Source organism: Thalassophryne amazonica, chromosome 1 (assembly GCF_902500255.1).
Source record: "Thalassophryne amazonica chromosome 1, fThaAma1.1, whole genome shotgun sequence".
Classification (NCBI taxonomy): domain Eukaryota; kingdom Metazoa; phylum Chordata; class Actinopteri; order Batrachoidiformes; family Batrachoididae; genus Thalassophryne; species Thalassophryne amazonica.
Window position 1 is genome coordinate 45,526,179 of NC_047103.1, and position 72,089 is coordinate 45,598,267.

The 72,089-nt window shown below is 41.0% G+C and overlaps 2 protein-coding genes and 1 long non-coding RNA gene across 3 annotated transcripts; all 3 read left to right on the forward strand.

Annotated features, from left to right (window-relative positions):
• The first annotated feature begins 2,642 nt into the window (after positions 1-2,642).
• On the forward strand, positions 2,643-33,394 carry hhatlb (hedgehog acyltransferase like, b). The gene is made up of 12 exons (XM_034168962.1): positions 2,643-2,867; positions 15,472-15,599; positions 21,004-21,071; positions 21,170-21,283; positions 23,939-24,133; positions 25,088-25,300; positions 26,914-27,082; positions 28,817-28,961; positions 29,062-29,097; positions 29,195-29,396; positions 30,407-30,548; positions 33,033-33,394. The coding sequence occupies exons 2-12, from the start codon at positions 15,494-15,496 to the stop codon at positions 33,239-33,241; spliced, it is 1,599 nt and encodes a 532-aa protein (XP_034024853.1). The 5' UTR covers positions 2,643-2,867; positions 15,472-15,493; the 3' UTR covers positions 33,242-33,394.
• An 8,111-nt stretch (positions 33,395-41,505) lies between these two features.
• On the forward strand, positions 41,506-59,261 carry klhl40b (kelch-like family member 40b). Its single transcript, XM_034168977.1, has 6 exons — positions 41,506-42,868; positions 44,177-44,337; positions 44,440-44,547; positions 44,626-44,811; positions 56,229-56,378; positions 58,569-59,261. Exons 1-6 carry the CDS (start codon positions 41,744-41,746, stop codon positions 58,678-58,680), a joined length of 1,842 nt encoding a protein of 613 aa, XP_034024868.1. The 5' UTR covers positions 41,506-41,743; the 3' UTR covers positions 58,681-59,261.
• A 2,043-nt stretch (positions 59,262-61,304) lies between these two features.
• Positions 61,305-71,541, forward strand: LOC117509327. Its single transcript, XR_004560380.1, has 3 exons — positions 61,305-61,473; positions 65,766-65,771; positions 71,530-71,541. It is a non-coding gene; the product is annotated as an uncharacterized LOC117509327 (long non-coding RNA).
• Positions 71,542-72,089: the final 548 nt, after the last annotated feature.

Below are 72,089 nucleotides of genomic sequence, written 5' to 3' on the forward strand. Positions count from 1 at the left end.
GAAGAGAACATGTAATTTTCCACAGTCATTGATGATATGGGGCTGCATGTCAGGTAAAGGCACTGGGGAGATGGCTGTCATTACATCATCAATAAATGCACAAGTTTACATTGATATTTTGGACACTTTTCTTATCCCATCAATTGAAAGGATGTTTGGGGATGATGAAATCATTTTTCAAGATGATAATGCATCTTGCCATAGAGCAAAAACTGTGAAAACATTCCTTGCAAAAAGACACATAGGGTCAATGTCATTACCTGCAAATAGTCCAGATCTTAATCCAATTGAAAATCTTTGGTGGAAGTTGAAGAAAATGGTCCATGACAAGGCTCCAACCTGCAAAGCTGATCTGGCAACAGCAATCAGAGAAAGTTGGAGCCAGATTGATGAAGAGTACTTGTTTGGGGGGCATCTGTAATAGAGCTGTAAATTAAATCAGTCTGTGAAGGTGTGTATTTATTAATGTGTTCTTGCATTTTATCATTACTTACGACGTACCATGCATCTGGAAAGTATTCACAGTGCTTCACTTTTTCCACATTTTGTTACGTTACAGGATTATTCCAAAATGGAGAAAATTCTTCTTTTTTTTTCCCCTCAAATTTCTATTCACAACGTCATCAGTCCAGAGAATTTTTATTATTATTCATTTTATTATTAATAAGAGTCCTGTTGACAACATGCTGATATTGATCACAACATCATGATACATGCTGATGTATCTTTAATGGGACAGGATGGCCCAAGGTGTGCTGCAAATTTTTAATTTGATTTTTTTTTCTTTTTTTTTTTGACATGTCACGTTGCAACAATGTATCATTCCAGATGCTCCACAGAACTTACTGGAATAGATGTCGATGTCTTGGTGGTTTTGTGACAGCATCTTGCTGAGCCATGACTATTCTTGGCAATACATGAGGAAAATCAGTGACCACGAACCAGCAAGATGTTGATGCAAAAACAGCAAGAAACCTCCCATCATTCTACAATAACCATCATACTGCTCATTAGAACAGAATCCTTGTCATGTGCAGCGGCAGACCGAGTTGCTGACAAGTCACCTCTGTGGTGGATAACTGCTGCTCCACTCACAGGCTTTGACACTTTGCAGGGAGAAGGTTTTCCTCACCAGAAAACCTCCTGATGCACAATGTGACACTTGTATGCATATCTGTTTCCTAAAGATAATGAAAGGTGACACTGATTGGTTTGTTTTTTATGCACCTGTAACGTAGTACGTGACTTCATACAAACCTGTTGTGCCCTTCAGACCACTCAGCTCACAGACTACACACCATGTAAATAGCAAGTGAAGCTGGACATGCCCCAAATGGACTTGCAGTATGCACTCTAGTCCATGCACCATAGATCTTTAAGATGGTACCTTAAGCAACTCTTTCATGTGGCCGTGTTCGGCGCTGAGTTTTCCCGAGGAGTGACTGCGTGGCCTGAGTGGACTCAGCCTGCTGCTCTGTGTCTTACCACAAGTTGGGAAATATCAGTTAAACTAGTCTGGGATTTGAACAAACAGTACTGGTTTGGCTGCATCACTGCCTCCTTTTGACTTGTGCTTGACCCGGCATAGGTTTGGCGCAACTTTGTGTCCAATTTTAACAGCAAGCATGGAAAGAGTTACCCTAAGGTATTACAAACTAAATAGTCAGTGTACGCTGGAGATCGGCAAGTTGCTCCAAAGCTGAGCATGTGCTGGGGTGTGGGAGGTTGGAAGTTTGACTGAGTTCCAGGGTTAAACAAAAAAATAAAAACAACTTTTCCAGAGTTGTGTGAAGTGGTGTGGCTGCTAGGGAGGACCTGTCACCAAAGGCAGTAGGGTGAGAGCTGCTTGGGGAATTATAAGGTGGCCTGTTGTGGTGTGAACGTGCACCAAATGATGCCACATTTGAGAACAGCCACTGTTTAATCAGGGACCAAAGGCAACAACTGGATGTCTTTGGTCTGTGGAGGATCCATAGGTAACTCAAGGAGACTCAGAGGAGGTGCAGCAGTTGCATTTTAAGGAAACTTCAGCTCCAACATTTTCGACATGTAGTGCACTTCTCTGTGCATGAGCCAGCACATATGTGCCTCAGTGCTGAGGACTCCAGCAACTGGAGAATGCCAAGGCGACATTACATATTTCCTGGCTGCAGCAGATAGATGACTTTCAGGTTGGTGGGGATGGGACGGCTGTATGGTTGGCTGGTTGTCAGGGTGATTCCAGACTGAGGTCAGTGTGGTGAAGCACAACACCAGTGTATGCACCCAGAGCTGACCTGACCTTTTATCATGGCTCCAGTGTTATTAAACATCAAACATCACAATTCTGTCAAAATCATGTTTATGTCTGAATACATTTTCTTAAACTGAGCTTTGATGGCCTTGCCAGCATCAGCTCACTGTAGTTTATTCTTTCCATGTAAATCATTTTTTATGAGTTTACGTTTTGTTTCTCTTTTATGTGGATTCCCTAGTTTATTCCCCATAGTTTGCGAAACACTAAGTTCTATCATGTTAAAATAAGAGACCATAATAGAATTTTAATGTTATGAGGCTTATAGGCTCTTCTACAGATTTAGTCGGCCTCATGCTCCACCCCCGTGTGTCCCTGCTCAAAGTATAAATACACTATGTCACCTTTAACTGTCAGCAGCTCCCTGTCAGGGAGTCAGTGGGACCCACAGCCCACCCTGCACTTTGAGCATTCAGAGCACATCCATTAGTTTCCATTTCTAATACACACTACACATCTGTTTTTTTGTTTGTTTGCTTGCTTCTCGTGACATTTTAACCATTAATTTCACTTTTGAGCAAACTCAACTGGTTTGTTTCGCAACTTTGTCTGGATCTCAAGTGCTGCGTTCAAGGTCAGTATGAGGACAGGTGCTGCAGAACCGAAAAGCAGAACGGTTTGGCATTTCAACAGCATGCATGCTAGTTAAGCATCGCAAATAGTAATAATAATCAAGGTTTCCGGTATAGATTTAGTCATAAATGCAACATTAAAAAAAAAAAAATGGAATCCTGAAAGACTTGGTTTGTTTGACCGTCATTAAATTCAGCAGTGAAATGTTTTGTTTAGAAATAGCAGGCAGCGGCATTTTGTCAGTGCCTTCACCTCTCTAAATTCTGATCAGCAAAAACAACAATAACATTTATTGATTCTTTGGCAATGGTAATGTTTTCACCCCTGTTTGTTTGGTTTTTGTCTGTCTTTTTGTTTGTGAACAGCCTGGAGCCCACAATTTTTCACATATTGTTATGAAATTTTTCCTGAAGGTTCATATCCTGATAGGCAAGAACTGATTCAATTTTCAAGACTTATAACTTTACTCATTGTTAGAAACCAAACCTCTGAGTGCTTTACTCACCATTTAAGATAATGAGAAGAAAGGTTTAGGAAGAAATGAATGAAAGGGTCAACCATCTGAAGAGTTACAAAAATCTACTGTACACTGAAAACAGCTAAATAACTAGCAACTTACTTTGTAATCATCCATATGTTTGGAACACGTGACCAGCGTCATTGTACAGCAAAAGCTATACATAAAAAAAAATGTATTTTTATTGTGACCAGTCAGTCCAATAATAATGCAATAATCATGCTGTTTAATCAGCACTTTGATATACCACACCAGCTGGGTAGATAGATAATTACAGCAAAGGCAGAAGTGACATTTGCTTACTATTAGCGGATTCAACAAACATACAGCTTTATTTCCCAAAACAGTTTTGAACAATGACCAACAAAGGCAGATACTGAATCCTCAGTAGTTTACAGTGCAAGTATCACCAGTAGGTAAATAAATTCTAGCAAAATGGTATAATATCACAAGTAATATACGTTGTAAGTAATGATAAAATGCAAGAACACATTAACAAATACATACCTTCACGGACGTTTAATTTACAGCTCAGATGCCCCATTGAGACCTATGTATTTCCTTTTCAGTTATTTGTGGAAACAAGTGACATACGTGCTAGTGTACAAACCCTGTGATGACAGAAGCTTTTAAATATGAATGTCATAGTTTGACAGGGATTCACATTCATGACCCATCCAGCAGGTACCAGTGTTCTGCATATGTTACTTTTGAAATATGTCTGCTTCAAATTTGTAACTTGAAGTACCAAAAAAATGTTATAGTATCACCCAGCCTCACTTTCTATCTACTCTTTAATTCCAGTATTACTTTCCTGCTGTGCTGTATATTTTTCCTGTATTTGGCTACATAGTGGGCATCATGTTTTTCCCCGTGGTTGCTATCTTAACTTGTGAACTGACACGAGGATATTACAAAAGCAAAACAAAGTTGCTTTTTTGATTTATTTGATCATTAATTACAGTCTAACAACTTCATTGTCATTATGTATAGTTGTATTTTGGTGATTTACAAGATGAGAGTATTTATTGTTTTTGAGTTATTGTCTGCACAGCCTGGTTGGGTTAGAATAACACACTTACTCATCAACATTTTTGCTGTATAAAGTTTTCATTGTTAACACCACAGGGGAAGTTATTTCTCTCATACAACATAATTGCCCAATCTAAGGGCCCCTTCATACATAACATGATTTAAGCCAGCTAGTGCACGAAGGAGGAATTGCATGCCATACGTGAAAAATCGGAGCTGCCTCCAACGCCTCGCACGCCCCCCCCCCACACATCTGGCGTGTGTGAGGGGGGGAGGGCACACTTGCATAAAATACTTATATGAATGTACAGACACGAACACATGCGGGGCGGACAGCCAGGTCAGAGCGCACACAGCACGGGGAGGCGCCTCCCAGCTGCTGACCAGAGACACAAATGACGGCTCCGTGCACAGGACGTATCACAATACAAACACAGAGACCACAGCCAGGACAGGTACATTAATAAGTACTACACAACCTATATACACAATTACATAACAAATAACTAAAAAATAATGATCACATAACAGAGAGTGACATGTTAACAATAACCAGCAAAAATCTATTTAAGCATAAAAATTCAAAAAGAAAAAATAATATAGCACCTTCAATTGCACCACAGACTAAAACAGTTAAATGTGGTCTATTAAACATTAGGTCTCTCTCTTCTAAGTCCCTGTTGGTAAATGATATAATAATTGATCAACGTATTGATTTATTCTGCCTAACAGAAACCTGGTTACAGCAGGATGAATATGTTAGTTTAAATGAGTCAACACCCCCGAGTCACACTAACTGTCAGAATGCTCGTAGCACGGGCCGGGGCGGAGGATTAGCAGCAATCTTCCATTCCAGCCTATTAATTAATCAAAAACCTAGACAGAGCTTTAATTCATTTGAAAGCTTGTCTCTTAGTCTTGTCCATCCAAATTGGAAGTCCCAAAAACCAGTTTTATTTGTTATTATCTATCGTCCACCTGGTCGTTACTGTGAGTTTCTCTGTGAATTTTCAGACCTTTTGTCTGACTTAGTGCTTAGCTCAGATAAGATAATTATAGTGGGCGATTTTAACATCCACACAGATGCTGAGAATGACAGCCTCAACACTGCATTTAATCTATTATTAGACTCTATCGGCTTTGCTCAAAAAGTAAATGAGTCCACCCACCACTTTAATCATATTTTAGATCTTGTTCTGACTTATGGTATGGAAATAGAAGACTTAACAGTATTCCCTGAAAACTCCCTTCTGTCTGATCATTTTTTAATAACATTTACATTTACCCTGTTGGACTACCCTGCAGTGGGGAATAAGTTTCATTACACTAGAAGTCTTTCAGAAAGCGCTGTAACTAGGTTTAAGGATATGATTCCTTCTTTATGTTCTCTAATGTCATATACCAACACAGAGCAGAGTAGCTACCTAAACTCTGTAAGGGAGTTAGAGTATCTCGTCAATAGTTTTACATCCTCATTGAAGACAACTTTGGATGCTGTAGCTCCTCTGAAAAAGAGAGCTTTAAATCAGAAGTGTCTGACTCCGTGCTATAACTCACAAACTCGTAGCTTAAAGCAGATAACCCGTAAGTTGGAGAGGAAATGGCGTCTCACTAATTTAGAAGATCTTCACTTAGCCTGGAAAAAGAGTTTGTTGCTCTATAAAAAAGCCCTCCGTAAAGCTAGGACATCTTTCTACTCATCACTAATTGAAGAAAATAAGAACAACCCCAGGTTTCTTTTCAGCACTGTAGCCAGGCTGACAAAGAGTCAGAGCTCTATTGAGCTGAGTATTCCATTAACTTTAACTAGTAATGACTTCATGACTTTCTTTGCTAAGAAAATTTTGACTATTAGAGAAAAAATTACTCATAACCATCCCAAAGATGTATCGTTATCTTTGGCTGCTTTCAGTGATGCTGGTATTTGGTTAGACTCTTTCTCTCCGATTGTTCTGTCTGAGTTATTTTCATTAGTTACTTCATCCAAACCATCAACATGTTTATTAGACCCCATTCCTGCCAGGCTGCTCAAGGAAGTCCTACCATTATTTAATGCTTCAATCTTAAATATGATCAATCTATCTTTGTTAGTTGGTTATGTACCACAGGCCTTTAAGGTGGCAGTAATTAAACCATTACTTAAAAAGCCATCACTTGACCCAGCTATCTTAGCTAATTATAGGCCAATCTCCAACCTTCGTTTTCTCTCAAAGATTCTTGAGAGGGTAGTTGTAAAACAGCTAACTGATCACCTGCAGAGGAATGGTCTATTTGAAGAGTTTCAGTCAGGTTTTAGAATTCATCATAGTACAGAAACAGCATTAGTGAAGGTTACAAATGATCTTCTTATGGCTTCGGACAGTGGACTTATCTCTGTGCTTGTTCTGTTGGACCTCAGTGCTGCTTTTGATACTGTTGACCATAAAATTTTATTACAGAGATTAGAGCATGTCATAGGTATTAAGGGCACTGCGCTGCGGTGGTTTGAATCATATTTGTCTAATAGATTACAGTTTGTTCATGTAAATGGGGAATCTTCTTCACAGACTAAAGTTAATTATGGAGTTCCACAAGGTTCTGTGCTAGGACCAATTTTATTCACTTTATACATGCTTCCCTTAGGCAGTATTATTAGACGGTATTGCTTAAATTTTCATTGTTACGCAGATGATACCCAGCTTTATCTATCCATGAAGCCAGAGGATACACACCAATTAGCTAAACTGCAGGATTGTCTTACAGACATAAAGACATGGATGACCTCTAATTTCCTGCTTTTAAACTTAGATAAAACTGAAGTTATTGTACTTGGCCCCACAAATCTTAGAAGCATGGTGTCTAACCAGATCGTTACTCTGGATGGCATTTCCCTGATCTCTAGTAATACTGTGAGAAATCTTGGAGTCATTTTTGATCAGGATATGTCATTCAAAGCGCATATTAAACAAATATGTAGGACTGCCTTTTTGCATTTACGCAATATCTCTAAAATCAGAAAGGTCTTGTCTCAGAGTGATGCTGAAAAACTAATTCATGCATTTATTTCCTCTAGGCTGGACTATTGTAATTCATTATTATCAGGTTGTCCTAAAAGTTCCCTAAAAAGCCTTCAGTTGGTTCAGAATGCTGCAGCTAGAGTACTGACGGGGACTAGCAGGAGAGAGCATATCTCACCCGTGTTGGCCTCTCTTCATTGGCTTCCTGTTAATTCTAGAATAGAATTTAAAATTCTTCTTCTTACTTATAAGGTTTTGAATAATCAGGTCCCATCTTATCTTAGGGACCTCGTAGTACCATATTACCCCATTAGAGCGCTTCGCTCTCAGACTGCGGGCTTACTTGTGGTTCCTAGGGTTTGTAAGAGTAGAATGGGAGGCAGAGCCTTCAGCTTTCAGGCTCCTCTCCTGTGGAACCAGCTCCCAATTCAGATCAGGGAGACAGATACCCTCTCTACTTTTAAGATTAGGCTTAAAACTTTCCTTTTCGCTAAGGATCGGGTGACCCTGGACCATCCCTTGGTTATGTTGCTTTAGACGTAGACTGTGGGGGGGGGTTCCCATGATGCACTGTTTCTTTCTCTTTTTGCTCCGTATGCATCACTCTGCATTTAATCATTAGTGATCGATCTCTGCCCCCCTTCTCGGCATGTCTTTTTCCTGGTTCTTTCCCTCAGCCCCAACCAGTCTCAGCAGAAGACTGCCCCTCCCTGAGCCTGGTTCTGCTGGAGGTTTCTTCCTGTTAAAAGGGAGTTTTTCCTTCCCACTGTGGCCAAGTGCTTGCTCATAGGGGGTCGTTTTGACCGTTGGGGTTTTTCATGATTATTGTATGGCCTTGCCTTACAATATGGAGCGCCTTGGGGCAACTGTTTGTTGTGATTTGGCGCTATATAAGAAAAAAGTTGATTGATTGATTGATGTTGGTGTGTGCACTGAACTGACAGGGGGCGTGCCCACCAACAGCAGTTGCTGTTGAGATCTCTGGTTCTGGATGTCCCAGTTGGGGAACACATACTGTGTTTTGACAGACATGAACTAACAACTGTCCACTGTAATGCGCATGTGTCTGCTTGCTGTCCTCACGTGGACATACATAAAAACATATATCGCTGTTGTGATGGGCTGCGCACATTGACAGACTGCCCCAGGTGAAATGGACAGTCAGATCATAACACACAGTGGGCGATCTGAATGTCACGTCACCCACATGAGCTCTGTTCTACATGATGCGGTATCTGTACTGCAGCACACCATCCACAGGACACGTGTGTTGGACCGGACACACGCATGGGGCCGGCTGGACGCACGGGGCCAGCAGATGTAGACATGATGAGTGCACTGCTTCATTCATGTCATTTCATGACTGTACATCTGTGACCATGGGTCATCTACAGAGGAACAAACAGTTCATACTTGTATTCTTCGCTCAGTAAGAGGGATTCAATAAAATGCAGTGTTTTTTATGGTGTGTGGTTTTATTTTTTAAATACGTTTATCTCCTTGTTGATTTCAGGCATTTTATGCACCTTTTATACGATAGCTATGGTAGTGCAGTGGTAAAGTTTCTGGCTGGCAATCAAAGCTTTTGTAAATTGCAAGTTCGAATCCCGTGGGTGGCTTGTATATTTTTTTCCACAGCAGCTGTGTGATGTGGTTACACGTTCTCCAGCTGCTCGCACTGTGTTCCCGCTGGGAAACCATCGCAGCGGGATCGTTCATGCCTGGCCGACCACGTGTCCCTCCCAACATTGGCTCAATGTTTTGGTAGTTCGCTCATACCGTTTCACCGTGATTTGTCCTGATTTGTACTTATTCATACTATGTGTGAAGAGGCCCTAAGACAAACACTCACAGGCGTGGGTGCTAATAATGTCAATATGAGTACAGTTGTAGAAAAGCAAACTTGACCTTTAAGATCACCTCCTTATGGAAAAAGTACTATGTTGTATTGGATCCAATTCTTTATGCATGCAGAGGGTCAAATAAGTATTGAACACATCACCATTTTTCTCAGTTAATATATTTGTAAAGATGCTATTGACATGAAATTTTCACCAAATGTCAGTAACAACCCAAGTGATCCACACATACAAAGAAATAAAAACAAATATATACAGAAATTAAGTTATGTGTAACCAAATGGAATGGCACAAGGAAAAAGTATTGAACATGCTTACTGAAATTTATTTAATTTGCACAAAAGCCTTTGTTGGTCGTGACAGCTTCAAGATGCCTTCTGTGTGGAGAAACTAGTCACATGTATTGCTCAGGTGTGATTTTTGCCCATTGTTCCATTCATTCTTGAAGGTTCCATGGATGGACCTCTTCTATGAACTCTGATCTTTAGTTGTTTCCATAGAGTTTCTACTTGTTTCAAGCCAGGTGATTGTCTGGAACATTCTAGCAGCTTTATTTTCATTCTCTGAAACAACTGACTGACAACTGATTAAAAAAAAAAAGACAAAAGTTTCTATGTGTTGAAATCTAGTTAAAGTATGTTTATTTCTGCGATATATCACACAATTACAGCTAATTTCATTTCTAGTAAAGTTTATTTTGGGTGATTCCATGGAAAATATGGTGCATTAGCTTTGTGAGGTCTTGAAGATGAGACATGAAAGATGATGCACATGGATACATGTGCAATGTTCAAAGTTTATACTGCATTAGATGGTAACTCTGAATTTCTGACTTCAAACCAGGAAAATCACACAACAGAATACAAATAATGAATGTTTATGAGTGCAATGGTAAGAATATTTGCATGAGTTGAAAGATGGAATGTACCACTCAACAAGGTGCCAGTCGAGCTAAATGGAATTTATCATCGTTCAATAAATTAAAATATTCTTACCACTGGACAACTGGAATGCATTAAATTATTTGTTTTATATGACACCTAAATAGCTTCACGCCATTTGAGATTTTACTTAAAATTAGAAAGGTGTTTTTTCAGCTCACTGGTGATTCTCCAACACACAGCTGAGTTCAGCCAGAGCCACTGAGTAGCTCAGAGGTGTGTGTGGAGCAAAAGCTTGTTTTCTTTAATCCAGTGAAAACTTGCAATAACAACTCGTCCATTTCTTCATCTGACAGCATTCGTATCATGGAAGCAGTTTTACCTGAGGCCAAAATATGTCCATTGGTTTTGCGAAGACTTTGCGTCCATCCAGCCATCCATCCATCTGGCTGTCCGTCTGTCTATGCTCAGCCTAACTCCAATCCTATTACTCCCACAGTCTTCAAATTCACAGGATGCATTCTTGGGACACAGACCTTGGACATGTTCAAAGATGGCTAACCTTGACCTATTTTAAGTGGTCAAAAGGTCACATTCTACACAGTCTTTCACTGATTAACATTGAATCGGTGTGTAACTTTGCAAAAACAATGTCGGACTCTGTAGTTTTCTCTGGGCCCCTCCCCAATCAGACCGGGAGTGACATGTTTAGCCGCATGTTCTCCTTGAATTGCTGGCTGTCTGAGTGGTGTCCAAAAAATGAGGTGGGCTTCATTGATAATTGGCAAAGCTTCTGGGGAAAACCTGGTCTTGTTAGGAGAGACGGCATCCATCCCACTTTAGAGGGAGCAGCTCTCATTTCTAGAAATCTGGCCAATTTTTTGGGATCCTCCAAACTGTGACTGTCTAGCGTTGGGACCAGGAGGCAGAGCTGTGGTCTTATACACCTCTCTGCAGCTTCTCTCCCCCTGCCATCCCCTCATTACCCCATCCCCGTAGAGACGGTGCCTGCTCCCAGACCACCAATAACCAGCAAAAATCTATTTAAGCATAAAAATTCAAAAAGAAAAAATAATATAGCACCTTCAATTGCACCACAGACTAAAACAGTTAAATGTGGTCTATTAAACATTAGGTCTCTTTCTTCTAAGTCCCTGTTGGTAAATGATATAATAATTGATCAACGTATTGATTTATTCTGCCTAACAGAAACTTGGTTACAGCAGGATGAATATGTTAGTTTAAATGATTCAACACCCCCGAGTCACACTAACTGTCAGAATGCTCGTAGCACGGGCCGGGGCGGAGGATTAGCAGCAATCTTCCATTCCAGCTTATTAATTAATCAAAAACCTAGACAGAGCTTTAATTCATTTGAAAGCTTGTATCTTAGTCTTGTCCATCCAAATTGGAAGTCCCAAAAACCAGTTTTATTTGTTATTATCTATCGTCCACCTGGTCGTTACTGTGAGTTTCTCTGTGAATTTTCAGACCTTTTGTCTGACTTAGTGCTTAGCTCAGATAAGATAATTATAGTGGGCGATTTTAACATCCACACAGATGCTGAGAATGACAGCCTCAACACTTCATTTAATCTATTATTAGACTCTATCGGCTTTGCTCAAAAAGTAAATGAGTCCACCCACCACTTTAATCATATTTTAGATCTTGTTCTGACTTATGGTATGGAAATAGAAGACTTAACAGTATTCCCTGAAAACTCCCTTTTGTCTGATCATTTTTTAATAACATTTACATTTACCCTGATGGACTACCCTGCAGTGGGGAATAAGTTTCATTACACTAGAAGTCTTTCAGAAAGCGCTGTAACTAGGTTTAAGGATATGATTCCTTCTTTATGTTCTCTAATGTCATATACCAACACAGAGCAGAGTAGCTACCTAAACTCTGTAAGGGAGTTAGAGTATCTTGTCAATAGTTTTACATCCTCATTGAAGACAACTTTGGATGCTGTAGCTCCTCTGAAAAAGAGAGCTTTAAATCAGAAGTGTCTGACTCCGTGGTATAACTCACAAACTCGTAGCTTAAAGCAGATAACCCGTAAGTTGGAGAGGAAATGGCGTCTCACTAATTTAGAAGATCTTCACTTAGCCTGGAAAAAGAGTTTGTTGCTCTATAAGAAAGCCCTTCGTGAAGCTAGGACATCTTTCTACTCATCACTAATTGAAGAAAATAAGAACAACCCCAGGTTTCTTTTCAGCACTGTAGCCAGGCTGACAAAGAGTCAGAGCTCTATTGAGCTGAGTATTCCATTAACTTTAACTAGTAATGACTTCATGACTTTCTTTGCTAACAAAATTTTGACTATTAGAGAAAAAATTACTCATAACCATCCCAAAGATGTATCGTTATCTTTGGCTGCTTTCAGTGATGCCGGTATTTGGTTAGACTCTTTCTCTCCGATTGTTCTGTCTGAGTTATTTTCATTAGTTACTTCATCCAAACCATCAACATGCTTATTAGACCCCATTCCTGCCAGGCTGCTCAAGGAAGTCCTACCATTATTTAATGCTTCAATCTTAAATATGATCAATCTATCTTTGTTAGTTGGTTATGTACCACAGGCCTTTAAGGTGGCAGTAATTAAACCATTACTTAAAAAGCCATCACTTGACCCAGCTATCTTAGCTAATTATAGGCCAATCTCCAACCTTCCTTTTCTCTCAAAGATTCTTGAGAGGGTAGTTGTAAAACAGCTAACTGATCACCTGCAGAGGAATGGTCTATTTGAAGAGTTTCAGTCAGGTTTTAGAATTCATCATAGTACAGAAACAGCATTAGTGAAGGTTACAAATGATCTTCTTATGGCTTCGGACAGTGGACTTATCTCTGTGCTTGTTCTGTTGGACCTCAGTGCTGCTTTTGATACTGTTGACCATAAAATTTTATTACAGAGATTAGAGCATGTCATAGGTATTAAAGGCATTGCGCTGCGGTGGTTTGAATCATATTTGTCTAATAGATTACAGTTTGTTCATGTAAATGGGGAATCTTCTTCACAGACTAAAGTTAATTATGGAGTTCCACAAGGTTCTGTGCTAGGACCAATTTTATTCACTTTATACATGCTTCCCTTGGGCAGTATTATTAGACGGTATTGCTTAAATTTTCATTGTTACGCAGATGATACCCAGCTTTATCTATCCATGAAGCCAGAGGATACGCACCAATTAGCTAAACTGCAGGATTGTCTTACAGACATAAAGACATGGATGACCTCTAATTTCCTGCTTTTAAACTCAGATAAAACTGAAGTTATTGTACTTGGCCCCACAAATCTTAGAAGCATGGTGTCTAACCAGATCGTTACTCTGGATGGCATTTCCCTGATCTCTAGTAATACTGTGAGAAATCTTGGAGTTATTTTTGATCAGGATATGTCATTCAAAGCGCATATTAAACAAATATGTAGGACTGCCTTTTTGCATTTACGCAATATCTCTAAAATCAGAAAGGTCTTGTCTCAGAGTGATGCTGAAAAACTAATTCATGCATTTGTTTCCTCTAGGCTGGACTATTGTAATTCATTATTATCAGGTTGTCCTAAAAGTTCCCTAAAAAGCCTTCAGTTGGTTCAGAATGCTGCAGCTAGAGTACTGACGGGGACTAGCAGGAGAGAGCATATCTCACCCGTGTTGGCCTCCCTTCATTGGCTTCCTGTTAATGCTAGAATAGAATTTAAAATTCTTCTTCTTACTTATAAGGTTTTGAATAATCAGGTCCCATCTTATCTTAGGGACCTCATAGTACCATATTACCCCATTAGAGCGCTTCGCTCTCAGACTGCGGGCTTACTTGTAGTTCCTAGGGTTTGTAAGAGTAGAATGGGAGGCAGAGCCTTCAGCTTTCAGGCTCCTCTCCTGTGGAACCAGCTCCCAATTCAGATCAGGGAGACAGATACCCTCTCTACTTTTAAGATTAGGCTTAAAACTTTCCTTTTCGCTAAGGCTTATAGTTAGGGCTGGATCGGGTGACCCTGGACCATCCCTTGGTTATGTTGCTTTAGACGTAGACTGTGTTTCATAATTATTGTATGGCCTTGCCTTGCAATGTGGAGCGCCTTGGGGCAACTGTTTGTTGTGATTTGGCGCTATACAAGAAAAAAGTTGATTGATTGATTGATTGATTACATGCTCATACGGCCGAGGGTACTTTAGCATTACGTTCTGTATTTTATTTTAGTTTTTTTACAAAACTCTAATGGAGGTGTGCAATAGAGTGAAATGTATGTGAGAAAAATGCACGGTAAATAGAACCAAAATGTACAAAACATGATGTCACTCATTCATTGGGTGAAATAATGGATGTCACACAATCCACCAATCAAATGACAAGGATCTATTCATGTGTCAGTGATTGTTTTGGGCAAACCAAGTAAAATGTTGCACCCGTTAATGATGTTGGTATTCACACCTGGCACAACAGACCTATGTGAGTGTGGTCTTACCTGTCCAGCAAGCATCCAGCAAAAGTATTGTGAAATATGCAAATATTTTATCCTGAGTTGTTCCCAATAGGGAAGTAACAGACTACTTCAGTTTTACTTATTTATTTATTTAATTTTTGGACACTTTCAGCCACAATTGCAGGTCTACCACATTTCTTCAGCTCTCTGATGCTGATCATGCTTGCTTTTAAGGGTCGGATCACATCCCTGCGCCTTCTCCACAGAAAGTGTTTTTTGGTGTCTTGTCATTGGACTTTAACCCATGTGGTTCAAAATCCTAAACTGTTTTCATGCACAATGAATTTTGGTCATATTGGTGACATAAGATTGTGAACTCTTTATATGAATACTGAGGAACAAAATTACAGCGGCGCAGAAGAAAATCACATTTAACAGCATTAAATCACTGATGTGTTACTGTGATAGAGACTGCAGATTAATCATCGCAGATGTTTCAAACCGTCATTTTACACATTACTTAATATTACTTGATAAATTGCTTTAAAAGTCCAATGTTGTTGTCTAAATTATGTATATTCTCAAAAAAAGAAAATGGGTCTGTTGCCAAAATACCACCGTACGTACAGGGGACTGGAAGAATGGAGGAAAATCGAGCATTCCATCTTTAGGCACAGATGTTCCTCATTCAAATGTTGAAGTGCCGTCACCACCTTTTAACACTTCGTCCTGCAGCTGCTGCTTCAGAGACAAAAATCCAATTTAATCTGAGAGGACCATCACATTCTGATCAAGATGTGCGTCTTGGTTTCAAATGAGAAAAAGTGTCCTGATGTGTTGTCATGTCAGTTTTTTCCTGCTGTTTTATAACTAAACAATATTGTGATTGTGCAGGTAAGTCCAGCCACACATCGCCATGGGGATCAAAGCCGCCCTGCCCAAGTATGAACTCTATTTCTACAACACGGTGCTGTTTCTGGCCCTGTCCTGGTCCGCCAGCTGGATCTTTGCTGTGTCCAACTGTGAGTATGAGGAATCTCCTGCAAACATACGGCAAAGTGTCCAAAATTAACTCTGCTATCGAAAACTAATAGAACACGTCACCATTATTTATTTATTATTCCTCCTTTTCTTCCTCACATATGAAGAGTTACACAGTTGTGACTATCTGATCAGTTTCAGTGTCAAACCTAAAAAATAAAGGTGCCTGTGCAGATCAGCGCACTTATTTATTTTTAAACAAACATGTTAAACTAATTTATTTGACATTTTTTGAGTTATATTTTGTTTGCACATTTTTGGTTTTGCTATTACACATTGTCTTGTAATGTTGTTTTTATAACTGTGTTGTCTTCCGTGCTTAAATGTTTCTTCTCTAAAAACTTGTGTAGTTGCTGATTTTAAAAAAGCAATGTAAATAAAACTGGTTTCTATGTGAGCGTTTTGTGTGCAGTCCAGTTGAAATGGTATAAAGTGGTATGATGTATGTATAATCCATTAATAATCAGACTGATTGAGAATCTGAACAGAAACAACCCACATAAACTCATCAATTAAAATGTAATAGCTGACTCAGATCACAGCAACAGCAGGAATATGACACGGATGATGTAATCCTTTAATAAGTACACTGTAAACACAAACAAGTTAGCAGAACTCAGAAATATTGAGGCAATCAATTGCCACAAAATATTGAGTTCATAAACTTAAAAGTCATTGTTTCCAGAATTTAAAAGATTCGATCATATGCTACTTGTACCTCATGATTACAATTGAAGTGTTCATTAAGCAAAAGTAAGTCCCTTCAGCTGCTCCCTTCTTTTTCACTCAGGGTCACCACAGCAGATCCAAAGTGGATCTTGCATGTTGATTTGGCACAAGTTTTACGTCGGATGCCCTTCCTGACTGACACAAGTCCACATTACATGGAGACATGTGGCAGGGGTGGGATTTGAACTGGGAACCTTATGCAACAAAACCAAGCACAATAACCACTTGGTCAGCACCCCTACTGAAGTCTCCATTAAGTCAACTCAAATATTTTAATATACAATTAATTAATTCTTTTAAGTTGTGCTTAAGTTATGCTTTGAAGTTTTACTTAATATACAATTAGTTTAATTTACTCAAAAAGCAAGACCATGTTACACAAACTTGAATATTTAAGTAAGGAGAATGTTTTCTTAAAACGTTGAGCGTTTACACTACTTAATCTTTTTAATTAATTTAAACATTGGGGGTACAGTGTAGGGCAGCACGGTGGCTTAGTGGTTAGCACTGTTACCTCACAGCGAGAAGGTCATGGGTTCAATTCCCGTGGCCTTTCTGTGTGGAGTTTGCATGTTCTCCCCGTGTTTGCATGGGTTTCCTCCAGGTGCTCCGGTTTCCTCCCACATCCAAAGACATGCGGGTTAGGTGGATTGGAATCTTTAAAATTGTCCTTAGGTGTGCGTGTGGGTGTGTCTGTTTTTGTTTGTCTATTTGTGGCTCTGCGACAGACTGGCGTCTTGTCCTGGGTGTACCCCGCCTCACGCCCTATGACTGCTGGGATAGGCTCCAGCCCCCCGCGACCCTTAATTGGATTGAGCGGTAGTAGATGGATGGATGGATGGTTACAGTGTAGGTAATCGTACCCATGGGCATGGAGGCGGTGAAGGCTACGGCAGTCTGACATTTTCTGAAAGTTCTTCCTGTTGTGCAGTCACATACTGAACACAATGTGCGACACATATATGGCCGTGTGTGTGTGTGAGGGCCAGGCAGAGGGGATCGTGTGTCAGTATTAATAGCAGAGAGGAGTAAAGAATAGACTCTTGTATTGGTCTGGCATTTATTGTGTGTGTAGCTAAAAGTCAAATGAATGTTTAAGGAATCATAATATCATTTGAGCAATGTGTGTCTGTCTGTTTGTTTGTTTGCTCCTTCCAGGTACTTTGTCCCATTTCCACTAAACTTGGTGTGTGGATGAGTCAACTCTGGAACTGCCCTGAAAGGGTTGTTTGTTTGTTTATTTGTTTTTTAGCAAAAGTCAAGGTCACTGAGGTCAACAGTCAAAATTTAGATTTCTACTTCAATGTCAGTAATGCTTGGCACACATATATAGGTGGGTTCTGGAATTGCCAGGACAAGATCAAATTTACCAAAGGCCAATCATTGCAGTCAAGGTCACTGGAGTCAAAAATCAAAATTATAGGGTGTTTTTTTTTCTCATTGTGATTTGCACCAAATATGGTAAGCATGTGATGGTGGATTCCCAGAACTGTCCATCAAGGTCAAATTTACCAAAGCTCAACCTTTGGGGTCAAGGCCATGTCTGCTGTCCCTAACCTCTCCCTTTTCCATTTGCTGACTTCTACCAAACTTGACATGTCAGTGAAATCTGACCCAGAAAGAGCCTTGAGTGCATTAATTTTGGCAAAGGTCATGGTCAAAGAATTTCATTTTCAACCAAATCTGGACCAAATGTGGCACACATGTATGTGGATTTCAGCATTTGCCTGGCAAGGTCAGCCAGAGGTGAACAATTTGGGTCAAGGTAATCGGAGACTGTCACAGCCCTGTCTGTCTTCATGCTCATGCACTAAAAAAAAGTGACTCACTGGATGAACTCAATTCAATTATGAGCAGGATTTCCAGCTAATAAATATACAGCCTTAATTCCTATGAAGTTGGGACGTTGAGTAAAATGTAAATAAAAACAGAATACGATTTGCAAATCCTCTTCAATCTATATTCAATTGAATACACCACAAAGACAAGATATTTAATGTTCAAACTGATAAACTTTATTGTTTTTGTGCAAATATTTGCTCATTTTGAAATAGATGCCTGCAACACGTTTCAAAAAAGTTGGGACAGTGGTATGTTTACCACTGTTACATCACCTTTCCTTCTAACAACACTCAATAAGCATTTGGGAACTGAGGACACTAATTGTTGAAGCTTTGTAGGTGGAATTCTTTCCCATTCTTGCTTGATGTAGGACTTCAGATGTTCAACAATCCGGGGTCTCCATTGTTGTATTTTGTGCTTCATAATGCGCCACACATTTTCAATGGGCGACAGGTCTGGATTGCAGGCAGGCCAGTTTAGTACCTGCACTCTTTTACTATGAAGCCACGCTGTTATAACATGTGCAGAATGTGGCTTGGCATTGTCTTGCTGAAATAAGCAGGGACGTCCCTGAAAAAGACATTGCTTGGATGGTAGCATGTGTTGCTCCAAAACCTGGATGTACCTTTCAGCATTGATGGTGCCATCACAGCTGTGTAAGTTGCCCATGCAATGGGCACTAACACACCCCCATACCACCACAGATGCTGGCTTTTGAACTTTGCGCTGGTAACAATCTGGATGGTCTTTTTCCTCTTTTGTCCGGAGGACACAATGTCCATGATTTCCCAAAACAATCTGAAATGTGGACTCATCAGACCACAGCAGTTTTCCACTTTGCGTCTGTCCATTTCAAATGAGCTCGGGCCCAGAGAAGGAGGCAGTGTTTGTGAATGTTGTTGATGTATGGCTTTCGCATTGCATGGTAGAGTTTTAACTTACACTTGTAGATGTAGTGACAAACTGTGTTAACTGACAATGGTTTTCTGAAGTGTTCCTGAGCCCGCGTGGTAAGATCCTTTACACAACAATGTATGCCACGGGCATTCAATGTTGGTTGTCGGCCTTGCCACTTAACATGTAGAAAGTTCTCCAGATTCTCTGAATCTTCTGATTATATTATGGACTGTAGATGATGGAATCCCTAAATTCCTTGCAATTGAACAGTGAGAAACATTGTTATTAAACTGATGGACTATTTTTTCACGCAGTTGTTCACAAAGTGATGATCCTCACCCCGTCTTTGCTTGTGAACGGCTGAGCCTTTTGGGGATGCTCCTTTTATACACAATCATGACACTCACAGTTAGTGTCCTCAGTTCCCAAACACTTATTGAGTGTTGTTAGAAGGAAAGGTGATGTAACACAGTGGTAAACATACCACTGTCCCAGCTTTTTTGAAACGTGTTGCAAGCATCCATTTCAAAATGAGCAAATATTTGCATGAAAACAATCAAGTTTATCAGTTTGAACATTAAATATCTTGTCTTTATGGTGTATTCAAATATTCTGTTTTTATTTACATTTCACACAACGTCCCAACTTCATTGGAATTGGGGTAGTATGTAACCCCAACTCAAATATAGCACATCCATGCAAGATAACTTAATTTAATTTAGTTGGGAATACATATATTTATTTGATCAGGATATGTCATTCAAAGCGCATATTAAACAAATATGTAGGACTGCTTTTTTGCATTTACGCAATATCTCTAAAATCAGAAAGGTCTTGTCTCAGAGTGATGCTGAAAAACTAATTCATGCATTTATTTCCTCTAGGCTGGACTATTGTAATTCATTATTATCAGGTTGTCCTAAAAGTTCCCTAAAAAGCCTTCAGTTAATTCAAAATGCTGCAGCTAGAGTACTGACGGGGACTAGAAGGAGAGAGCATATCTCACCCATATTGGCCTCTCTTCATTGGCTTCCTGTTAATTCTAGAATAGAATTTAAAATTCTTCTTCTTACTTATAAGGTTTTGAATAATCAGGTCCCATCTTATCTTAGGGACCTTGTAGTACCATATCACCCTAATAGAGCGCTTCGCTCTCAGACTGCAGGCTTACTTGTAGTTCCTAGGGTTTGTAAGAGTAGAATGGGAGGCAGAGCCTTCAGCTTTCAGGCTCCTCTCCTGTGGAACCAGCTCCCAATTCAGATCAGGGAGACAGACACCCTCTCTACTTTTAAGATTAGGCTTAAAACTTTCCTTTTTGCTAAAGCTTATAGTTAGGGCTGGATCAGGTGACCCTGAACCATCCCTTAGTTATGCTGCTATAGACGTAGACTGCTGGGGGGTTCCCATGATGCACTGTTTCTTTCTATTTTTGCTCTGTATGCACCACTCTGCATTTAATCATTAGTGATCGATCTCTGCTCCCCTCCACAGCATGTCTTTTTCCTGGTTCTCTCCCTCAGCCCCAACCAGTCCCAGCAGAAGACTGCCCCTCCCTGAGCCTGGTTCTGCTGGAGGTTTCTTCCTGTTAAAAGGGAGTTTTTCCTTCCCAGTGTAGCCAAGTGCTTGCTCATAGGGGGTCGTTTTGACCATTGGGGTTTTACATAATTATTGTATGGCCTTGCCTTACAATATAAAGCGCCTTGGGGCAACTGTTTGTTGTGATTTGGCGCTATATAAAAAAATTGATTGATTGATTGATAGATGAAAATCCAATCCAATGAGTCAGTTTTTTGAGTGATGGGTACAATTTCAAAAGTAGAAAAAAGGTAGAATAGCCACACAAGGTTTGAAATAAAAACAAAACTGCAAATGGGTTTGTGCTGATTCTTTGTTTTTTTCCCTCCCATCGTATTTTAGCCAATGTGAACAGAAAGACGTTCCGATCCAGTGTGAAGCCAGGATGGTACTATGTTGGAAGGAAAATGGTGCGACACAGTGACGCATTCATTCAGACACTTTTTACACGTTCATACATACCGAGTCTAAATTTGTTTTCTCCTTTTGTTCTTCTGCTGATGTGCAGGATACAGCTGATTTTGAGTGGATGATGTGGGTTTCCACGTTCAGAGAGCACATCCTGTTTGCACTTTCTGGTCACATACTATTTGCTAAGATCTGCTCCATGCTGGCTCCACAGGTACGACTAGTTACATAACCCTAGATAGTTCTTCTTTCCTAATTTGATGTTGTGAATTCTTTAGTTTGAAAAGAACATTGTGTTATTATGAAACTTTATTTCCTTCCAACCAAATGTAACAAATTTAACAAGAAAAGGTTAAGATTTTGTTTGTTTGCTTGTTTGTTTTTGCAATAACTGGCGATATCTTGGTTAAAGAAAGCCTTTTCTGATGTCACATAAAAGCAACATCAGCAGCTAAATTATAACTACAACATTTGTCTTTGTGAACTATTGAGAATAAATATATAGGCCTTGAGGCCAGCTGATATCAGGGATTATCCCTGGATTCTGTCACATGAAGCAGGTGAGAGTTGATGACTCCTCATGGATAGAATGCCAGTCTGATACAGGTTACCTGGAGAATACCGTGACAGAATTCATCTACGGTGTATCCAGAAAGTATTCACAGCGCTTCAGTTTTTCCACATTTTGTTATGTTACAGCCTTATTCCATCCATCCATCCACCTTCTACCACTTAGTCCATTTAAGGGTCGCGGGGGGCTGGAGCCTACGCCAGCAGCCATAGAGTGCGAGGCGGGGTACACCCAGGACAGGACGCCAGTCTGTCACAGGGCCACAAACAGACAAACAAACACAGACACACCCACACACACACACCTAAGGACAATTTAAAGATTCCAATCCACCTAACCCGCATGTCTTTGGATGTGGGAGGAAACCGGAGCACCCAGAGGAAACCCACACAAATACGGGGAGAACATGCAAACTCCACACAGAAAGGCCATGGGAATTGAACCCACGACCTTCTCGCTGTGAGGCAACAGTGCTAACCACTAAGCCACCGTGCTGCCCAGTCTTATTCCAAAATGACAAAAAAAAAAAAAAAAAAAATTCCCTCAAACGTCTCCTCACAACACCCCACAATAACAAGATGAAAAAAGTTTTTTTTTTTTCAAATTTTTGCAAATTTATTAAAAGTAAGAAAATAAGAAATCACATGTACAAAGTAGTCACACCCTTTGCTCAATACTTTGTTGATGCACCTTTGGCAGCAATTACAGCCTCAAGTCTTCTGAATATGATGCCACAAGCTTGGTGCATCTATCTTTGGGCAGTTTTGCCCATTCCTCTTTGCAGCACCTCTCAAGCTCCATCAGATTGGTGGCTTCCATCTGGCCACTTTACCACAAAGGCTTGATTGGTGGATTGCTGCAGAGATGGTTGTCCTTCTGGAAGGTTCTCCTCTCTACACAGAGGATTGCTGGAGCTTTGACAGAGTGACCATCAGGTTCTTGGTCACCTCCCTGATTAAGGCCCTTCTCTCTCAATTGCTCAGATTAGACGAGTGACCAGTACTTGGAAGAGTCCTGGTAGATCTGAACATCTTCCTTTTATGGGTGATGGAGGCCGCTGTGCTCATTGGGACCTTCAAAGCAACAGAAATGTTTCTGTATCCTTCCCCAGATTTGTGCCTCGAGACAATCCTGTCTTAGAAGTCTACAGACAATTCTTTTGACTTCGTGCTTGGTTTGTGCTCTGACATGCACTGTCAGCTGTGGGACCTTATATGTAGACACGTGTGTGCCTTCTCAAATCATGTCCAATCAGCTGAATTTACCCCAGATGGACTCCAGTTAAGCTGACAAAACATCTCAAGGGTGATCAGTAGAAACAGGATGCATCTGAGGTCAATTCTGAGCTTCATGGCAAAAGTTGTGAATACTTATGTGCATGTGATTGCTTAGTTTTTTTCAGATTTTTTTAATAAATTTGCAAAAATTTAAAAACAAACAAACAAAAAAAACTTTAGCATGTGATTTCTTTGTGTTTTTTATTTTTAATGAATTTGCAAACATCTAAAAAAAAAAAACTTTTTTCACATTGTCAGTATGGGGTATTGTGTGTAGCATTTTGAAGAAAAAAAAATAATTTCATCCATTTTGGAATAAGGCTGTAACATTTTTTTAAAAATGTAGAAAAAGTGAAGTACTGTCAAATTTCAAAATTCAAATTAAAATGTATTAATTTATATAGCGCCAATTCACGACAATATCGTCTCAAGGCGCTTCACAACATAAAAACAGTTAAAAATTTAAAACACAATAAAAACAACCATAAGAAAAAAAAACAGCAGTAAAAAAGTACAAGATTAAAAACGCATCATAACACTAATGATAAAACAGGGAAAATAAATGAGTCTTTAAATGTGATTTAAAAGTCTCCACAGTGTCCACTGTGAATACTTTCCAGATGCAATGTAGGCAAGAAATATATTTTTAATATAGAACAAACAAACAACATTCAGGTTTCCTCTTTTCATTTGTAGCTAGTTAATATTACAGGTGGAAGATTATTGGAAAATATCAACTTTCAGCATTAAAAGGAGAGATGTGACAGAAAAATCTTCCAGTCACATCAGAATGTGGAGTTTTTAAAGATGATGGATGGTACTGGAACACCATAAAGGTCAGCAGGTTCAGCCACATTTATTCATTGAAGGTCATGTGGTTTTCCTGCCAACACACTCGTATATCTTCTCTCTGCATGGGAAGATGTTTAATGTAACAACAAGAGATTTAGACAGCCAGGATCATTCAGGTTCTGCTTTCGGTGCTGACAACAGTCATGGTTACAGCTTTTGTGCCCCACAGCACAGGTCCTTGGTGTACATGGGATATGGACTGTTGGCGGTGTGGACCAGTATGGGCTGGACGTACGTCACACTCATTCTGTCTCACTGCATCCTGCTCTACAGCATCTCCTTAGTGAAAATTCGCTGGCTGTGCTTCATCACCGGTCTCATGACCCTCACTACATTCAAGTGTGAACCTTTTGTTTCTTGGCAGGTAAAGTTTATACACCCTTATGTTTTGAGTGTGCAGTTGGTAATGAGTAAATTAGGATGCAGACATGACATCGAATTATGAATAAATATTTTGATTCTTGATAGAATTTTTTTAAACATGATTTTCATCTTAAAGTGAATTTAACCACGGTAACATGATTAAAAAAACAAACAAAATACACGGAGGCCTACTGTACTCTTTGCATTTCTTTTTGATTGATTGTGTAACAAATGGCATTCAATGACTTTAGAGATGTTTATGTTTGTGTGTCCATGTTTATGTCTGTGTGTCCATTCCCTGTCTGGAGTCAGTAATAGTGCGCGTGGGCATGAAAGCAGTAAAACCAATGACCTCTGGTTGACCTTTCCAACGCCTGTTTAGGAATCCCACCGAAGTGTGCACCACATTTGGTCCAAATGGGACTGAACATCAAATTCCATGACTTTGACCTCTGACAAAATGAATTCTTTAAGGACAATTTTGGGGTCATCCTTCACTGAAGTTTTGAAGAAAACAGCAAAGGACCTGGGAGGATTAGACCAACAAACACACAGACAAACATGACCTTGGCCTCATTGATTGACTTTTGACTTTTGGCAAATTTGACCTTGCTCGGCAATTCTAGAAGCAACCTCTATGTGCCAATGAAACAAACAAACAAACAAAAAGACATATTTTGACCTACATATGTGTGCCAAGTTTGATGGACATCGGAGTGGGGGTGGGAGGGGAGACAAAAATTTGACAGTTGACCCTAATAACCTCTGACTTTTCCCAAACAAAGCATTTAAGGGCAATTCTGGGGTTGACCATCATCCATATATCAAGTTGAGTGGAAATGAACCAAAGGCACCTGGGAATGACACACACTCACTCATTCACTGATGTCTGAGTGCACTTGAGTTATGCATATTAATGAGGCACACTATCAAATCATCGTTTTTGCTCTTTCAGGCAGATTTTGTGACAGGAGACTTTGAGCTGCGCCATGTCCTTTTCTACGGAGGTTGTGGGTTTACGATCATGCGTTGTATGAGCTTTGCTCTGGAAAACTGTGAACGGAAAGATGGAAATTACAACTTCCTCGAACTGCTCAAGTACAACTTTTACCTTCCATTCTTCTATTTTGGGCCCATAATGACCTTTGACAAATTTTATGTACAAGTAAGTGGAATATTGCTTCTGTCTTACCTGTTGACAACACATGATTGTTTTTAACAATGTCAGAAAAATGAATTTTGTGGTGCAGTTAATGTTTCACACTGCCTCATGCGTTCATTAAAGCAGCGTCATCAAAAATTCATCAAACATTTACAGTGCATCTGGAACATATTCACAGCACTTTACTTTTTCCACATTTTGTTACGTTACAGCCTTATTCCAAAATAGAGTAAATTCATTGTTTTCCTTCATCATTTTACTCACAACACCCCATAATGACCACATGAAAAAGTTTTTTTGTTGTTGCTGTTGATATTTTTTCAAATTTATTAAAAATAAAAAACTAAGAAATCGCATGCACATAAGTATTCACACCCTTTGCTTAATATTTTGTTGATGCACCTTTGGCGGCAATTATAGCCTCAAGTCTTCTGAATATGATGCCAGAAGCTTGGTGCAACTATCTTTGGGCAGTTTTGTCCATTCCTCTTTGCAGCACCTGAGGTTGGATGGGGAGCATCGGTGCACAGACATTTTCAGATCTCTACAGAGATGTTCAGTTAGATTCAGGTCTGGCCACTCTACCATACAGGCCTGATTGGTGGATTGCTGCAGAGGTGGTTGTCCTTCTGGAACGTTCTCCTCTCTCCACAGAGGAATGCTGGAGCTCTGACAGAGTGATCATTGGGTTCTTGGTCACCTCCCTGTCTAAGGCCCTTCTCCCCATTCACTCAGTTTAGATGGGCAGCCAGGTCTAGGAAGAGTCCTGGTGGATCTGAACATCTTCCGTTTACAGATGATGGAGGCCACTGTGCTCATTGGGACCTTCAACACAGCAGAAATGTTTCTGTGCCCTTCCCCAGATTTGTGCCTCGAGACAATCCTGTCTCGGAGGTCTACAGACAACTCCTTTGACTTCATGCTTGGTTTGTGCTCTGACATGCACTGTCAGCCGTGGAACCTTATATGTAGACAGGTGTGTGCCTTTGCAATCAAGTGAATTTACCCCAGGTGGAGTCTAATTAAGCTGTAGAAACATCTCAAGGATGATCAATGGAAACACGATACACCTGAGCTCAATTTTGAGCTTCATGGAAAAGGCTGTGAATACTTATATATGTACATGTGATTTTTAAGTTTTTTATTTTGAATAAATTTTCAAAAATTGAAAAAAAAACAACTTTTTTTTACATTGTCATTATGGGGTACTGTGTGTAGAGTTTTGAGGAAAATAATTTTGAATTTGGAATAAGGCTGTAACATAGCAAAATGTGGAAAAAGTGAAGCACTATGAATACTTTCCAGATGCACTGTAAATGCAACATTATTGCTTTCATGCCCTGATTGAAGATCTGGGATTTGTTCTATATGCAGAAAAGCATATTCAACTCAGATTTTACTTACAAATTTGTGTTAGTGAGCTCTTGACTTATGCTAAGATAATCCAGCCACCTGTCAGGTGTGCCATGTCCAGCATGATTATTCCTCAGATGTGCCATGGACCAGTCACAGTAAAAGGCTGCTGTAAAATGTGCAGTTGTATCATAGTGTCATAGTATCATATCGTAGTGCAGATATTGGATTTCTGGTTTGTTTGAATTATATTTTCCCTGCAGGCCAACAAGTCAGACCTGACCAGGAAGGAGCAAGAGATGTGGGATATCACCCTGCAGGGCCTGATCCACCTTGGAGGCATCATTGTCGTAGATGTGCTTTTTCACTTCATGTACATCCTCACAATCCCCACTGACCTAAAGCTGCTCAGACACGTCTCTGACTGGGCTCTAGATCAATTTGGTTTATTTATCTATATTATAACAACCAAGTGGCCTCTGTATGCGTGTGTATGGCTTTGTTCATGCAAAAACAACCTGGAGTTCATTTCTGGCATAAAATATGGACATTTACTCACCAATATAACTTTGGTGTCATTTGGAGTCCATGAGTCAAACATTTTTCTTCTTCTACTAAGGTGGATTAGAACTTTTTGTGGTATGCAGCACCAGAAACTGTACTAGAGGAACCGACCAGTCAATATGTGTCACTGATTTCAAAATGCAGCTCTTTTCAACCAGACGTGCGGTGCCATGACATGTCAATAATCTGTGTCCAATCAGATTTCAGGGGAGTCCAGTGCAACCCTGGCCTCTGCTCTAGCTCCACCCATGCCAGGAAGTGTTTAACATTTGACATTTCCTGTTTCACTGTGGACTCAAAATTTGGCACTTCCTGTTTCAGTGTGAACTTTCCACTGTATTCCTATGAGACTCCATGAGATCTCGTCTGTCAGTCCAGGAAGTGTCAATTGTCAAACACTATTGACACCATCTTTTCAACAAGGAAATCAGGACTGGGGGACCCCGCGTGCTCAGAAGGAACCTATCAACGGGTGGAAGGAGTGCCACGTGGTGTGCTTGGCACCATGCTCTGTGGAATATGTCAATGATTTATTTATTCTTATTTGTCTTTATGGTAGTTGGGCTTCTGCTGTTAGGATTATGCGCTGCCTTTATCTACCGCAAAATTGGCAAGACGACTGCCACCAAAACCACAACCCCACGTCTGTCCGTCATGATTATCAAGGTTGGCAAGGCTGTACAGTCTCAGACTGCATTGACTCTTGAACTGAAATTCAAACTGGAATTCATCTCGCTGCAGCTGTCTGCCCTGCAAAGGCAATGATGTTGGAGACCAGTGAATACTCATTTGCACAATTGGATCTGAACAGTTATGGGAAGCTGCATTTGGCTCTGTGCTTCTCTGCCAAACCCAAACACGGTAGCATTAACAGTTACTGAAGGTCAAAATGCCCCGCTTGTTTTTCCTGCAGAAGATTTCAACGGGTCTGGTGACGCACACGGCTCCCCTTCTCATCTGCCCTCCCCCACAGACAAGGATGCACGCCTCCCCCCCTTGTATTTCTTTCCCCCCCACCCCGGCCTCCGCACTTGCCACTCCCTTCCCCCTCTGGGAGGCCGTGCGGCTCGGCTGCAACAATCTCCCCTCCACCCTCCAAGCTCGGTTGTTCGACATGAAAGCTGCTGCAGTCCACACTCACATTGCCTCAATTCACATGACGGACTGTTTCAAAGTTTAGCATACATAAACAATCAAATGTATATGTGCGGTTGGTTTAATTCTGATGTGTGCCATTATTACGTTCAACTAGTAAAAATTGTGGATTAACTGCTGTATTTTTGTCTGAGGTAATTGGGTGTGATATGCATTGCCCTTTTAGGGATCAATAAAGTTGTTTGAATCTTTGAATCACCGTGGACTCAAAATTTGGCACTTCCTGTTTGGGACTCCCTGTACCATGAGCTAGTTTTGTGCCGCTGTGCGATGCTTTGCTCATATTACCACCCTTATCACAAAAATGTCAGCTACCTAGTTTATAAACACTACCCAATCTAGAGCCCGTGGATCCCCATGGGCAACACACTAGTACATTTTATTACAATATGAATGTGTTGAAATAAATCCCAATTCATTGCAGAAGTAACACACCTACATTGTTTGCAGTGGGTCTAGCCTACTTCAACCTGGTTTATGACTGGATAAAAGCAGCTGTCATGTTTGGAGTCATCAACACAGTGTCCAGACTGGATCATCTGGATCCGCCCAAGCCTCCAAAATGTATCACTTTGCTCTACGTGTTTGCTGAAATGTAAGTTACATTTACACATCTAGACACCTTTGGTCACATTAAATTCTGTCATAAAATCTGATATATATATATATATATTTTTTTTTTTCCCTTTCTGCAGCCACTTTGACAGAGGAATCAACGACTGGCTGTGCAAGTGAGCTCATCAGATCCACCTCAGAATTAAATTAGTCTTGCTGATCCTGGTGGACACAGTGATTCAGATCAGTCCAGAAGTGTGTCTTTATCCACAGATATGTGTATAATTACCTGGGCAAACAGCATGATGACATACTGCGGGAGCTGGTTGCTACTCTGTGCACGTTTGGTGTCGCCATCCTGTGGTTGGGGCCGTGTCAGGTGGTGCTGATCTGGGCTTTCTTTAACTGTTTTGGCCTCAACTTTGAGATGTGGACAGCCAAGTTCTTCTCCGTAGAGCCTTTTACTACTTTGGAGGTGATGTCTTGAGAGATGTTATTTTACTTTATATCTGTAGAAACAAATTATGCTCAAACGGCATACTGTTCCATTGGCACGGCGTCCATCCATTGGCATTACATCGTGTCCCAGGAGTTTCTGGTGGTGAAGTTTTAATTTTGTTCTGATATTATTTGCAAAGGTTTCAGAAGGCTCAAATCAAATACTTTGTTAGAAATTTGCCAGAATCAACAAAAATCACTCACAAGACAAAAGTCAGTAACCACTGAGGCTAAATAGAGTACTGTGGGAATAAATTACTCAGAGACTCCATTTGCTCCATTTTAATGGAAAACTTCCATAAATGTCTCCTTTGTCCTTTGGCCCTGATAAAATGACCCTTATTGTATCTTAGTAACTACTGAGGGTGAGAGCTGTTTGGGGCGAAGTTTAAATTTGGTCTCATTCCACAAATTTTCAAAAAAAAAAAAAAAATCCTGTTTTGAACTTTGATCCAGATGAATTAACCTTAATAGTATTTCAGTAACCATTGAGGCTATTAAATAAATAAATAAACAAAAAAGATCCTGTTTTGACATTTGACCCTCAATGTATCTCAGTACAGATTATGCTTGTAGATTTAAATTGCTTTGGGACCCTACATTTTTATTTTGCCCAGTTAAGCAATTTTTCTTAAAAAAAAAAAAAAATAAAATAAAATTAATAATAATAACAATAAATCCTATTTTGACCTCTGGGCCCTTTAAAATAACATCTCTATCAGTAACAGCTCAGCCAAAGTGTTCCATAGAAGAGGTAAACTCAAAAGAATATAAAAGGTCACAGTTGAATCTCTGTCTTTCTAATTATGGTGACATAATGCAAAACGGAAATGGCTTTGCTTGTCTGGAATCATTTCCAAATCGAGGCTATATATCCACTCCACAAAGCTTCTTGGTGCTCGGTTTGCTAATCTAGCAACTTGTGCACTATAGAACAAATGCACCTGGTAATCTCATTTATTAAACATTCCCCTTTTTTTTTGCCAGATGTCAATGTCAGAAGGAATGTCCCGCCGGATCAGAGCCATCTTCAATACTTTGAACTTCGGGAGCATTGTGCTGTACAACATCCTGGCCTTGAACAGTGTGGACTTTGCCAAGCTGGTTGTCAAACGACTGTTCCTCAAAGGTGATTGTTTTCATTCTGAATTCAATTCCATTCAATTTATTACATTTATATAGCACCAAATCAATGTGGAGTTGCGTCAGGAAGGGCATCCGGCGTAAAACCTGTGCCAAATCAACATGCAGATCCACCTTGGATTTGCTGTGGCAACCCCGAGTGAAAACAAGGGAGCAGCCGAAGGGACTTACTATATAGCACCAAATCACAACAAAGCTGCCTCAAGGCGCTTCACACAAATAACATCTAACCTTATCAACCCCTAGAACAAGCACACAGGCGACAGTTTTAAGGAAAAACTCCCTCTGATAATTTGAGGAAGAAACCTCAAGCAGACCAGACTCAGAGGGGTGACCCACTGCTTAGGCCATTCTTAGGGTCCCTTCACACAATACAGCAAAACAGCGCGAAACAGTTCGAATTACACGCACCATGAAACATCGTGCCGACAAGCAGGAGTGCACAATGCTGGTGTGACAGTTCGTGCACGCGGGAACACAGTGCCACCAGCTACACGATGCTGTGACGAAAACAATAAATAAAAAAAATAAGAAAAATATATGCTTCGACGGTTGAGTGCATGCAGGAACACAGCAGTTTTTGCCAGCAGAAAATAAAGGGAAAATAGAAAAAAATAAAAAATACATGTCACCCATGGGATTCAAACCCTTTCCTTCCAAAAGCTCTGATTGCCAGTCGGAAACTTTACCAGTGAGCGACCATCACTGTCCTGTGACAGGTGCTGGAAACTGCCTCATATCAGGAAGCACGTGAGTGTATTTAAAAAATAAAAATGATGCACCATATAAAAACATTGCATTGTATTAAATCCCTCTCATCAAGCAGACGATACAAATATGATCCATCTGTTCCTCTGTGGATGACCCATGGTCGCTGACGCACAGTCACAAAATGACATTAATGAGAAGCAGTTTGCTCGTCTCATTCATGTCCACATCTGCTGGCATGTGTCCTGTGCGCATGTCCTGCTAACACGCGTGTGGACGGCGCGCCGCAGGACACCATGTCATGTGGAACAGAGCTCACATGGGTGACGTGACAATCAGATCGACTGCTGCGTGTTATGATCTGATGCCCGTTTCAACCTGGGGGCAGCCTGACCATGTGCACGCTGTGCACTGCAGCCCATCGCCACAGTGATATATGTTTTTATTTATGTCCACTTGATGACAGCAAACAGACATGCGCATCACAGTGGTCAGTTATTAGTCCATGCCCATCCAAACACAGCTAGGATGTCCAGAATGACAGATCTCCACAGCTGCTTCAGTGGGTGGCCACACCATCTGTCAGTTTTTAGCCCACACACTAAAGCCACACTCATGGGGCACTGAGACAGATTTCACTGCCAGTACGATAATGATTGTCTGCAGACTGTTGTCATGCCAAGAATGCGAATGGCCACACATTTTCTAAGTGCCATGTGAGCAGTGTTAGATGTTTGTGCGTGTCACCTGGAATTTGTCCGGCACCTGCCGTGAAAGGATTTGATGGGCTCGCACAGGACACACTGTCTTTCAGCCACTGGTGTGCGCAAATTGTTGTAGCAACAGGTGTATGAGGCACTGGAAGCAGCTATGAAATTACACGGTTTGCATACGATTCCTGCTTCATGCGCACTTAATGCGCAATTCAACCAAATTCACACGATCTGTGAAGGGGCCCTTATAGTTACAAAGTTTTTACAAAGTTTACGGAGCTGAAGAAACAGGAAACAGGAATTTAAAACAGTTGATGCATCAGCTTCAGGCATGGCGGTCCAACATCCTATCATCTACAGACGCCAATCCCATGCATTTCCTTGGACAGAGAGAAAAAGAACAGAATCAGTAGCCCGGAAAACCACACCAAAGGTATAATTCAGTAACATTAAATCAACAGGAAAGCAGAGAAAATACTAAGGTGATCACCGGCCATGAGCCCTAAGCTTCACGAACAGAGCCAGGATTTAGATAAAGTTGAAGCTGAGACCTGTTCCATTAATAAAATTAATTTAAAAGTATAGGAAGAACAGTTCCACACGACATCAGTATGCATACATACTGAACACTACATCATGTTTATATCATTGCCTGTATTAAGTTGTTGTGTGTGTGTTTTTTTTAATCCCCCTGGTATGAAATATGGGGGTGGGGGGCTAGCATGTCCATCCATCCAGTTATCTGTCTGTCCATTTTTGCTTGATATCTCAAGAACCAGTTGAGCCATTTCATTCATATTTAGCAGAAGGATCCCCCGACATGAGTTGTTTACAGTGACCTTGGGGTCAATTTCCAGGTCACAGTGAGATATTCAAGACATTGTCATTGCCACCCTTGGTAGTGCAATATCTCAAGATCCAGTTGACCAATTTCATTTGTATTTAGCACATGGGTGTTCTTGGGTGATTCCCGACATTTTGTATTACTGATTTGTGGGGACCGGAGGATATGTAATCTCCTGGTGACTCTTGTTTTTGAACCTTCCCAGGATTCCCGATAACCACCATCATCGTTATGTTCGTGACCTACTGCTTGATTCAAGTGATAAAGGAGCGAGAGCGAATGCAGGCGTTGATCGATGATCCTGACCCTGTTCCTCCTGCACCGATTCTTTCAGTCAGGCCACCGACTGGTCCTCAGGCCACACCCATTGCTGCTCAGCCAGTCACAGACCCTGGCAAGGAAAAGGCAGAGTAGATATTTGGCTGTACAGCCAAGCCGTGCTGCCCAAATGCTAAAATTAGTCATGTTGTGCAGGGATGCTTTGTGGAAAACAGGATTACTGTAAATAAATGTTACAAGGTTTCAGCTGAATTAAGTTCTTAAATGAGATGAAGGCTCTAAAAGTTTTATTAGATGTGATTCTGTAGTGGTGAAGAACTCTGATGTTCCTCTGTGTTATATTTATATTTAATGTAATGATGCTGAAAATAAGCCTTTTACTGTTGTTAGCTGTTACTCTCCATGCAAACTGATTAAACTACAGAGAAAACTGTAAATAAGAAGAACTGTGCAGTGTTAATGTGTGTGTGTGTGTGTGTGTGTGTGTGTGTGTGTGTGTGTGTGTGTGTGTGTGTGTGTGTGTGTGTGTGTGTGTGTGTGTGTGTGTGTGTGTGTGTGTGTGTGTGTGTGTGTGTGTGAAGGTCAAACTCAAGGTCATACAGACTTTGGGCATATGTCTTAGGATAGTGAGACCATTTCTGTAATTTCATCTCTGCTCACAGCCACAGCAACAGTGGTCTGATTTGCATATTAATAAGATGACTTGGTCCATAATCAGATTTTGACTCATGACCTACACAAGAATTTGCCATAACCTACAACTGACTCCATGTCGCCCGCCAGACAACCTTACTATTTAGGTCAATTTCGATTTCGATTTCTATCTACTCACTATCAATCAATCAATTTTTTTTTTATATAGCGCCAAATCACAACAAACAGTTGCCCCAAGGCGCTTTATATTGTAAGGCAAGGCCATACAATAATTATGTAAAACCCCAACGGTCAAAACGACCCCCTGTGAGCAAGCACTTGGCTACAGTGGGAAGGAAAAACTCCCTTTTAACAGGAAGAAACCTCCAGCAGAACCAGGCTCAGGGAGGGGCAGTCTTCTGCTGGGACTGGTTGGGGCTGAGGGAGAGAACCAGGAAAAAGACATGCTGTGGAGGGGAGCAGAGATCGATCACTAATGATTAAATGCAGAGTGGTGCATACAGAGCAAAAAGAGAAAGAAGTGCATCATGGGAACCCCCCAGCAGTCTACGTCTATAGCAGCATAACTAAGGGATGGTTCAGGGTCACCTGATCCAGCCCAACTATAAGCTTTAGCAAAAAGGAAAGTTTTAAGCCTAATCTTAAAAGTAGAGAGGGTGTCTGTCTCCCTGATCTGAATTGGGAGCTGGTTAGAATCTAGTGACTAGATGGAGGACCGGGGTGATCTGCTCATTCGCTGGCTGTTGCCAGAGCACCGCCATCTTGGTTAGTGTCTAACAACTGGACATAAATAGAAATCAATGTACACATGGATCAATGTTTTCAAAAGAGTTTCACCATAAATCTGCATTTTCTGTGCTGTTACATTTATTCAAACTCAGTCCCACATTTGAACAGACATTATTTGTCAAAACAAATACAGTGGGGCAAAAAAAAGAGTTTTTAGTCAGTCCCTGATTGTGCAAGTTCTCCTACTTAGAAAGATGAGAGAGGTCTGTAATTTTCAACATAGGTACACTTCAACTATGAGAGACAAAATGAGAAAAAAAAAAAATCCAGAAAATTACATTGTAGGGTTTTTAAAGAAGGTATTTGTAAATTATGGTGGAAAATAACTATTTGGTCAATAACAAAAGTTCAACTCAATATTTTGTAACATAACCTTTATTGGTAATGATAGAGGTCAAATGTTTCCTGTAAGTCTTCACCAGGTTTGCACACACTGTAGCTGGTATTTTGGCCCATTCCTCCATGCAGATCTCCTCTAGAGCAGTGATGTTTTGGGGCTGTCGCTGGGCAACACGGACTTTCAACTCCCTCAACAAATTTTCTATGGGGTTGAGGTCTGGAGACTGGCTAGGCCACTCCAGGACCTTGAAATGCTTTTTATGGAGCCACTCCGTTGCCCGAGTGGTGTGTTTAGGATCACTGTCATGCTGGAAGACCCAGCCACATTGCATCTTCAATGCTCTCACTGATGGAAGGAGGTTTTGGCTTAAAATCTCACGATACATGGCCACGTTCATTCTTCCCTTAACACAGATCAGTCGTCCTGCCCTCTTTGCAGAAAAACAGCCCCAAAGCATGATGTTTCCACCCCCATGCTTCACAGTAGATATGGTGTTCTTGGAACGCAACTCGGCATTCTTTTTCCTCCAAACATGACGAGTTGAGTTTTTACCAAAATGTTCTATTTTGGTTTCATCTGACCACATGATACTCTCCCAATTCTCTTCTGGATCATCCATACGCTCTCTGGCAAAATTCAAACGGGCCTGGACATGTACTGGCTTAAGCAGGGGGACACGCCGGGCACTGCAGGATTTGAGTCTCTGCATTGTGTAGCCTTTGTTACTTTGGTCTCATCTCTCTGCAGGTCATTCAGATTCAGGTCCCTCCGTGTAGTTCTGGGATTTTTGTTCACCGTTCTCATGATCATTTTGACCCCACAGGATGACTTCTTGCATGGAGCCCCAGATTGAGGGAGATTATCAATGGTCTTGTGTGTCTTCCATTTTCTTACAATTGCTCCCACAGTTGATTTATTCACACCAACCTGCATGACTGTTGTAGATTCACTCTTCCCAGCCTGGTACACATCTACAATTTTCTTCCTGGTGTCCTTCGACAGCTCTTTGGTCTTGGCCATGGTTGAGTTTGGAGTCTGACTATTTGAGGCTGTGGATAGGTGTCTTTTATACAGATAACGAGTTCCAACAGATGCCATTAATACAGGTGTAGCGGGATGAATGTCCCGGGTCCCAATTGAAAAGACATTCCCGCTAGCTTGGCTAACGGGGAGTTCCCCTTTGGCTGACCTGGTAGAGGAACGGTCTTTTGTGCGAGCCGTGTGGGTTCGATCCCCACCGTCGTCCCGGCCATGAAGGTCCTGCTGCTTCAATCTGGCGTCACGAACAGGATGTGGGTCACAGAGTATGCTAACATGCACCTGTGACTTCGGGACAAAGTCAAAATGGTGGGGAGATGTGTAGCGGGATGAAAGTCCCGGGTCCCAATTGAAAAGACGTTCCCGCTAGCTTGGCTAACGGGGAGTTCCCCTTTGGCTGACCTGGTAGAGGAACGGTCTTTTGTGCGAGCCGCGTGGGTTCGATCCCCACCGTCGTCCCGGCCACGAAGGTCCTGCTGCGTCACAGGTAACAGGTGGAGGACAGAAGAGCTTCTTAAAGAAGAAGTTAGAGGTCTGTGAGAACCAGAAATCTCGCTTGTTTGTGGGTGACCAAATACTTATTTTCCACCATAATTTACAAACAAATTCTTTAAAAATCCAACAATGTGATTTTCTGGATTTTTTTTTTTTCTCATTTTGTCTCTCATAGTTGAAGTGTACCTATGATGAAAATTACAGACCTCTCTCATCTTTCTAAGTAGGAGAACTTGCACAATCAGGGACTGACTAAATACTTTTTTGCCCCACTGTACAGAAGGGGATCAGACTGTTTATATAATAAACTAGTCTATTATATAAATTATGAATTTGTTAGTGCCAGTCCAGATATTGTCAAGCAAGATAGAAAATATTATCATCAGTTTGTCAAACACACTGTGTCTGCCACAACACGAGATACTAGTCTGATCTTTAATTGTTTCATTATGAAGTTAAGTTAAAGATCAGAAATAATGAAGGGTGAAAATAAGAGCTTCACACGCTTGCATCATATTAAAGATATTAATATTTAAGACTGCTCTTAGAGCACCGCTTTTATGGAATGCTTCTCCGCCAAAATTTCAAATAAAATGCAACAGCCACACCAGCCAGGGTGAAAGTAATAATATTCAATAAATTCTGGATCAAGTTGAAAGAAATCTGAAAATACTACACTGGAATATTCAGTATATCAGAGAAATTAATCTCATTCGTGTATATTATTAGTAGAATATATAATGTCAAAGCGACTGTCATGTGACCCACCAAATTGAGAGAAAAAGCATTACCATTCTATGAATCTGCTCTTACAGAATATCTCAGGACAGAAAACCTGATGTGAAGAAAAAAGCCGAGACTAATTAAAAGGGATAAATTGACACTCATGAAAGTGAGACTTCTAATTATATCACAAAAGGAATGTTGAGGTATTTATCATGACAAAGCATTCAAACAGTAAAACTGAAGTCACTACTTTACAGAATACAAATCAGACACAAAAATAAATCATTTTCTAACCTTTATTCAACAAATGTTATTCATTTTCCCACATCATTAATATTGCATATAATACACACTTATGACAGCTCACTCCACAATCTTTTGTCAGGTTGTTGCTGCAAAGCAGCATTTTCAGATCACTTTAACCCAAGTTTAAGACAGCAAATAATCTATTTCTATTTAATCTAATGATAATAACACTAAGCAAGATAGTCCTGCAGCTAAGGGACAAATTTTATGGGAATCATGCACTTTTTCACAAAAGCGCCAAAACTTTATCAGAGGTACTTTATAGTGTCCTGAAGTATATAAGATCAGGAGACATTGAATTCATAAACATCTACACTCTAAAACTTGGGTTTAAGACAATAACCATTTTCAGCCTTCTACAGCATATAATTCATGACAAACTCTTATCCAAATGTCTATTTAAGTTTATAATATAAACTTGAAGGTTATGAAAAATGTATTAAGGCTAAGTAGGGATGCTTCGAATGTACTTCAGTGTGCCTACACTCTTAGAAAAAGTGTTAATCTAGGGAAAGTGACTAAATATTGTCTAACTCATTGTGAATATCAATATACGGTACCTATGCAATATAGCTGTTTGCGAGCATAGCACAAAGGAAAGATGCTACTCATGCACTCTAACATATTTACACTCTAAAATAACAATAGTGTTTGAATGGAAAGAAATGCTTTTTTATTCATTACAAGAAATCAATTTTGTTTTTATGGCCATAACCATTTAGTTTACAATTTAAAACACTCAGTTTACCTTATGCTATATCTTCCATAACATAAAATCATGACTCTGTATTTAATTTACTTAAAGTGACTGAAAGCTGTTTACATGGATAGAAAAAGAAAGTATGCTACAAATGCACTTAAACATAGTTTACACTCTTAAAAAATAATGGTAACTTAATGTTACAATTTAACCTCTTTCCATTTTGAAACATACTGACGTATGACGCCACACGACGGACGATACATGATCACATAAGCTCAGTATAGCTTTGCACTGGTTGCAGTAGCCATTCTCTACAGCTTAACAAGGTCCAATCTTGATCACTGGCCTCCTACATAATAACCATATGATCGTATTGTTATATGAATAGCAAAATATACACTGTATTATAACAATGCAAACACCCTTTTTAAAAAAGCAGGATACAGGGCTAAAATCAAATGTCTCCCACTTTGACATGACTTAATATAACCTAAAGAGTCCCTGGACAAATTTTGGCGCTTTTGTAAAAAAATGCACAATTCTATCCCTTAACTGCTGGACTAAGATGGCGGCTGCTGGCAACAGCTCACAGGCTGCATCCACCATCTAGTGGATTAAATAGAAATCGATGGATTTTCTGAAAAACTGGGTGAAAATTTTTCAGAATCACCACTCCATTAAATGTGAAAGAGAGAGAGAGCAGAATTTTCACACTGGGAGTCACTGCTGAGTTCTGACACAAGGCTGTATGAAGTATTTCTGTGCACTTACATCAGCTGTTTGCTGTTTAATTTTTAATAAACCTTTAACTGTGTCAAGGGAAACAACTGTGGTCACACCTGCAATAAAAGTGTCAAACAAAATCATCTCAGTAACTTCACAGGCTGTATATTTACTCTACATGACAGCCAAGCAGAGATACAGGGTGATTGTTTTCACTGTGTGTGTGTGTGTGTGTGTGTGTGTGTGTGTGTGTGTGTGTGTGTGTGTGTGTGTGTGTGTGTGTGTGTGTGTGTGTGTGTGTGTGTGTGTGTGTGTGTGTGTGTGTGTGTGTGTGTGTGACCGTGGACACAACTCGAAAACGGCGGATTTCCTTCAAACTTGGTGGGAATATTACCTGATTAGATATCAAGTGGTGATTAGATTTTGGAGTAGTTTAGTGAAATGTCAAAAGTCATGATAAAAGAAAATATTGTCTAAAAAACACTTTATATATACATATATATCAACAACAAGATTGTGACTGGTATGAATGACTTCATAATGAAGTCACACAGAAGTCATACAATGAAGTCATACATAGACAAAAACACCATTACACAAGTATGTACAGTGCATCCGGAAAGAATTCACAAGCGCTTCACTTTTTCCACATTTTATTATGTTACAGCCTAAAATGGAGTAAATTCAAGACATAAATTCAAGATTTAGTGTTGGCTGAAGAACCACATGACCTTAAGTGGATGAATGAAGTGGATGAACACCCTCTCTACTTTTAAGATTAGGCTTAAAACTTTCCTTTTTGCTAAAGCTTATAGTTAGGGCTGGGTCAGGTGACCCTGAACCATCCCTTAGTTATGCTGCTATAGACTTAGACTGCTGGGGGGTTCCCATGATGCACTGAGTGTTTCTTTCTCTTTTTGCTCTGTATGCACCATTCTGCATTTAATCATTAGCGATTGATCTCTGCTCCCCTCCACAGCATGTCTTTTTCCTGGTTCTCTCCCTCAGCCCCAACCAGTCCCAGCAGAAGACTGCCCCTCCCTGAGCCTGGTTCTGCTGGAGGTTTCTTCCTGTTAAAAGGGAGTTTTTCCTTCCCACTGTCGCCAAGTGCTTGCTCACAGGGGGTCGTTTTGACCGTTGGGGTTTTTACGTAATTATTGTATGGCCTTGCCTTACAATATAAAGCGCCTTGGGGCAACTGTTTGTTGTGATTTGGCACTATATAAATAAAATTGATTGATTGATTGAATGTGGCTGAACCTGCAGACCTTTATGGTGTTCAAATACCATGTGACATATAGCTATCATCTTTAAAACTCTACATTCTGATTTGATTGGAAGATTTTTCTGTCACATTCACCCCCAACAATCCACCTCATTTTGGCTTGTCAGTATCTCACAAATAAAAAGTGAAATTTCCCATTAATGGGATATAAGGCTTAGAAGGGGTTAATGCTGAACTGTACTTTCAAGAATCCTTCATCAATAACTAGCTACTAATGAAAAGAGGAAACTTGAATGTTGCTTGTTCTATATTAAAAAATTTCTTAAATAGAGTTCATCCAGAAAGTATTCACAGCGCTTCACTTTTTCCACATTTTATGTTACAGCCTTATTTCAAAATGGATGAAATTCATTTTTTTTTTCACTCAGAATTTTACACACAACACCCCATAATGACAATGTGAAAGAAGTTTTTTTTAATTTTGCAAATTTATTAAAAATAAAAACTAAGAAATCACATGAACATAAGTATTCACACCCTTTGCTCAATACTTTGTTGATGCACCTTTGGCAGCAATTACAGCCTCAAATCTTGGATATGATGCCACAAGCTTGGTGCACCTATCACTGGGCAGTTTTCCAGCACCTCTCAAGCTCCATCAGGTTGGATGGGGAGCATCGGTGCACAGCAATTTTCAGATCTCTCCAGAGATGTCAATATCTCAAGGATGATCCATGGAAACAGGATGTAACTGAGCTCAATTTTGAGCTTCGTGTCAAAGGCTGTGAATACTTATGTATGCGATTTCTTAATTTTTTTACTTGTTTTTAATAAATTTGCAAAAATCTCCCAAAAAAACTTTTTTCACATTGTCATTATGGGGTATTGTGTGTAGAATTTTAAGGGGGAAAAAAAAATCAATTTCATCCATTTTGGAATAAGGCTGAAACAAATAATTGTGGAAAAGGTGAACCAGTGTGAATACTTTCTGGATCCACTGTATATTCACTTGGTGTGTAGCACGGAGGTATGCATCAACCGCTGATGCCTTTCATTGTTAACAGAAATGAAACAGGTACAGGTTTTTTTTTTTTTACTTTTCCTATTCTCTGTATCAGGGTTTAACCTAATCCACAAACAACTGTCACACATGGAACAGTAGCAGAACAAACTGACAGCATGACCATGTTTTATGTTTGTATGATGACTCATTATTTACAAATGACCCACAGGGGGCAGTCTCATAAACATGGCACTATGGTCAGGAAGGGTAGATTTCCCATGAAGCAATGCTTCAGCTGTTGCTGTGAAGGTGTGGTGAGTGGGTACAGAGAGAACAGGGATTGACGTGTGGATATTGCATTTCATGTTGTAGAATGAAGCCCGTAGCTCCACACCGAGTCACACACACTATATATAACCACCCGGCTGGAGCAGGAGTTGAAGGGTCGGGACAGCTGAGGTAGCCGACTGTCCTCAGGCTCAGCTGGTGAGAGATAACAGCAGACAGGCAGTGCCTGGGCCACCACTTTACAACATACAAACTGCTACGTTTGCACTGGTTTACAAGGAAGTGCTTTTTATTCTTTTGGTTTTCTAGCCCCAGGTAGGCTTTCCAAACTTTCCTGGCCAGGAACAATGGCTCTGCCTGTAAATCCAGCGGACGAACCCAGGATGTACCAACAGACTCTGCTGCAGGATGGCCTGTGTGACCTGCTGGAGAACAAGAAGCTCGTTGACTGTGTCCTGAAGATCAAAGATAAGGAGTTCCCGTGCCACCGGCTGGTCCTGTGCGCCTGCAGCTCTTACTTCCGTTCCATTTTCCTGTCTGACCTGGAAGAGAGCAAAAAGAGGGAACTTGTCTTGGAAGATGTGGAGCCGGGTGTCATGGGCTTGATCCTCAACTACCTGTACACTTCCAGAATCAATGTAACTGAGCAAAATGTTCAGGACATCTTTGCAGTGGCCAACATGTATCAGATCCCCTCCATTTTCACGGTATGCATCTCTTTTCTGCAGAAGCGTCTGACTCTCAGCAATTGTCTGGCTGTCTTCAGGCTGGGCTTGATGCTGGACTGTCCCAGACTGGCTGTCTCAGCTCGGAACTACGCCTGCGAGCGCTTTCAGCTCATCTCCAGAGATGAGGAATTCTTTCAGCTGCTCCCCAGTGAGTTGGCAGCCATTTTATCCAATGATAGTTTAAACGTAGAGTCAGAGGAGATGGTGTTTGAGACAGTGATGAACTGGGTGTCCCGGGATACAGAGACCAGAAAGAAAGAGCTACCGGCTCTGCTGGATTGTGTTCGTTTGCGCCTGATCAATGAGGACTACCTGAAAGATAAAGTAGAGAGTCATAAACTGATTTCCTCCAACTCTGAGATACAGAAGAAGCTGCAGCTGGTGAGGGACGCTAACGCTGGGAAGATGCCAGAGGTTAAAAAAAACAAAAGCAAGGATGCTGGTGAAGGAGAGAAGGATGCTGAGAGTGAAGACAAAGAAGAGGAAGAAGATCTGCTACCAAGTATCCTCAATGACAACCTGAGGTTTGGGATGTTCGTCAGAGACTTGATGCTGATGTTGAACGATGAGGGTGCAGTGGCCTACGACCCCACAGGCAACGACTGCTTTGTAGCATCGCTGTCCAAACAGATTCCCAAGAACCAAGCCAGCCTAGTGACCAAAGAGAATCAGATCTTTGTTGCAGGAGGATTATTCTATGATGAACAGAACAAGGATGACCCACTGTGCTCTTACTTCCTACAGGTAGGTGTGAAAGTGAAATACACTATTTGCAGACAGCAGCATTACTTAGTTAAAATTATGCGTCAGACCAACATTATGGCTCCGGTCAACCTGTGTCTCTGTCAGGGTCATTGGGTCCTGTATTAATAATCCTGTTCTGAACCTGATGCAGACCTGGGAGTGTCCCATGTTGAATTGCACTTAAATGGTCTGGGCCTCGACAGTAAGTCTCCAATAGCTTCGAGCACCCACTCTACATTCTTGTGGGTGGCCATATCAAGATGCACCAGATCTTTCAGTGCACACATTATATCAGTGGAAACATGAACTCAGTGTGACAGTACTGGCTTTGGAAACCCTTCTATTGTTGAGACATCCTATGAAAGAAGTATGTCCTATGGGCAAGTCCATCCCTGGATTCTGTAGTATGAAGCTGATGAGAGTCTATGACTCCTCCTGGATGGGACACCAGCCTGGTGCATGTTACTTCCCCAGCCAAAACTGGCACATAACTTAAAGCTGTGACAATGTAGACCAAGTGTCTTGTCCAAGGACACAGATACATAGGGTGACCAGGAATCAAACCCAGGTCTACATATTGGTAGCCCAACTGCTTATTCCATTGAGTTACCTGTTCTACATCATTTAACATTATTAGAGATACTGTGTAGTTGTGGTAGAGGTGACAACTGGATGTTTTTGGTACTAGGTTGTAGAATCCTTGGGTACTGCTGGAATTACTTTGTGTCAAACCAACAGTTACTGAGAGAGACAGCCCTAACATGTTGCTGTAACATTATAGACATGTGGTATGTTTCTCTGGGCAGGATCCAGCACACAGGATCCCAGTTGCTGGAGAAACCCAAGGGACCACCCATGCTTCACCCGTCTGTGGCAGATAGATGGTTAGTTTCCAGGGGTGGGGATGGACTGGTTGTCTGCTTGGGCAGTTGCTATTCTATCTATAAGGTAGTTCTGTAGTGTGGTGGATGCGGTGAGATGTGATACCAGCACCTGCTCCCAGACCAGATGTGACCTGACCTGTAGCAGATGCTATGGCTTAATGAGCTCCTGGTGCACATTCTGTTTTGGAGAAGCTGATGTTTTGCATGTGTGAGCACAGAACCTGTCCCATCATTTCTGGGTTAATTTCTTCATGAATGTCCCACTGTGTGTCTCATATAATTGAACTGCATCCTAAATTCTGAGCTAGCTGATGTTTGCATACCTGACCAGTAGTCAGGTATTTTCCAGGGCACTTATCACAGCAGGATGGACCCAGTCCTACACGATGACAATGCAGTGACTCACTCACTCTTGTGACTTTAGTATGACCCCGTCAGCGCTGACTGGTTGGGGATGCCTCCTGTGCCGTCCCCCCGCTTTCTGTTTGGGCTGGCCGAGGCTGAGAACTCCATCTTTGTGCTGGGTGGGAGGCAACTGAAGGAGCAGGAACATACACTGGACTCGGTTCTGGTCTACGACAGACAGTGAGTACAGGGTTCATGTTGGGATGAGGGTCAGGAACCATTCTGTGGGAACTAAGACCTGTGTTTTTAACAGCTCTCCCGTGCTTCTTCTTTCTTTCACAGATCTTTCAAATGGGGTGAATCCGAGCCGATACCTTACCCCGTTTACGGACACGCAGTTGTTTCACATAATGACATTGTTTATGTGATTGGAGGGAAAGGAGACAACAAGTGAGTGTGTGATGTAAATAAAAAAAGTCATCTTTGACAACAGACCGCAATGACGTTCCCCGTTTCTTGCGATCCTAGGAGCTGTCTGAAGACTATGTGTGCCTATGACCCCAAGAGATTTGAGTGGAAGGAACTTGCGCCGATGACACTGGCTCGCGCCTTATTTGGAGCCACCGTTCATGAAGACAGAATATATGTGGCATCAGGAGTCACCAACACCGGCCTCACAGACTCCGTGGAAGTCTACAATATTGCTACTAACAAGTGAGTTCTTAAATCAAATCAAAAATCAAATCAATTTTATTTATATAGCGCCAAATCACAACAACAGTTGCCCCAAGGCGCTTTATATTGCAAGACAAAAGCCATACAATAATTACAGAAAAACCCCAACGGTCAAAACGACCCCCTGTGAGCAAGCACTTGGTGACAGTGGGAAAAACTTCCTTTTAACAGGAAGAAACCTCCAGCAGAACCAGGCTCAGGGAGGGGCAGTCTTCTGCTGGGACTGGTTGGGGCTGAGGGGAGAGAATCAGGAAAAAGACATGCTGTGGAAGACAGCAGAGATCAATCACTAATGATTAAATGCAGAGTGGTGCATACAGAGCAAAAATAGAAAGAAACACTCAGTGCATCATGGGAACCCCCCAGCAGTCTAAGTCTATAGCAGCATAACTAGGGGATGGTTCAGGGTCACCTGATCCAGCCCTAACTATAAGCTTTAGCAAAAAGGAAAGTTTTAAGCCTAATCTTAAAAGTAGAGAAGGTGTCTGTCTCCCTGATCCGAATTGGGAGCTGGTTCCACAGGAGAGGAGCCTGAAAGCTGAAGGCTCTGCCTCCCATTCTACTCTTAAAAACCCTAGGAACTACAAGTAAGTCTGCAGTCTGAGAGCGAAGCGCTCTATTGGGGTGATATGGTACTAAGAGGTCCCTAAAATAAGCTGGGACCTGATTATTCAAAACCTTATAAGTAAGAAGAAGAATTTTGAATTCTATTCTAGAATTAACAGGAAGCCAATGAAGAGAGGCCAATATGGGTGAAATATGCTCTCTCCTTCTAGTCCCCGTCAGTACTCTAGCTGCAGCATTTTTAATTAACTGAAGGCTTTTCAGGGAACTTTTAGGACAACCTGATAATAATGAATTACAATAGTCCAGCCTAGAGGAAATAAATGCATGAATTAGTTTTTCAGCATCACTCCGAGACAAGACCTTTCTAATTTTAGAGATATTGCGCAAATGTAAAAAAGCAGTCCTACATATTTGCTTAATATACGCATTGAATGACATATCCTGATCAAAAATGACTCCAAGATTTCTCACAGTATTACTAGAGGTCAAGGTAATGCCATCCAGAGTAAGGATCTGGTTAGACAGCATGTTTCTAAGATTTGTGGAGCCAAGTACAATAACTTCAGTTTTATCTGAATTTAAAAGCAGGAAATTAGAAGTCATCCATGTCTTTATGTCTGTAAGACATTCCTGCAGTTTAACCAGGGCTTAATTTGAGAGGGAGCAAGCCGGAGCGCGCGTCCGAGGTTCCGGCGCGCGTTCCGGAACCTCTGACATTGGCTCCGCCAGCTATTTATACTGGAAACATGATCCGCCACCTCTCTTGACTAACAAAATATATATAAAAAAATCACCGCGATTGCTCTCACTGCCAATCACACCGCCGCCCTCCTGTCTGCTGTGCGGAATTGCGCCAAATCTGGCAACAGGTCCAGAGGCTACGCTCGCTGTTTTGATCCGGATGTTGACCTTACCCGCAGAGCTCTGTGGCCACCGAGAGAGGACTTGGATTCTTTGCGGGTCCCGCATCCGTACCCCTGGAGACCGTGAGTGAAGGGAGAGCCACGCATTGTGTTCTGCGTGTGTCTGTTTACAATCTTCTCGCACAGAAGAAAAAAGAGAGTGTTTACACAAGAGAGAAAAGTGAGAAAATGTTAATGCCTGTTTGAGAAAAGTGTGTAGTGAGGGTTTTTACAAAACATCTATAATAAGTGTAAAAAATAGCGCTACTTCGCGGATTTAATGCTGCATTCACACCGGGCGTGATCAGACACTACAAATTCGCGAGGGTCGCGTAGCGACGGACACGCCTCCTTCACCCGGTGTGTCGCTGTGCTTGGGTGGACTTTTGCTGCGAAAATTCGCCCCGGTGCGTCATCAAATAGGAGGAGCTTCCATTCCGCTCGGCGTCAAGTCATCATGACGGACCTTGATCACACGGCGCGAGCTGTTGTGAAAAGCTCCCAATACAGAGAGTATTATTATTTGCTGCAGGAGCTGCGTCTGGATGATGGCCGCTTTCAGCGGTCCTTCCGCCTCTGCGGGACCCAGTTTGAGGACCAACTGTCCTGTTCACGCGCGCACATGTAAACAATAAAAAAAAAAACTCCGCTGCTTGCTGCAGCTCACTCCTCCCCCAAAAAACTCTGTCATAATTGTGTTTAGAAACCAGTCACCATTTGTTTTATTATACATCTGTGTAGTTAATAAAATATTCTCCACACAGACATTCGCTCGCGTGCGCAGGTAAAAAAAAAGAAAAAGAAAGAACGAAACTCCGCGGCTTGCTGTGAGGCTGCTCCTCGTTCTTTCCAAAAAAAAACTCTGTCATAATTGTCTTTAGAAACCAGTCATCATTTGCTTTATTATACATCTGTGTAGTTAATAAGTAAAATAATCTCCATGGATGATTCCCTCGCGCGCACATAAAATAAAAAGAAAAACTCCACTCCCCCTTCTGTGGTGCTGCTCCTCACTCCAAAAACTCTCTCGTAATTGTGAAATAAAGGACAAAAGAGACATAAGTCCTGCTCACAGGCTGCTACCAGATACAGGACATGTTCACATCCTCAGTCAAACTCCAGACATCTCCACGTCACTACATATTCAGTCCCTGATAGGTCATCACGGCGCGACGAGATGAAAAAGTTCAGATTTTTCAACTTGGGGAGGAGGGCAACACGACGTGACGTGACGCAATATCGCGCCACATACGCGCAAAACGCTCAAAATCGCTTCACTTGCGTCACGCTGCGCGGTTTGGCGCCAAAATGCGTCCTTACATGGGGATTACATGGCAACCTGTGGCTGCAGTCGCTCACGTCGCGCCCAGTGTGAACGTGGAGAACGTAACTCCCGTGATAAATGAGGGACCACTGTACATCATTAAACAGGAATTTCTACTCTATCCGGATTTGGTGTGACTAGTGTTATTAGGCCTACAATACATGCCCAGTTTATTTTCGGTGTGGCGCACAGCGTTGTTCACAAGCCCCCCACCTTCTTTTTTTTTTTCTGCACCGGAGCCACCCATCCTCTGCGCTCCGGGACCTCCCACTTTACAAATTAAGCACTGAGTTTAACTAATTGGTGTATGTTGTCTGGCTTCATGGATAGATAAAGCTGGGTATCATCTGCGTAACAATGAAAATTTAAGCAATACTTTCTAATAATACTGCCTAAGGGAAGCATGTATAAAGTGAATAAAATTGGTCCTAGCACAGAACTCCATAATTAACCTTGTGGAACTCCATAATTAACCTTAGTCTGTGAAGAAGATTCCCCATTTACATGAACAAATTGTAATCTATTAGATAAATATGATTCAAACCACCGCAGCGCAGTGCCTTTAATACCTATGACATGCTCTAATATTTATAATAATATTTTATGGTCAACAGTATCAAAAGCAGCACTGAGGTCTAACAGGACAAGCACAGAGATTAGTCCACTGTCTGAGGCCATAAGAAGATCATTTGTAACCTTCATTAATGCTGTTTCTGTACTATGATGAATTCTGAAACCTGACTGAAACTCTTCAAATAGACCATTCCTCTGCAGATGATCAGTTAGCTGTTTACAACTACCCTTTCAAGAATTTTTGAGAGAAAAGGAAGGTTGGAGATTGGCCTATAATTAGCTAAGATAGCTGGGTCAAGTGATGGCTTTTTAAGTAATGGTTTAATTACTGCCACCTTAAAAGCCTGTGGTACATAGCCAACTAATAAAGATAGATTGATCATATTTAAGATCGAAGCATTAATTAATGGTAGGGCTTCCTTGAGCAGCCTGGTAGAAATGGGGTCTAATAGACATGTTGATGGTTTGGAGGAAGTAACTAATGAAAATAACTCAGACAGAACAATCGGAGAGAAAGAGTCTAACCAAATACCAGCATTACTGAAACCAGCGAAAGATAACGATATGTCTTTGGGATGGTTATGAGTAATTTTTTCTCTAATAGTTAAAACTGTATTAGCAAAGAAAGTCATGAAGTCATTACTAGTTAAATTAAAGGAATACTCGGCTCAATAGAACTCTGACTCTTTGTCAGCCTGGCTACAGTGCTGAAAAGAAACCTGGGGTTGTTCTTATTTTCTTCAATTAGTGATGAGTAGTAAGATGTCCTAGCTTTACGGAGGGCTTTTTTATAGAGCAACAGACTCTTTTTCCAGGCTAAGTGAAGATCTTCTAAATTAGTGAGATGCCATTTCCTCTCCAACTTACGGGTTATCTGCTTTAAGCTGCGAGTTTGTGAGTTATACCACAGAGTCAGGCACTTCTGATTTAAGACTCTCTGTTTCAGAGGAGCTACAGCATCCAAAGTTGTGCTCAATGAGGATGTAAAACTATTGACGAGATAATCTATCTCACTCACAGAGTTTAGGTAGCTACTCTGCACTGTGTTGGTATATGTCATTGGAGAACATAACAAAGAAGGAATCATATCCTTAAACCAAGTTACAGCGCTTTCCAAAAGACTTCTACTGTAATGAAACTTATTCCCCACTGCTGGGTAGTCCATTAAAGTAAATGTAAATGTTATTAAGAAATGATCAGACAGAAGGGGGTTTTCAGGGAATACTGTAAAGCAAGGGTAGGCAACCTGTTCCAGAAAGAGCCATGAGGGTGCAGGTTTTCTTTGCAGCCGCTGACTCCACCAGGTGATTTTACTGATTAATATCACTTTGAGCAGATGGAATCAGTTAATCAGTGAAATCACCTGGTGGAGTCAGTGGCTGCAAAGAAACCTGCACCCTCATGCTCTTTCTGGAACAGGTTGCCTACCCCTGCTGTAAAGTCTTTAATTTCCATACCATAAGTCAAAACAAGATCTAAAGTATGATTAAAGTGGTGGGTGGACTCATTAACATTTTGAGCGAAGCCAATTGAGTCTAATAATTGATTAAATGCAGTGTTTAGGCTGTCATTCTCAGCATCTATGTGGATGTTAAAATCGCCCACTATAATTATCTTATCTTATGAAGTTATTGTACTTGGCCCCACAAATCTTAGAAACATGGTGTCTAACCAGATCCTTACTCTGGATGGCATTACCTTAACGGGGACTAGAAGGAGAGAGCATATCTCACCCATATTGGCCTCTCTTCATTGGCTTCCTGTTAATTCTAGAATAGAATTTAAAATTCTTCTTCTTACTTATAAGGTTTTGAATAATCAGGTCCCATCTTATCTTAGGGACCTCATACTACCATATCACCCCAATAGAGCGCTTCGCTCTCAGACTGCAGGCTTACTTGTAGTTCCTAGGGTTTGTAAGAGTAGAATGGGAGGCAGAGCCTTCAGCTTTCAGGCTCCTCTCCTGTGGAACCAGCTCCCAATTCAGACCAGGGAGACAGACACCCTCTCTACTTTTAAGATTAGGCTTAAAACTTTCCTTTTTGCTAAAGCTTATAGTTAGGGCTGGATCAGGTGACCCTGAACCATCCCTTAGCTATGCTGCTATAGACTTAGACTGCTGGGGGGTTCCCATGATGCACTGAGTGTTTCTTTCTCTTTTTGCTCTGTATGCACCACTCTGCATTTAATCATTAGTGATTGATCTCTGCTCTCCTCCACAGCATGTCTTTTTCCAGATTCTCTCCCCTCAGCCCCAACCAGTCCCAGCAGAAGACTGCCCCTCCCTGAGCCTGGTTCTACTGGAGGTTTCTTCCTGTTAAAAGGGAGTTTTTCCTTCCCACTGTCGCCAAGTGCTTGCTCACAGGGGGTCGTTTTGACCGTTGGGGTTTTTACGTAATTATTGTATGGCCTTGCCTTACAATATAAAGCGCCTTGGGGCAACTGTTTGTTGTGATATGGCGCTATATAAATAAAATTGATTGATTGATTGATTATCTGAGCTAAGCACTAAGTCAGACAAAAGGTCTGAAAATTCACAGAGAAACTCACAGTAACGACCAGGTGGACGATAGATAACAACAAATAAAATTGTTTTTTGGGACTTGGATGGACAAGACTAAGAGTCAAGCTTTCAAATGAATTAAAGCTCTGTCTGGGTTTTTGATTAATTAATAAGCTGGAGTGGAAGATTGCTGCTAATCCTCCCCCTTGGCCTGTGCTACGAGCATTCTGACAGTTAGTGTGACTCGGGGGTGTTGACTCATTTAAACTAACATAATCATCCTGCTGTAACCAGGTTTCTGTAAGGCAGAATAAATCAATATGTTGATCAATTATTATATCATTTACTAACATGGACTTAGAAGTGAGAGACCTAATGTTTAATAGACCATATTTAACTGTTTTAGACTGTGGTGCAGTTGAAGGTGCTATATTATTTTTTCTTTTTGAATTTTTATGCTTAAATAGATTTTTACTGGTTGTTGGTGGTCTGGGAGCAGGCACCGTCTCTACGGGGATGGGGTATTGGGGGGATGGCATGGGGAGAGAAGCTGCAGAGAAGTGTGTAAGACTACAGCTCTGCTTCCTGGTCCCAACCCTGGATAGTCACGGTTTGGAGGGTTTAATAAAATTGGCCAGATTTCTAGAAATGAGAGCTGCTCCATCCAAAGTGGGATGGATGCCGTCTCTCCTAACAAGACCAGGTTTTCCCCAGAAGCTTTGCCAATTATCTATGAAGCCCACCTCATTTTTTGGACACCACTCAGACAGCCAGCAATTCAAGGAGAACATGCGGCTAAACATGTCACTCCCGGTCTGATTGGGGAGGGGCCCAGAGAAAACTACAGAGTCCAACATTGTTTTTGCAAAGTTACACACCGATTCAATGTTAATTTTAGTGACCTCCGATTGGCGTAACCGGGTGTCATTACTGCCGACGTGAATTACAATCTTACCAAATTTACGCTTAGCCTTAGCCAGCGGTTTCAAATTTCCTTCAATGTCGCCTGCTCTGGCCCCCGGAAGACAATTGACTATGGTTGCTGGTGTTGCTAACTTCACATTTCTCAAAACAGAGTTGCCAATAACCACAGTTCCTCGGCGGGTGTGTCGAGTGGGGAAAAACGGTTAGAGATGTGAACGGGTTGGTGGCGTACAGGGGGCTTCTGTTTAGGGCTACGCTTCCTCCTCACAGTCACCCAGCTGGCCTGCTTTCCCGGCTGCTCGGGATCTGCTGGGGGGACAGCTAACGGCGGCTAAGCTACCTTGGTCCGCACCGACTACAGGGGCCTGGCTAGCTGTAGGATTTTCCAAGGTGCGGAGCCGAGTCTCCAATTCGCCCAGCCTGGCCTCCAGAGCTACGAATAAGCTACACTTATTACAAGTACCATTACTGTTAAAGGAGGCCGAGAAATAACTAAACATTTCACACCCAGAGCAGAGAAGTGCGGGAGAGACAGGAGAAGCTGCCATGCTAAACTGGCTAAGAGCTAGTAGCTGCGCTAAGCTAGCGGATTCCTAAAAACACACAAAGTGAATAATGTGTAAATAATTTAGAGGTGATTCAGCAGAGGGAGTGCTTTAGTTAAGGCACGTGAAGATTACACTGTGAAACAAATCGTTATCTAGTTATCTAGATCAATCTAACTACGCAGATTAAACAGCTAACAGATACAGCAAAACACAGCTGTGCTCCGGAACAGGAAGTGATACAATACCGCAGTGAGAGCCAACCACCAGAACAACCTTAAGAATCAATGACACTTGCACTGCAGCAACATAGTTTTTGGTGGCCACCACACCTGGGCCTTGGAAATAGGAAAAACTGACAAACAGTTGCCATGTGACAGACTGTTGGCGTGTCCAGGGTGTCCCGCCTCTCACCCAGTGACATCTATCTATCTATCTATCTATCTATCTATCTATCTATCTATCTATCTATCTATCTATCTATCTATCTATCTATCTATCTATCTATCTATCTATCTATCTATCTATCTATTTTTTCAAGGTACATTCCAAGCCTCTTCCAAAACCTAAGAAAAATGTCATGTTTGATGTGTCTTCATTGGTGAGTCCACAGAAAATCCATCAATCCAGATTTTTTTTAAAACCTGCTTATTCCAGTTCAGGGTCACAGCGTGCTGGAGCCTTTCCCAGCAGTCATTTTGCAAAAGAGTAGTACATCTTGTACATGCTGCCAGTCTGTCACAGAGCAGACAGACAATCACATCCACAGTGAACTTGGAGACATCAGGTTCATCAGTTGTACAGCTTTTGAAGTGGGAGGAAGTTGGAGAACCTGGAGGGAACCCATATAAACCAGGTTGGAAGCGAACCTGGAGCCTTCTCACTGTGAGGTAACAGTGCTAACCAATAATAATCTACTGTGCGCTGAACAGGAAAACAAATTTGAAACATTTTAATGTTGTTGTCACAACACAAATCATACAAATTTTATTTCTGAATTTAATTATGATGTTACAGGTCACATTTTCAAAATATAAACTAAAACAAGAGCAATCTGAGATTCCTGACATCCGCCAAGAGTTGACGAGAACTCACAATAAAAGATATGTGATTCATATTGTGATCTCTCTCTCATATATATATATATATATATATATATATATATATATATATATATATATATATATATATATATATATGATTTAAGTGAATGTATGTATATATACATACATTCACTTAAATCTTTTAATAAGTGGTGCTGAAGGTTCTACCTTGTCTTTTAAAATAAAAGGTCAAGGTCTACTAACTCCCCATTCAGCACTCTTTGGACTGACCAATACTCAGAACAATGAGAAAGTCCAAGGAATTAAGTGAAGCCCTATGCACGAGAATTGTAGATTTATACAAGTTGTGAAGGTCTCTTGGAGCCATTTCTAAACAACTACAGATTCCAAGATCATCTGTTCAAACAATTATATGTAAGTACAAGTTAGTCATATGTGTCACCACTTTGCCAAGGTCTGGAAGAAGACCCAAACTGTCACCCCAAGATGAGAGGAAACTGGCTAGGATGTTTAGGAACAACCCAGGAACCACCAAGGTTCAGGCCCACCATGAACTTCAAACTGCTAGAACATCAGCATCACTGTCCACAGTGAAGTGAGTTTTACATGGACTGAGAAAGTGGTGACCATGAAAGAAGCCCTGTTCCAAAACAGACACCTTCAAGCTTGACTGAAATTTGCAGCTACCCATATGGACAAGCTAAATGCCTTCTGGTAAAATGTTTGTGGTCAGATGAGACAGAGATTTATCTATTTGGCCACAATGACAGGAGGTATGTTTGGAGAAGTAAAGGTGAGGCTGTTGGGAAGGTGTCGTAGCACGGACCCACAACAGGGGGCGCAAAGGAACGGACAATGAGTAAGCCAAAAGGTAACAATTTAATGTTGTGACAATACACAACTAAATACACAAAATCTGCAAAGTCAATTAACACCAGGTGACGTGTGGGCAGGCTCGAAGATAGGAGACCCCGATGAGAGAGAGGCCGCGTCCCACACGGCTTCCACCACCAACGGCCTGAAGAACACCGGAGCCGCCAAGTCCCGAATCCCCAGGTGACCTCTGTCTTCGACTGTCGACCCTGGTACTGCTGGCAAAAAGCAGAAACAAGATGAATGAGTGTAAGTCTTTACACTCAGTGGTTCTCGGTCTGTACACCGTTAGGAGGGGGAACCTCCACCTCCGAATCACACACTCGTGCAACGCCTGTGTAACCACTTATCTGTCCAGAGAGTAAGGCGCAGTCGTCGTCGTTAATCTCCGCCACTCCAGATAAGGCTCCGTCCACAGGAATAGGGCTGCAAATAACACAATGTGTCAGTCAGCAGAGAATTACCTCACGGTAGTCGATTTCTCGGCGGGGAGGTGGAGTTGCAGTCCGGCTTAAGTAGTGGCGTAGATGAGTGACAGCTGGTGTGATGAGTGACAGCTGTCACTTCCTCTGGATCTGGCGCCCTCTCGTGCTTGGAGCCCGCACTCCAAGCAGGGCGCCCTCTGGTGGTAGTGGGCCAGCAGTACCTCCTCTTCAGCGGCCCACACAACAGAGGCTTTAAAACCAAAGAACACTGTACCAATTGTTGGTCATGGTGGTGGTACCATCATGCACTGGGGCTGTTTTGCTACCAGTGGTACTGGTGCATTGCACAAAGTGGATGGAATAATGAAGAAGGACTAAATCCAAATTCTTCAACGTCACCTCAAATCAAGAGCTAGATGGCTGAAATTTAGCCACAACTGGGTGTTCGAACAGAACAATGATCCCAAACACACATTAAAGCAGGTTGTGGGTTTGTTAAAGCAGGCTAACACAGAGCTTCTGGAATGGGCTTCCCAAAGCCCCAACCTCAACCCTATTGAAAATTTATGGACTACACTTAAAAGTGGAGTCCGTGACACGAAACCAACCAGTTTAAATGAACTCTATGAATTCTGCCAAGACAAGTGGTATTGTCTTCATCCATCCAGAATTATGCCTGAAGCTTGTTGATGGCTACTAAAAACGTCTGGTTGAGGTGAAGCTTGCGAAGGGGCATTTAACCAAATATTAGCGGGGGTGTATGTATATATTTGAGCCTGATTGTATCATTTTGATTCTGTGTGGATAAGATCCAAAATAAATTCAACTTTGTGCACCCAATTCTTGTTTTTTAAGTCATGAATGATATATGCTGTATAATCATTCCACCCTGGCAAAAGAACAGTTTAAAGTCATCGTTAAAAGCCCAAAATTACCATGACATTCATGCCCATGATGAGTGTATGTAAACTTCCAGCCACAACTCTATGTGTGTGTTGATTGGTAGTATAGGGGTTAGATTGGGTAGTGTTTACAAAAATATGTAGCTGACATTTTTCAAGGGTGGTAATAAATTATGCAAAGTTTCTATGAAGTGCAGGAAATTGAAATGAGAAAGTTTTGTGAATAATTGTATTTATTATTTGGCACATTTTGTTGATGTCATGTTTTACGACTGGCAAGGTTGAGATACTTCCTTTGTTCAGAGCTTGTCTGGTTACCAGGGACTGATTAATGGTGATATCAATGTCCATTGGTCACTGTTCTTACCAAATATCCCAAATTGTTCCATCAACTTTCAGTTTTCGCTGCATTCATCCTTGACCCAAAATACATAAGCATGCCAAACGTCAAATGTCAGGTTTCCCCAGTTTCTCCGTGATCAAAGTTATGCACACGCATGCACGTGCACAGAGGGCACTTCACTATTAGTATATAGATGAGGTAGTGTTTCTTTAGGGGTTTCATAAATAAAATTACAAGCTTTAAAGCTTCAAATTTGTTTCTATGTGACCAAACATTTTGCTGTTATGAAGCTGGAATCCCAGCAAGGTTTCTCCTCATTGAACCTTGCCTCTGTGTGTGTGTGTGTGTGTGTGTGTGTGTGTGTGTGTGTGTGTGTGTGTGTGTGTGTGTGTGTGTGTGTGTGTGTGTGTGTGTGTGTGTGTGTGTGTGTGTGTGTGTGTGTGTGTTGCAGGTGGTCAGACTTTGCAGCGTTTCCACAGGAGCGTAGCTCCATGAGTCTGGTGTCGCTGGCTGGCTCGCTGTACGCTGTCGGGGGTTTTGCCATGATGCCTTTGGAGGACAGTGATGACATGCTTCCCAAAGAGATGAACGACATCTGGAGGTGTGCCATGAACGCAGACACGGCTCATTCACACGTTCACCCCTCTGCGAATTAGAGCTAAACAATAGAGAAGTCATTATGGTGAAAATTCCTGGATGGTTCAGGGAGTTGTGATTTGTCCACATAACATAACCCATAATTCTGATAACCGATTAACTAGATCTGGTTCTAAATGTTTAGCACTTTTGATTCAGTAGTTCGGCCCCAATGACCATGACCTTTCCTAAACAAACCCTTTGGCTCTAGTGTCCACATGTTCCCTGTTAGTTTCCAGTTAGGTTCCGGATAGAAATTGGGAAGCAAACAGCATCCAAAGCTACAAAAAGGGACGGAGTTGAAGCTATCAGTGACCTTGCCACTAGTGACATGTATTTACAGGATGAAAACATTTGCCGCCTGCTGACCGCGCTGCACTTTTGGATAACAGTTTGGGTACAGGTCTGTATCAGCGCTGGGGACAAGCATAATGCCATCAGCTTGCAGCAGGGTTCTCGGGCGTTGCAGATGACCCGGTTGGATTTCCGATGACTTCTATCAGTGTCAGGATTTTGAACAGTACAAAATTTTGTTCCTGATTGTCCCATTAATTCCAATCGCCCAGATTGTGTCCGGTGCCCTCCAGGATGACCACGTATGCTTGCAGATGGGTTGTAGCGGGATTCGGGATTATCCCGTGAGTTTGCCGTTTGCAGTTTTTTTCTATTGGGAATCTAACCGCAATGAACCAGACACATGTGGACAGGGGGGTTTTAAGAGTGGAACTTCATCCATATGCCAAGTTTGGTGAAAATTGGTCTGGCTGTTAAAGTGATGCTGTATTTGTGTTATAAAATGATATAATTTGTGTTATTAAAAGAAATGCTTATTTATGCAAACTATTGTTACAGCTTTACATTTTTATTTATTGTTGTCAATATTTTTTATTCACATTTATATTAACCAGTCATTTTTTTTATTTTATTTCGTTTTTATTGTTTATGAATCAGCATGATTTTTTAAAAATGTTAATATGTCATTAAAATAAAATAAGTAAGTGCAAAAACATTTCTTGCAAGCTGATGCTGTGCAGCTGAAGAGCAGGATAATGGGAGATTTTCAAGTTGTCTCTAGACAGTGCCTATGTGAATGTGTCATGATGTCACAACTGTGTCCGGTTAGGGAGATGCGGTTTCATTCAACAAGAACTGTCAAGAAACTTTCTCGTGTGTGGTTGGAGTTGTGTGGTGGTAGGAATAGCCTCTTGAATGCTTGAATAACAATGTCAGTCACACAAAGAAATCAAATAATAGTGAAAACATGTTCATTGTGCCCAGAATATTGGTATTTTGGTCATTGAACTTTCTTAGCAATGAAGTCCCGGGCACAGGACACCAACCAAGGACACTGAAGCCAAAGCGAAACAATAAATCTGCACGTTCACATGCCATCTGTGGCTGGATAGGATCTTTAGTTATTGATCCGTCCAGATATCGTCAATGTTGATGCAAGACGTCGGACTTCGGAGGTTGGACAAAATTGGACAACAGTCAAATGTAACGCTGGCGGTACAGGAACTATGCAAACGATGAGGAACTGTCAAGACAGAAAGCAAAACGGGTTACAGACAAATTGAATTTGTTGTTGGGATTCGTTCACATTTTTCAACAGGTTGAAAATTCTGACAAAGTGCCAGCTACAGGAATGAAGCTGGACGACGGTTAAACAATGTCTCTGAAAGTCAACGTAAGTCCAGATTTCTTGTTTCGATTTGGCTTCAGTGTCCTTCGTTTGTGCCGTATGACCGGGGCTTTACATCGATATTCACACCACTGCAGCACTTCTAATTCCTTGTGGGCTAACGACAACAAAATTACTTACTGATATGGCATAGAATTCGCCTCCAGTGGCCATTTCACTCCCTGGATATCTGACAGGTGAGCTGATGTTTCTAATGACGCCAAACGCGTGAGCAGCTCAATAACCGGAAGTCTCGGTTTCAAGACAGCACAACTTGAAGATTGTCCATTGTCTTTTCGCTTTTACTTGGATATTCGTTAGAATATGAATAAAAATGGTTTACATATTTGCCCAGCCTGGGTCGTAAAAGAATTTATGTGCTTCACAGCCATTTTACGTGGTACTGTTGATGCAACGACAAACAACACGCTGGTCAAAAAGCAGTACTTTTAACTTTCCTGTTTCCTTCCACAGGTATGATCAGACTGAAGTGAAGTGGACCGGGATTCTCAGAGAGATTCAGTATGCCTCAGGTGCCACTGTTTTGGGTGTCCGCCTCAACACGCTGCACCTCACTAAAATGTAACCCCCCACCCCTTTTCAGGGCAATCTGTACTCGTTGTGGGGGTTTACATTGTTCCATAGAACCAGTCTTTTTAGTCACAGGGTCTACAGTCAGATTAGAGTGCTTGGTTTTCAAAGTACCACAAACAAGTCATTACTGACACCCCACAGGGTAACGGTAATGGTTCCATTTAGTTAATTTCATCACCATAGCAAAAAAGTAAAAAAAAGACAACCAAAAGCAGTACAGTACCTTGGTCAGGTTTGGTCAGGTAACATGCACTGGTGCCATGCATGAAACTGCCCTTGGTTCAGGATGCCAGCCACCCATGTAGACATCCGGTCCAATCCCACGTACTGAAAGTAACCATATATCTGCTCCAGCAAGGTGAAATGTGGGTGTTACATATGATGAGGCATCCATTTGCTGCACTGTATGCAGAAAAATGGACCACATGGCCATAATGTCACAGTTGGTGTTCGCTCGTGATGTGTCTGATCTGATACTTGCTAATTAACCATTCGTTTGACTCAAAGTCATTCCAGTTGTACCCAAGGACACTCCAGGGGGGGAACGAGCACCAACAACATCCACTTGTTGCTTTACACCCCGTTTACACCGAGTCCATGGCTGATGTGCGATGGAAAAATGGCCTCTGCTCACCGTCACTCTTACTGGGGTTGCAGGCAGGTCACAGTGGGGTCTCCATGGTCAGAACAAAGATCCCTCCTGATTGCCATCACTCTCCTTTGGTCTCCAACAGGTGCGCAAGTGTATTGAAATGTTTAAAACATTAGCAGCAGTTGTGCGACCAGTTAAGAGATCCATGGGTCTCATAATCTGTCTCAGTAACTCTCACAGGTCCCAACACGCTCCCAACCTGATCCTGTGGGTCGTAATAGACTCTCAATCAACTCTGCATGGGGTCGCATCACTGATTGCCAATATTAACATATATTTCACTTACACAATTCAGTCACAGTGCACGCTTTGTGTAAATACAAATAACAGATCAAACTGGAGACCAGCCAAGACCTGTGAGAGTTGTCTTCTAGGTCTTATGTGGGTCTCAGTCCAGTGTAAACAGGGCAATAGATGACTGGTTAATGTCTTGATTTCATAGTCAGAGTATGACTGGAAGCACCAGAACCCAAAAGACTTGGACCTTCTTTCTTTGGCAAAGGTATCAGCAATGACAAACACCTCTGTCTAGTGACTTCATGACTCCATAAGCTTTGATTTCACATGACCTCAAAGCATAAGGTCCTTGAGACACAGATGCCACTGCCATGATAGGTTTATCTTTTAAAGTATTGATTGCAATAATAGAAAACCCAGACATTCAGCTTCTAAAGTGTCCCAATCAGGACATCCATTGATTCCACAAAAATTAGAGAATCATCCACAAAGTTAAGATCAGTGAACCTTTAGGCACTGACAAACACATAATTTATTGGGCTCCACATCTCCGACGAACATTGTAAGTCACTGGGAAGAAATCAGAGCATCTATATCCACTCTGCCCATGTATACAGGTTGGCTATGACGTCCAGCAATTTATTGGTAATACCACAGATCTTCAGGATGTCCCAGAATGCAACCTGATCAACCAACCAAAGGCTTTGCAAAATTAAACATAGGATGCAACGAAGCACTGCTGATATTAAAGCTTGTATTCAGTGAGTACTTGCAGAACTGGGATGCAGTCAATGGTTAACTTCTTGGGTGTGAAGCCAAACTGTGTAAGTCACTGAACAGCAAGTAAATGGGACTGAATCTTGTTAAGAACTATTCTTGCAAGCACCTTTCCTGGCACAGAGAGCAGTGGCAGGAAACTACCCCTGTAGTGGATGGGAATACCCCCTCCTTTGTAGTGAGGGACAAGAAGCCCTTTTAAAGGTCCTTGGTTCCTTTGACTTTAACATTTGAATTCTTGAACAATTGTTTTTCTTTTCTTCTTCCAATGTGTACAATAAAATTTGAAGCATTTAACAAAAATCAAAGTGTCAGTTATGTTTCTACAAGGTTTATCAGAAAGACATATCGCACTCTCCAATAGATGGCAGCAAATTCATAACAGGAAAACGATTAACACAGACCACACGTCTACATGTGCAATAATATATTTTTACTGTAAATGTTTTGTTATGCTCTGCTGTGTTACAGACAGTAAACACGAGTCAATATACCAGAAAAGACAGAAAACACAGTCTAATGTTATTAGCACCTCTAGACACTATTGTCCTTGAACTGTTAAGTATTTCCAGCTACTGCCTACACATGTTCTTTGTACATCAGAGTTAACTCAGACATAGTGTTTACAATATAAAGCAGAGAATTGGCAAGTAATAGTACATATTATGATTTCTTTAAGTTGTAACATGGATGAGATGGGAAATGTAGAGGGCATGTGGACAACATACATAAAAAAAAAATCAACTATGTAACAATGTTTAGCAGACATACTTTGCCCTAGAACAGAGACATCGCTGTCTCTGTCAAATACGTGCTGATGATAGTTTCACAGTCCCACGTCTCCTCTGGAGCCTCCACGACCAGAGTCTCCATCTCCTCTTCCTCATCCATCAAACCATCTTAGACCCACCATACAAACTTTCACATATAAAAAAAATAAACAGCTTATTCTCAAACATTCGTTCCCCAATTTCATATATGAGCTTATTGCCAAAATTTGGGTAGATACATTAAAAACTGCTTCTGAAAAGAAATTAATCTTCCTCGTCAAAGAGCCACACTTAGAAGATGAAAGTCTTCTACTAGCACCCTTTGGGAAAACTGGTGCTGTGATTTGACGTTATACAGAGCAACTAATTTGAATTGTAGAATTCTAAGTTTGGAGCACATCACTGTTAATACTGGGCAGTGTTACATCTCTTTTATCCGTATTAAAGAAAACACTAAGCATGGATGACGCTAACTGTTAGCATAATCCATGCTAGCATCAAAGCTATTAATGGCGCATTCACTTGTCGGCAGTGTGCGCAAGGTGTTCAACAGGATGTTTCACTGTTATCAATGTGAAAACAACCAGAAATGGTGCCACTGCTGACCGTACGAGCGGCACCTCGAGCACTGCAATGCAGCAGCAAAAGTTTAATAGTTTTATCGCAGTGACACAGTTTTCATTCAGATAAACAGGAATGACTTGTGTAATGTAGGTGTAACATTACCAAAATTCAAATCTTTGAAAACATAGCAATCTAGAGCTTCCCATTTTAATTAAATGTGCAAAACATTAAAATGTTTGTGCATGCCCAAATTTATTTTCAGTCACATAATGCAAAAAAAAAAAGCACCTGTCTGCCACTGCAAATGACAGTGATTCTACTATTCTCAAGGTCGGCACCATGTCACTTCTGCAAATTGGCCAATCCGAAGGCGAGAATTCATGCTTCCCGACTGGTCGCTCGGTAACATCACACTCGGGCTGTATGCTGTTTTATTGAAATCAGACTTTTTTTTTATTGTCTCTAGCTTGCTTCTAACGGCCAGCTGACAGCTATCACTGCCTCAAACGGTGAGATTTATGTACACTAAGATGACCTGAAATGAACCAATATACATTCAATTGACGTTATTGATGAGTCTGACCCCTTTGAAAAGTGACCAAATTACATGTATTTGTATTGAGCTCGGCAATGTTTTCACAGAGAAAACCCGCCCCTTCAGGTTAAATGCCCGGATGGCCGACCTTGAGAATAGCAACAGGAAAGTGTTGTTCTAGCATCAGTTTGTGAATGCACCATTAGCGAAAACCGTGGACAGCGTCATACTTTAATACGGCTCATCATCAACAACCAAGTGCGCCATGTCCATGTAACAATAAGTAGTATAAATAGTGGCACACACCAAACTTGGAAATCTGACAATTCCCTAAAAACTTTCATTTCCGCTGATGGAATATTAGAGATCATTGCTAAAAATAAAATAAAATAAAAAAAAACAGTCATATTTTCAATTCATTTCTGTAAGGGGAGCAAGGACACAGAACAACTGAACCTAAAAACAACCACACTGGTAATCCCATGAGCCCTCTGTCCCTCTGTCCTCAATGAATAACTAACACTTGCCAAACCACTATCAGACCCTCATAATAGTTCAGGGGCAGGTCCAACAACCCTTTGGCAGCAAAACTGGCAAATTTAAAATAAAATCTACCTAAGAATACAGCTCACATACACTGTGCAAAACTCGCTCCTCAGTGACGACAACATGCGTAGCATCAAACATTAAACCCAGTCATAATTCTAATATTCTGTTCTTCAGGGTGCACAAATGTGAACTATTTACTGGTGCCTGATGATGTCTACGGGCATCTTTGCAGCTGAATTTAGGAAAGATTTATTTGCTAAATAACTCGAAAGAAAGAATTAATATACAGATTGTGTTTGGCATTCTGTTTGGATTTAGTCTTTCATAGCCGCTCACTTTCTATAAATCCTCTTTATGTTGTATCATATGTTGGAAGTAATATCACGAGTATACGATGATGACATTTCCTTAATGTTACTCTTTTGGCACAGTGAGCAGACGTCACTGTAACATTATCTTATTGCCAGGAGATATTTTATGTTGAAGGGTTTCACCAAACACCACATCTTTTATGTGCAAAATCTGCTGACAATGATTCTTACAGTGCACACTACAATGTTGTGATTTCCTGTAATTTTTGTGTCATCGGTATGATAAGACAAAAAGAGATAAGAACCTATTTTTCTGCCATCTGCAGGTTCCAATCCGATGTGAACAGAGCTGCAGGTTTAACAGCTGATCTAAAATATAAAGTGCTCACAATAATTAATATGATTGTTTTTATAATGACTCAAACAATTTGGCAACAATGATTTGATTTACAATTTTACAAAACAAAAACTATCACACATGGCATCTCCTCTGTTCTGAGCAGTCTAGTGAGATCTTGTACCAATTCCTCTGCAGGTATTGATTATGGTGGTTAGTGATCGGAATACAAACAGCCACAGGAAGGCGTCACAGCACAAAGCAGGCGGCTTACAAATGATCCACAAAGTTATTCTATAAAGCCAAACACAACACAGGTTCAGCTCTGCACCGAAATAACCGGCCGCAACCTCGACCAGAGGTCAGCGGTTCTCACAGAGAAAACAGTCATTTGTAATACTTTGACAATGGAGCAACACAAGGTTTGCGTCAATGACAGAACATTTTGATTTCAGGTTTAAACCTGTGAAAATGCCATTTTCGATCATACCTGTTTTTCATCTTGCAGCTGCATATTTTTTGTTACGGGCAGCCAAATTAAAAAGTGCATATATCAGTAGTATTAACTACTACTCCTCCTCAAATGCCACAATATGCTACAACGGTCTCAAAAAACAACCACAAAAAATAATCTCCTCCAAATATAAGGCAAACACAAAGTGCCCCCCCGAAAAAAAAAATTCAACTGGAACCACAGTGTTTCAGAGAGTGCTTCTTTAAACAAGCATAAGAGTCATCAAGGCCTAAAAATCATGTGTTTGTGTTGCAGTACTGGTGTCATGTACAATATTTACCCCGTATCTGTGCACACTGGTGGGACAAGCATAGGTACACTATAGCGTGTTACCATTCATGTGGCTTTGTTGGTGTGCCGAATGAACCCTGATATCTCGTTCCATCACTGCCTGGATGTCCCGATTGTTGTGAGTTAATAACGTCTGACCAGGGGGTGAGGTGGATCAGTGGTTACAGCACTGGTCCACCACCTGACTGGGACTGGCACCTGACGCTCCCCGCCTGCCCACCCTGCAGTAAAAGGGCACCTGACTATAAGTTGGGGAATGTCTAATACAGTGAAGTTTCTACCTGCATAGATGTAACTCACTGGCTTTGGAGATGTTTAACATGAAGGAAAAAAGAAAAAAAAAAATTTTATGCAATATGACGCAGTGTAATCCAGCAGTCCCAAACCGCATGTTTTGTCTAATCTCTTCTCCTTCACAGGAACCCGTTTCACACCAGGCAAAGCTGCTTTTACACTTTGATTTCCTTTCTCTACATGATCAAAGTGATGCTATAGTTTATAACCACATTTAAATGTTTGCGTTTCATTTCCCACGTGTTTTAAAGACTAGACCAAATGCCGCAGCTTGCGTCATGTGCTGGTGCCACGCTACGCTGCATCCACCTCACTACAGAACCTCCTTGGGTGCTGGTTGGCAACCACACAAGCGGAGAAGCAAAGGGGTAAATATATATTCAGGGCATAATACTTTCATACTGCACCCTGGATACAATTTCAATTTCAATTTAATTTCAATTTATTTTCCTTTATATAGCGCCAAATCACAACAGAGTTGCCTCAAGGCGATTCACACAGGTAAGGTCTAACCTTACCAACCCCAGAGCAACTGTGGTAAGGAAAAACTCCCCCTGAGGAAGAAACCTCAAGCAGACCAGACTCAGACTCAGGTTTGTAGCATGGCCTGCTTGGGCCATGCTACAAACATAAATTACAGAAATAATTCACAGACGAATATACAAGAATTGCTGTTGGTGCACAGGACAGGAGGGTCGCCAACACAAACACAACTCTCATCTCTGGATGGAGCTGCACCTTAAACAGAGAGAAAACAGAATCAGGCATCAGAAAGACAAAAATACTGTATAATATGCCAGCATTAATCAACAAGAAAAACAGAAGAAATACTAAGGTGACTGCCCAATAGCAATATTATACAACCTTCCTTGGAACGAGCAATGAGTGGGATAAATATTGCACAACACCAGCGGGGGGAGCTGTTTTTGAAGATATCCTACTGACAAACACCAGCGAATAGCCTTGGTGGACTTAGTAAAAATGTGCTCTTATCCTTCTTGAACTGTAATGGAAAACTTGTTCTTCTTTAGTGTTAGATTGAAGTTTAGCAAGTTGCCACAAGAGTCCAACAGTCATCAACTTTGTGACAACATTGGGCTGCCTTTCAGAAACCCTTCACGTACCACCAACAATTAAAAAGAAGAAGAAGAAGAAGAAGAAGAACCTTAGTGGGTTATAAAGCATTAGCAGCTGCCTCCTCAAACGGTTCCAAATGTTTGATTTGTCTCACCTTGTTTCTCGTAAGGCTAAAGTGGACTTAGGACAGCCAGGGCTAATTTCTATCTGGACCTTGTACAAAAAGCAGCACATCAAATTATAAAACACGTGTTTGACATGACAACATAAAAGAAACATCAAACGTACCATTATCAAATAAGTGATGTGGCCCTCACTGTTTAACCGGCAGTTCTTAGAAATACGCATAGCCGAGGTAAACTTAAGGTGCTCATGTGTTATTTTAGATAAACTGCTTAATATATTTAACAAAGCTTATCCACAAAGTCCAACTTCCAAGCCAGGATACATCAGGGAGCAACATTCAGTCGACTTTCTCAATGTAAACATGAAGAACTAATCACAAGAAGAACATCTTACACTATTTACACGTTAATGCTACATTAGAAGTAAGCTAGCAAACGCTAAAGTGAGCGGGAGTGCTTCGGTAGTGCACCAACTCTTCGGGAACTGACTGAAATGTCACAACTGGATTTTGATTTGACTTGTTCTGTTCCAGTAGATTTTTCCTTCGCGTCAGATTGAAAAGCGATTGCCAAAAGTGCACGTATATAGTGCTGCAAATTTAGAGAACGCCCACGATACAAATGTGTCACAAATTTTGTTAGGCTTCTTTGGAACACTATCATTAAAAAAAAAATAAAAAACAAGATTACAACTCACCCGCCCCACTGCCTCCAAACGCACAATTTTTCACCACCATGGTGTTGTTTTTGTTTAAAAACAGTAGACAGTCGCAATTTTAAAACAAAACACCATGGACAGGGTGCCATGTTCCCCAATTGTGACTGATTGTCCTTTTAAAGGGGTAATATTTCACTTTATGGTTCGCGGAGATATATTAAAGTTTGCCCCAAAAACTTGTTTGAAATAATGGAGCCTTGAAAGCGGCATGACAGATTTTGCTGCCATCTAGTACTTAGGTTTCAAACTGCAACCAAACCAACAACCCCACCTGCACCCTTCCTTACCACAGTGTGGATGACAGCCCGGACTGGCATCATGACGCGACATGAGGTGACTGAAGTTACACTGTTATGCTGGTTATAAACCTTTTCAGGCTATGAACCATGAGGGCTGGCACGCTAACCGGTTTTGCTGTCACTGTCTAGCTTTCACAGAATTTCAGAAATGTCTACATATCTGATGTGCATCTGACCAGCATCCTTTTTGAGAACACAGTTACAGGGTATTGAATTGTTTGCACTCTGGAACCTTACCACTAGATGGCGTCAAAAACTTTCATCCTTTTTTTGTTTTAAATAAAATAATAATAATCTTCAGGTCTGTTTCCTGTGTGTTACTTTAAGATGAAGGGGAATGTCTCCATCTCTCTCCAATAGACCACGTGGTTGTATTGCACAGACTGTCTCAGTGGGTGCGTCTCAAATACCAACACTGATACTCACAAAGGACATTACTTCAAAACTTTACATCACTTCCCTGTATGTTGGCTCACCAAGGACAGCTCAAAAACTTTACATTATTTCCAAAGAATTCAGCATGACTGCCCAATGTGAACAAACACCTCATGTATACATAATGTATAACCATCAGAACTCTCCAATCAGCTGTCTAGTCCATATTCAGGGTTGGGTAGGATTACTTTGAAATGTTATCCAAAAGTAATCAGATTACAAGTAATCCAAATGTATGTACATACATAAATGTAATCCACATGTATTCTTTCAAAGTAATCCTACCCAACCTTGTCCATATTCCTAGACATTGTTCACAGTACTACTTAACCACTGAGCAAAACAGAAGCTTGTCACCTTAAAAGATAGCTTCACTTTGTTCTTACATTTTATTACTGCTTTGGTTTGTCAGAAATGCATTTTGGAAAAATTAGTTTAAGAAGTTAATCCATGAATCCGAACTGGGCTGCTGATTAGGATTTTTGTTGTGGCTGTTGTTTAAATCATATCATATGCTCAAAATAGCAATTTGGTCTTTCAATGACCCATAATACAATGCGTGTTTGGAATAGCTGTGGTCGCAATGGCGGCAGTGTTAACGTTAACAGTTGTTAACATTAACATTGTTTTAACCTTAATTGCAAGTGTCAAAAGACCAGTACTTGAAAAAATAAAACCACAAACAGATTTTTGGATGTCAATGAATTTTATGAATGAACTCCATGAATTTAATTAAGTGCAACTTAACTCCTCAATGTGTCTTTTCTGCTCTGATTACTGCACACAGCAATAATTCCAAACACCTGCATTGTTTCAGAAAGCTTTAAGAGACTGATTTTCATACGCCTGTTCACACCTAAGCAGATGCAGGTTGACACTGGATTTATTCCATACACGCAAAACATCAGAAAATTAGTGGTTGAACACCAACTTAAGAAATATGGATAGATGTATTTGTAAGTAAGTTTATGTCAACACAGTGCCAGTTTTAGCTCATGTTAGCTCACGTTAGCTTGTTTCGCGCTGTCATACAAGCCTGTCTGACTAGTTCTGTAATTTATGTCTGTAGTATGGCCCAAGCAGAGGGTCACCCCTATGAGTCTGGTCTGCTTGAGGTTTCTTCATCAGAGGGAGTTTTTCCTTACCACTGTTGCTTTGGGGGTTGGTAAGGTTAGACCTTACTTGTGTGAAGCGACTTGAGGCAACTCTGTTGTGATTTGGCACTATATAAATGAAATTAAATTGAAAATAAATTGAAAATTGAAAATTGTTTGGTTAGCTAACCAGGCAGAAGTGACACTTGTTTACTAGTAGTTGAAACAGCTACCAGCCTTACTCCAACTTCACTGGACAGCAATGTTGAATCTTTGGTAAGTTTACAAGTAAACAGTACCTGTAGAACTGTAATTTTAGATGTGCATATAGCGTCATTTATAAGCAACAGGTTGGTAGTCATAATGTCCCAAGGTTCTTGAAATGGACCAAAATTTATACCTGGTGTACAGTTACCATTTGTAAATGTCAAAAATGCATGATTTTTGGCAGGCAGACATCTGGCCTCCCAGTACTAATATATAAAAATTTCGATTTTGAGAGTTTCACGGTTGTTGAGTTTTAGGACGTGGAAGGTTTTGTCATACAAAAGAAAAGCAATTTCTCTTGACAAGCACAAACTACAGTTGTGCCGAAATGCCAATACTAAAAAGTACAAGATAGCAATGCACAAAAATCGCAAATTAAAGAGCTGATAATACAGAATAAAGGTGAGTTTTACTCTAGTGTAACTTATACATATATGTGTTTTTCCTCTTCAAGAAGCATTTTTTGAAAGGTGCGACTTAGGCCCTGTCCACACGGAAACAGGTTTAGGCATAGCTGCGCAAGTTTTGAATCATATTTGCATTCCATCCACATGGAACCAGCGTTTTTGGTGGCTGAACATGATACACTTTGAAAACAGGTCCCCACAGTGGATAAATCTGAAAACGCTGCCTTCATGTCTTCATGTGGACAAGCAATACAGACCTTTTCTGAAATGATGATGTCATAGCCCTGCCTCTCTAACCTCAGCTGCTCATAATGAATGACATAACTGTTGTTGTTAACAGAGCAATTTAACATACTTTTTTGTCTTGGTGGATCATTAATGGGATTTATTTTCATCTTGATCAGAGCATCTGGTGTGCTCTGTGTCAGCCTGATCCCGTCAGATCTCAGAAGTTAAGCAGTGCAGGATCTGGTTAGTACTTGGATGGGAGACCTCTTTGGAACACCAGCGGCTGTGTGCGTTTCTCTAACACTGGAGTTGCGTCAGGAAGGGCATCCGGCGTAAAACTTGTGCCAAATACCAGTGCGGATCTGGCTGTATCCGCTGTGGCGACCCCAATCAAAAGAAAACGGGAGCAGCCGAATGGACAACAACAACATATGGTTCAAGCTGAGAAACACATCCGGATCAGACAAACACAAGGGGACTTCTTTAAAAAAAACAACGCAGTAGGTCAGATTAAGACTTTATATTTACTCAGTGTGTGAATGGTTTTAATATTTGCAACTGTATATGTCGGAACTGTATGAATGGTCGAAGATGTTATGCTGCACCTCTGTGTTTATGTGGACCATCCTGAAGAAAGATATTATTACCTCCGCCAAGGTTGTTATGTTTTCGGTCGCGTTTGTTTGTTTGTTTGTCTGTCAGCAGGATAACTCAAAAGTTTTGAATGGATTTTGATGAAATTTTGTGGAGTGGTTGGAAATGACAAGAGGAACAAGTGATTAAATTTTAGTGGTGATCCGGATCACGATCCGGATCCCGATGCTAACGCGTTAGCATGTCTATGGCATTTTCAATGTTAAAAGTTAGCATTAAGCAGTTGCGGCTGTCATCATGTTCGCGTGCATTTGTTTTCAAATTGTAATATTTCTTAAATTTATTTTTATTTATATATGTGTGACCCTATGGCCTTGTTTAGAGAAGTGTTTCATAAATGTTAAAAAATTCATATATTTGCAGTTTAGTTCAAATCAAATCAAATCAATTTTATTTATATAGCGCCAAATCACAACAAACAGTTGCCCCAAGGCGCTTCACACTGCAAGCCAAAAGCCACACAACAACCACAGAAAAACCCCAACGGTCAAAAACGATCCCCTGTGAGCAAGCACTCGGCGACAGTGGGAAGGAAAAACTCCCTTTTAACAGGAAGAAACCTCCAGCAGAACCAGGCTCAGGGAGGGGCAGTCTTCTGCTGGGACTGGTTGGAGCTGAGGGGAGAGAATCAGGAAAAAGACATGCTGTGGAAGAGAGCAGAGGTCAATTACTAATAATTAAATGCAGAGTGGTGCATACAGAGCAAAAAGAGAAAGAAACACTCAGTGCATCATGGGAACCCCCCAGCAGTCTAAGTCTATAGCAGCATAACTAAGGGATGGTTCAGGGTCACCTGATCCAGCCCTAACTACAAGCTTTAGCAAAAAGGAAAGTTTTAAGCCTAATCTTAAAAGTAGAGAGGGTGTCTGTCTCCCTAATCCGAATTGGGAGCTGGTTCCACAGGAGAGGAGCCTGAAAGCTGAAGGCTCTGCCTCCCATTCTACTCTTACAAACCCTAGGAACTACAAGTAAGCCTGCAGTCTGAGAGCGAAGCACTCTTTTGGGGTGATATGGTACTATGAGGTCCCTAAAATAAGATGGGACCTGATTATTCAAAACCTTATAAGTAAGAAGAAGAATTTTAAATTCTATTCTAGAATTAACAGGAAGCCAATGAAGAGAGGCCAATATGGGTGAAATATGAACTCTCCTTATGGTCCCCGTCAGCACTCTAGCTGCAGCATTTTGAATTAACTGAAGGCTTTTCAGGGAACTTTTAGGACAACCTGATAATAATGAATTACAATAGTCCAGCCTAGAGGAAATAAATGCATGAATTAGTTTTTCAGCATCACTCTGAGACAAGACCTTTCTAATTTTAGAGATATTGCGCAAATGCAAAAAAGCAGTCCTACATATTTGCTTAATATGCGCATTGAAGGACATATCCTGATCAAAAATGACTCCAAGATTTCTCACAGTATTACTAGAGGTCAGAGTAATGCCATCCAGAGTAAGGATCTGGTTAGACAACATGTTTCTAAGATTTGTGGGGCCAAGTACAATAACTTCAGTTTTATCTGAATTTAAAAGCAGGAAATTAGAGGTCATCCATGTCTTTATGTCTGTAAGACATTCCTGCAGTTTAACTAATTGGTATGTGTCCTCTGGCTTCATGGATAGATAAAGCTGGGTATCATCTGTGTAACAATGAAAATTTAAGCAATGCTTTCTAATAATACTGCCTAAGGGAAGCAGGTATAAAGTGAATAAAATTGGTCCTAGCACAGAACCTTGTGGAACTCCATAATTAACCTTAGTCTGCGAAGAAGACTCCCCATTTACATGAACAAACTGTAATCTATTAGATAAATATGATTCAAACCACCGCAGCACAGTGCCTTTAATACCTATGGCATGCTCTAATCTCTGTAATAAAATTTTATGGTCAACAGTATCAAAAGCAGCACTGAGGTCTAACAGGACAAGCACAGAGATGAGTCCACTGTCTGAGGCCATAAGAAGATCATTTTTAACCTTCACTAATGCTGTTTCTGTACTATGATGAATAGTATAGTTGAATAATAAATTGAATTTTGTCTCTTATTTGTTTTTGTCTATAAGCACATGCAATATCAATATCAGTGCTCAGATGACAGTAGCTTCTGGGAAAGGTGCAAGTTGCAATAAACTGTGATGCCAAGCGCTAAGGATACATGCTATCTAGTCACAGAAGATGAAACTTTTTTACTACTGAGCAAACATCATTGTTAGACTTTTTTAGGTTCAATGATTCCACGGCGTGTAGATGTTATGGTGTCAGTGA

What these genes read in the sequence shown, in the direction of transcription:
- hhatlb (XM_034168962.1), top strand. Translation starts at nt 15,494, where the DNA reads ATGGGGATCAAAGCCGCCCTGCCCAAGTATGAACTCTATTTCTACAAC. An exon ending in GCTCCATGCTGGCTCCACAG is followed by an intron (nt 21,284 to 23,938) that starts GTACGACTAGTT and finishes TGTGCCCCACAG; the next exon opens with CACAGGTCCTTGGTGTACAT. An exon ending in CGTCTCTGACTGGGCTCTAG is followed by an intron (nt 27,083 to 28,816) that starts ATCAATTTGGTT and finishes CATTGTTTGCAG; the next exon opens with TGGGTCTAGCCTACTTCAAC.
- klhl40b (XM_034168977.1), top strand. Translation starts at nt 41,744, where the DNA reads ATGGCTCTGCCTGTAAATCCAGCGGACGAACCCAGGATGTACCAACAG. An exon ending in TGTGCTCTTACTTCCTACAG is followed by an intron (nt 42,869 to 44,176) that starts GTAGGTGTGAAA and finishes TTGTGACTTTAG; the next exon opens with TATGACCCCGTCAGCGCTGA. An exon ending in GGAGGGAAAGGAGACAACAA is followed by an intron (nt 44,548 to 44,625) that starts GTGAGTGTGTGA and finishes TTGCGATCCTAG; the next exon opens with GAGCTGTCTGAAGACTATGT.